The sequence below is a fragment of the Xenopus tropicalis genome, chromosome 6 (assembly GCF_000004195.4).
Source record: "Xenopus tropicalis strain Nigerian chromosome 6, UCB_Xtro_10.0, whole genome shotgun sequence".
Classification (NCBI taxonomy): domain Eukaryota; kingdom Metazoa; phylum Chordata; class Amphibia; order Anura; family Pipidae; genus Xenopus; species Xenopus tropicalis.
Window position 1 is genome coordinate 8,343,926 of NC_030682.2, and position 72,089 is coordinate 8,416,014.

A 72,089-nucleotide genomic window follows, 5' to 3' on the forward strand; every position below is an offset into this window, starting at 1 on the left:
AAATAAGAAGACGGAGCTTTGACTTTCATTTTCAGGGTGGGGAATAATTAGAGGGAGCTCCAGCCTTCCTGAAACGGAACTACATTTAGAAACACGGCTCAGTTTGTTCTTTGGTGGCAATGTACTCAAATCTATGGGAAGCGACCTATATATATATATTTATAACCTGTAATTAGCGCGTATGTTTTATCTGTCTTGTAAGTAAACTACTCGATCTTCCTCTTCAAGTTTCAGCCTTCAGAAACCCACCAACTGGTCTACACACACCCATCTGCCTTCAGCTTTGCGCTTGGTCTCAGTTCCTCACATCGGAAGGTGGTCGTAAGGTCCCTTTATCAATAAATACTAAGCAAAGGCAATGTTAAGAGGAATCATATTTGCGGTCAGAATCTCAAGGACAGTGTGGAGACTGCATGGGGATTGGCAGACCCTGGCATCTGTAACAGTGCCCATACACTGGCATGTACTGGCCACTGGTTGGGTTGGTCTTTATTGACCTGAAATAACCGTGTTGGTTCACTGATCAATATCAATTAAAATTGTTTGGATAATAATCGGACTGGGCAGGCTGCGAATGTTCGGTGCCGGCTGTAGCTGATTGAACTAAACAGGCCCACCTTGTGATCTCTGTGATGGCCAATAGGGACAAACACTCATCAGCCCAATTCTTATTAGGTGTCTATGATGCCATCATATTATTTTCCTTCTTCTCTTTATTTCTTCAGTATTCATTCTTTCCTTTTGTATCTTCTTAACTCGCCTTTTGTCCTTTCTCTTCCATCCCACCCTCCACCATTCATGGTGCCTCCTATCTTCTCTGCCTCCTTTTCCTGCCCTTACTGTAAGCAGAACTGTGGTCTACCATTGACCTCTTTCACAATAATGACCTTCATCTTCAACTGTATCTACAGTTGGCTCTGTGGGTGGCTCCTGATAGCTACTGTTTTCTGTTCGAAGTTGCCCTACGACCCAACAGGCCACTTTTACTTTGAACAAAAGTCCAAATAAGTATCTCTGTGTCTCCAGTTGAATTATCTCCATAACTTTACTCCATTACTCCATAACTTCCCTTGCCCTATTTATATATTTTCCTTAAGCAAGCCATACATGGGTCAGACGTGATCAACAGTTGCCTGATGAGTACATCGATGGCCACATGAGATCCTTGGTCAGTAGAATTCTGAACCATATTCTTAAAGAGCCTCCACTTGTTTCTTGACCAAGGCCAAGTCACCAGTTAATGTCTGCTTCTATATGGACCCTTGAAAAGACTGATGTCACCTTAACTTGTCCCATATCTAGACATTTAGATGGACCCAACCTTGTTCTGACACGATGGAACCCCATAGAACCTCAATGGAAATAGGGGTGGCAATGGTCTATTAAAGCCAAGTGACACGAGGAGATACTTGTTGAGGGGAATGCCTATGTGTGAATATGGAGATTTGTTTTTCATTAGGGGCTTATGGAAAGAATCTAGATACAAAATAATATCCAGGAACCCATTAACCCACATGAAAGAGCTGATAGTACATTCCGTAACCTTTCGTGCTATTTACTTGCAAACCTTGTTGAATACCAGGAAGAGCCGCACTGAACGGCTTCTTTGATTCTATTTTCTGTGTCACGGACAATGGGCCGGCCCAATATATTTCTGATATCTCACTCATGACAGCCACGTTGTTGCCAAAGAGAACCTGGCCCTTGCCAAATATCTACAGATTCAAGAACTTTCCAATTGTTCCTCTAGATAAAACCTGACCGTGCGCCTATTGTTTTGATTGAGAAAAAAATGCCTTTGTAATTCCCTCCCGTGTGTGTGTTGGCCGGCTGCGAGTGTGCGGGAACGGCGGATTCAGGAAATCCCAGTGGCCGACTCTACTGATGACATTTTTAGAAGTAGAAAATGATTTAGAGCGCTTGCCTGCGGCCCTGGAAACAGGCTCAGGGCTAATATCCTTATATGTTAGTGTATGGGGCACATTATTTATATATGTCTTCACATTTGCCCCTAGCAGCTCCCCATCTTGGATCTTGTTAGGCCATTTATTGTGTGTCAGTGGCACTGCACATGCTCAGTAATGAGCACATTTTTTTCACCAGGTATTGATTCACTGTGAAATTCCTCATTTCACCATTGGCTCATTTTTTCGCAAAGCTGCTGTGAAAATTTGACCACCCCAGCCCCCCTAAGTTTGCCCATAGCCTGTACAGAGAGATACCATAAAACTATGGCACATAGGGATTCCCCTGTACTAAGCACAATTCAGCAGGAACAGCCCCCTAAGTTTGCCCATAGCCTGTACAGAGAGATACCATAAAACTATGGCACATAGGGATTCCCCTGTACTAAGCACAATTCAGCAGGAACAGCCCCCTAAGTTTGCTCATAGCCTGTACAGAGACATACCATAAAACTATGGCACATAGGGATTCCCCTGTACTAAGCACAATTCAGCAGGAACAGCCCCCTAAGTTTGCTCATAGCCTGTACAGAGAGATACCATAAAACTATGGCACATAGGGATTCCCCTGTACTAAGCACATTTCAGCAGGAACAGCCCCCTAAGTTTGCTCATAGCCTGTACAGAGAGATACCATAAAACTATGGCACATAGGGATTCCCCTGTACTAAGCACAATTCAGCAGGAACAGCCCCCTAAGTTTGCTCATAGCCTGTACAGAGACATACCATAAAACTATGGCACATAGGGATTCCCCTGTACTAAGCACAATTCAGCAGGAACAGCCCCCTAAGTTTGCTCATAGCCTGTACAGAGAGATACCATAAAACTATGGCACATAGGGATTCCCCTGTACTAAGCACATTTCAGCAGGAACAGCCCCCTAAGTTTGCTCATAGCCTGTACAGAGAGATACCATAAAACTATGGCACATAGGGATTCCCCTGTACTAAGCACAATTCAGCAGGAACAGCCCCCTAAGTTTGCCCATAGCCTGTACAGAGAGATACCATAAAACTATGGCCCATAGGGATTCCCCTGTACTAAGCACAATTCAGCAGGAACAGCCCCCTAAGTTTGCCCATAGCCTGTACAGAGAGATACCATAAAACTATGGCACATAGGGATTCCCCTGTACTAAGCACAATTCAGCAGGAACAGCCCCCTAAGTTTGCTCATAGCCTGTACAGAGAGATACCATAAAACTATGGCACATAGAGATTCCCCTGTACTAAGCACAATTCAGCAGGAACAGCCCCCTAAGTTTGCCCATAGCCTGTACAGAGAGATACCATAAAACTATGGCACATAGGGATTCCCCTGTACTAAGCACAATTCAGCAGGAACAGCCCCCTAAGTTTGCTCATAGCCTGTACAGAGAGATACCATAAAACTATGGCACATAGGGATTCCCCTGTACTAAGCACAATTCAGCAGGAACAGCCCCCTAAGTTTGCTCATAGCCTGTACAGAGAGATACCATAAAACTATGGCACATAGGGATTCCCCTGTACTAAGCACAATTCAGCAGGAACAGCCCCCTAAGTTTGCTCATAGCCTGTACAGAGAGATACCATAAAACTATGGCACATAGGGATTCCCCTGTACTAAGCACAATTCAGCAGGAACAGCCCCCTAAGTTTGCCCATAGCCTGTACAGAGAGATACCATAAAACTATGGCCCATAGGGATTCCCCTGTACTAAGCACAATTCAGCAGGAACAGCCCCCTAAGTTTGCCCATAGCCTGTACAGAGAGATACCATAAAACTATGGCACATAGGGATTCCCCTGTACTAAGCACAATTCAGCAGGAACAGCCCCCTAAGTTTGCTCATAGCCTGTACAGAGAGATACCATAAAACTATGGCACATAGGGATTCCCCTGTACTAAGCACAATTCAGCAGGAACAACCCCCTAAGTTTGCTCATATAACAAGCTAGAATAGCTGTGGTTCAGAGTACATTTTTTAAAAAAACATTTTGTGCAGTAGGATAATATTACAATGTGCAGTGGCACAGCACCACGAAACGCGTCAAGCGTATGGTCCTGGTTTTATACATGCATAACATGTTTTTAAAGGACTGAATAAATATTGATTTTTTATATACAGTGGCGTTTTGGATTTCTCCGTACATTGTTTCTTGTTCTGGCAGATTGATGTGCTGTCCGGGTGTCAGTAGGTGAGCAGAGACAGAGCGGTAAGTGATTCTAATTGTTCAAGAAATTCCAAAAACAAGACAATTACTCACTATAACGTGTTGAACTGTTCCTTTCCGTGTATCCGAACAAAAGCTATGGGGCATGTGTATAAAGCCCCTACATACAGGGAAAAACCATTTGCGCATTTACACTGTAGGATAAAGGCCACATACACAGAGGTGATTTCACATTAATTAACACAGGAAATTCCAAATGAGCGTAAATACGTAAGTGGCACATTGGGCCCTTTAGAGAGTCCCGGAACACTCCGTGTATTTATCCCTACTGGGTGGGGGCACCCACAAACGCACAGAGAATCTTCCAAAAATTCTTTCCCAGAATACCCTGCACCCTAATAGGAAAGTTAACCATTTAACCATGAAATAAACCCAATAGGGCTGTTCTGCCCCAATAAGGGGTAATTATATCTTAGTTGGGATCAAGTACAGGTACTGTTTTATTATTACAGAGAAAAGGGAATCATTTAACCATGAAATAAACCCAATAGGGCTGTTCTGCCCCAATAAGGGGTAATTATATTTTAGTTGGGATCAAGTACAGGTACTGTTTTATTATTACAGAGAAAAGGGAATCATTTAACCATTAAATAAACCCAATAGGGCTGTTCTGCCCCCAATAAGGGGTAATTATATCTTAGTTGGGATCAAGTACAGGTACTGTTTTATTATTACAGAGAAAAGGGAATCATTTAACCATGAAATAAACCCAATAGGGCTGTTCTGCCCCCAATAAGGGGTAATTATATCTTAGTTGGGATCAAGTACAGGTACTGTTTTATTATTACAGAGAAAAGGGAATCATTTAACCATTTAATAAACCCAATAGGGCTGTTCTGCCCCCAATAAGGGGTAATTATATCTTAGTTGGGATCAAGTACAGGTACTGTTTTATTATTACAGAGAAAAGGGAATCATTTAACCATGAAATAAACCCAATAGGGCTGTTCTGCCCCCAATAAGGGGTAATTATATCTTAGTTGGGATCAAGTACAGGTACTGTTTTATTATTACAGAGAAAAGGGAATCATTTAACCATGAAATAAACCCAATAGGGCTGTTCTGCCCCAATAAGGGGTAATTATATCTTAGTTGGGATCAAGTACAGGTACTGTTTTATTATTACAGAGAAAAGGGAATCATTTAACCATTAAATAAACCCAATAGGGCTGTTCTGCCCCAATAAGGGGTAATTATATCTTAGTTGGGATCAAGTACAGGTACTGTTTTATTATTACAGAGAAAAGGGAATCATTTAACCATTAAATAAACCCAATAGGGCTGTTCTGCCCCAATAAGGGGTAAGTATATCTTAGTTGGGATCAAGTACAGGTACTGTTTTATTATTACAGAGAAAAAGGAATCATTTTTTAAAATTTGAATTATTTGCTTATAATGTAGTCTATGGGAGATGGCCTTTCCGTAATTTGGAACTTTCTGGATAACGGGTTTCCAGATAATGGATCCCATACCTGTATGAGAGATAACCTAAAGTTTTTTTTATTATTTTGATCATTTTATGTAGGGTGGGGAGAGGAAAAGGAAGTTGGTTAGTCTGGAACAAACCATCTGGGTGGGTTATTGAATCTAGTTGACTAGTCTGGAACATAACATCTGAGTGGGTTAACAAATCTAGCTGGCTGGTCTGGAACATACCATCTGATTGGGTTATTGAATCTAGTTGACTAGTCTGGAACATACCATCTGATTGGGTTATTGGATCTAGCTGGCTGGTCTGGAACATACCATCTGATTGGGTTATTGAATCTAGTTGACTAGTCTGGAACATACCATCTGATTGGGTTATTGGATCTAGCTGGCTGGTCTGGAACATACTATCTGAGTAGGTTATCACATCAAGAAGGCTAGTCTGGAACATACCATCTCTCCTCTTTCCCCCTCCCATCTCTCTTCTCTCCCCCTTCCATTAGAATTCGCTACCAGCAGCCAGAGCTGCAGCAGGGAAGCTACTGAGACCGAGCTAAAATGGCAGAGAAAGTTTCTAGGGCTGTTACTCAGACAGGTAAAGCTTTCTGCAGAATAAATATAGGGTTCTAGGTGGCACTATTGTGGCTAATCTATTGGCAGTAAAATGCCACAATGCCTTTCCTGAAACATCTAAGCCACACTGACTACTCAGACCCCTGCAGGTTGCGTTTATTCAAACCTCTGGAAAACAAGCGTCGGGGGGATAATGGGAAAGTGCACGTGCGGATGAAGAGAAGGAGTTGTTCTTGGCTCCCAGGACTCCGGGCCAGTTCCTTGGCAAAGTGCAGCCTGGAAAAGTGCAATTTGTCAGGTCTCCGCCCAATGCCATGTGTGTGAGGTAAAGCCCCAGCCACTTGGCATCCGACGCACGGACTCTATGGAACAAATTGTGGTGCATTAGTCAGAAAGGCAAGAAACCCCTAAGTGTCAGCGGCCGCAAATACCTCCGGCGCGTCATGTGGGGGGGTATAAATAGTATGAGAGAAGGAAAAAGGCGCGGGCTGTGCTGGTATATAAAGCCGTTACCCTGGCACAGGTGCCCACCCCATAACAAATACGTCTCCCTGGCACCTCCACTTATTATTATACTGTATATGAGCTGCCCATTAACCCTTTCCCTGATTCTGTTTCAATCTTCACTGCATGAAAAATGCCTGCTAATTCACTGCAGCCCGACAGGCGAAGGGTTAATGCATCAACGATTCCTTCCCCCGTGGGAAACGATAATTACGGAAACATCCGTGTCACAGACGGTGTCGCTTTGTGGCCAGTGATATATATATATCTGATAGCACTGGCAGTCAAAGGGTTAAGAACCACAATACACTTACGTTTCCCTGCTGAATTGTGCTTAGTACAGGGGAATCCCTATGCTGCCATAGTTTTATGGTATCTCTCTGTACAGGCTATGAGCAAACTTAGGGGGCTGTTCCTGCTGAATTGTGCTTAGTACAGGGGAATCCCTATGTGCCATAGTTTTATGGTATCTCTCTGTACAGGCTATGGGCAAACTTAGGGGGCTGTTCCTGCTGAATTGTGCTTAGTACAGGGGAATCCCTATGTGCCATAGTGTTATGGTATCTCTCTGTACAGGCTATGGGCAAACTTAGGGGGCTGTTCCTGCTGAATTGTGCTTAGTACAGGGGAATCCCTATGTGCCATAGTTTTATGGTATCTCTCTGTACAGGCTATGAGCAAACTTAGGGGGCTGTTCCTGCTGAATTGTGCTTAGTACAGGGGAATCCCTATGTGCCATAGTTTTATGGTATCTCTCTGTACAGGCTATGAGCAAACTTAGGGGGCTGTTCCTGCTGAATTGTGCTTAGTACAGGGGAATCCCTATGTGCCATAGTTTTATGGTATCTCTCTGTACAGGCTATGAGCAAACTTAGGGGGCTGTTCCTGCTGAATTGTGCTTAGTACAGGGGAATCCCTATGTGCCATAGTTTTATGGTATCTCTCTGTACAGGCTATGGGCAAACTTAGGGGGCTGTTCCTGCTGAATTGTGCTTAGTACAGGGGAATCCCTATGTGCCATAGTTTTATGGTATCTCTCTGTACAGGCTATGGGCAAACTTATTTTGTTTATTTTTGTTCAGGCTTTTGCATTACCCGTTACTTTGCAGCTGGAAAGAATTGGTGGCCACGTGCCAAGAGGCACGTAAGGACCACTGAGCAATATGCGAGGATCATGGAGGGCAGGTCAGTGGCAGAAGCTGTGCTGAGGGTAAGAGTAACGCAGACCAAATGTACAGCCGCCTTGTGCTGCCAATCAAGCCCAGTAAGTACAGCACGCTGCCCTGGGGCAGTCCTACGCCCGTGTTAACCCCTGACATGCTGTGGAGGAAACAGAGGGCTGATTCCCAAAAATAACCAAGGTACTTGTTAATATAACCCAGTGATCTTCCATTAAGTAATGACTCAGACTCTTTATAAATTAGATTGTAAGCTCACTGGGGCAGGGACTGATGGGAATGGGATAGGGACCTTAGATTGTAAGCTCACTGGGGCAGGGACTGATGGGAATGTGATAGGGGCCTTAGATTTGTAGCTCACTGGGGCAGGGACTGATGGGAATGGGATAGGGACCTTAGATTGTAAGCTCACTGGGGCAGGGACTGATGGGAATGTGATAGGGGCCTTAGATTGTAAGCTCACTGGGGCAGGGACTGATGGGAATGTGATAGGGACCTTTAGATTGTAAGCTCACTGGGCAGGGACTGATGGGAATGTGATAGGGACCTTAGATTGTAAGCTCACTGGGGCAGGGATGATGGGAATGTGGGAGGGGCCTTAGACTGTAAGCTCACTGGGGCAGGGACTGATGGGAATGCTCACTGGGGCATGATGGGAATGGGGGGGGCCTGATTGGAATGGGGCCTTAGATTGTAAGCTGGGGGGCATGGGGACTGATGGGAATGTGATAGGGACCTTAGATGTAAGCTCACTGGGGCAGGGACTGATGGGAATGTGATAGGGACCTTAGATTGTAAGCTCACTGGGGGCGGGACTGATGGGAATGTGATAGGGACCTTAGATTGTAAGCTCACTGGGGCAGGGGCTGATGGGAATGTGATAGGGACCTTAGAATTGTAAGCTCACTGGGGCGGGGACTGATGGAATGTGATAGGGGACCTTAGATTGTAAGCTCACTGGGGGCAGGGGACTGATGGGAATGGGATAGGGACCTTAGATTGTAAGCTCACTGGGGCGGGGACTGATGGGAATGTGATAGGGACCTTAGATTGTAAGCTCACTGGGGCAGGGACTGATGGAATGTGATAGGGGACCTTAGATTGTAAGCTCACTGGGCAGGGGCTGATGGGAATGGGATAGGGACCTTAGATTGTAAGCTCACTGGGGCGGGGACTGATCGGAATGTGATAGGGGCCTTAGATTGTAAGCTCACTGGGGCAGGGGCTGATGGGAATGGGATAGGGACCTTAGATTGTAAGCTCACTGGGGCAGGGACTGATGGGAATGTGATAGGGACCTTAGATTGTAAGCTCACTGGGGTAGGGACTGATGGGAATGTGATAGGGCCCTTAGATTGTAAGCTCACTGGGGCAGGGACTGATGGGAATGGGATAGGGGCCTTAGAGTGTAAGCTCACTGGGGCAGGGGCTGATGGGATAGGGCCCTTAGATTGTAAGCTCACTGGGGCAGGGACTGATGGGAATGGGAAAGGGACCTTAGATTGTAAGATCACTGGGGCAGGGACTGATGGGAATGGGATAGGGACCTTAGATTGTAAGCTCACTGGGGCAGGGACTGATGGGAATGGGAAAGGGACCTTAGATTGTAAGCTCACTGGGGCAGGGGCTGATGGGAATGTGATAGGGACCTTAGATTGTAAGCTCACTGGGGCAGGGACTGATGGGAATGGGAAAGGGACCTTAGATTGTAAGCTCACTGGGGCAGGGGCTGATGGGAATGTGATAGGGACCTTAGATTGTAAGCTCACTGGGGCAGGGGCTGATGGGAATGTGATAGGGACCTTAGATTGTAAGCTCACTGGGGCAGGGGCTGATGGGAATGGGATAGGGACCTTAGATTGTAAGCTCACTGGGGCGGGACTGATGGGAATGTGATAGGGACCTTAGATTGTAAGCTCACTGGGGCGGGACTGATGGGAATGTGATAGGGGCCTTAGATTGTAAGCTCACTGGGGCGGGACTGATGGGAATGTGATAGGGACCTTAGATTGTAAGCTCACTGGGGCGGGACTGATGGGAATGTGATAGGGACCTTAGATTGTAAGCTCACTGGGGCGGGACTGATGGGAATGTGATAGGGACCTTAGATTGTAAGCTCACTGGGGCGGGACTGATGGGAATGGGATAGGGACCTTAGATTGTAAGCTCACTGGGGCAGGGACTGATGGGAATGGGATAGGGACCTTAGATTGTAAGCTCACTGGGGCAGGGACTGATGGGAATGGGATAGAGACCTTAGAGTGTAAGCTCACTGGGGCAGGGGCTGATGGGAATGTGATAGGGCCCTTAGATTGTAAGCTCACTGGGGCAGGGACTGATGGGAATGGGAAAGGGACCTTAGATTGTAAGCTCACTGGGGCAGGGAGTTGCAGTGAGTAAGTTACACGTATGTGTATGGGGAGTGAGTCTGTGAGTAAATCAGTAACTGGGGAAGGTGGGGGAGCCGGCAGGAGTAACTGGCAGTGAGACTGGGATGCGGCTGCTCCTTCCTCCCTTTGTGCAACCCCCCCTCTCCGCCTACAGACCCCCCCGGCCCCTATAAATATCCCCCCGGCTCCTCTCTCCCTCAGACCCGAGCCCATAGGGAAGCAGCACAGAGAGGGAGAGGATGGCGAGTGAGCTGAAGAAGAAGGCTTTCTGGCGGGCAGTTATTGCCGAGTTCCTGGCCATGATCCTGTTTGTGTTTATCAGTATTGGCGCTGCCCTGGGGGTGCAGTACCCCATACCCGCCGACGCCGCCAACGCCACCAACACCGACACTCGCCAACAAGACATCGTCAAGGTTTCCTTGGCCTTTGGACTGGCCATTGCCACGTTGGCTCAGAGCGTTGGCCACATCAGCGGAGCCCACCTCAACCCAGCTGTCACCCTGGGCTGCCTGCTCAGCTGTCAGATCAGCATCCTGAAGGCTCTTATGTACATTATTGCCCAATGCCTGGGCGCCGTCGTGGGCACCGCCATCTTGTCCGGCATCACCACCCAGATCAGCAACAACTCACTGGGGCTCAATGGGGTAAGTACCCCCAAGTCTCATTGTGTACCCATCTGTATATGGCCAGCTGGCACCTACACATTGTCATTGGTCAGGTCTGTCAGTCTGTCTATCTATCTATCTATCTATCTATCTATCTATCTATCTATTTATCTATCTATCCATCTAGATAGATAGAGAATGGGTGACCAATAGCAGCTGGTTTATAGGCCCCTCCCATGCTCAGTGCTGGCATAAATGCACCTACATGTGCCCAGTTATGGCTACAAGCCCCCCAATCCAAGATAATCTCTTTGTAGTCCAAACTCTTCTTAGTGGGGCATAATAGGACCTGTGGCCCTGGGTCCCTGCAGAGCATAATTGTTCTATTGGTGGAAAGAGTTGGGCAGAGTTGGCCAGAGAGATGGACAGAGAGTTGGGCAGAGTTGGCCAGAGAGATGGACAGAGAGTTGGGCAGAGTTGGCCAGAGAGATGGACAGAGAGTTGGGCAAAGTTGGCCAGAGAGATGGACAGAGAGTTGGGCAGAGAGTAAGGCAGAGTGTTGGGCAGAGAGTTTGGTAGAGAGTTGGGCAGAGAGTTGGGCAGAGAATTGGGCAGAGTAGGACAGAGAGTTGGGCAGAGAGTAGAGCAGAGAATAGGTCAGAGTTGGGCAGAGAGTTGGGCAGAGAGTTGGACAGAGAATAGGGCAGAGTTGGGCAGAGAGTAGGGCAGAGAGTAAGGCAGAGAGTTGGGCAGAGAGTTTGGTAGAGAGTTGGGCAGAGAGTTGGGCAGAGAGTTGGGCAGAGAGTTGGGCAGAGAGTTGGGCAGAGAGTTGGGCAGAGAGTTTGGTAGAGAGTTGGGCAGAGAGTTGGGCAGAGAGTTGGGCAGAGAGTTTGGTAGAGAGTTGGGCAGAGAGTTGGGCAGAGAGTTGGGCAGAGAATTGGGCAGAGTAGGACAGAGAGTTGGGCAGAGAGTAGAGCAGAGAATAGGTCAGAGTTGGGCAGAGAGTTGGGCAGAGAGTTGGACAGAGAATAGGGCAGAGTAGGACAGAGAGTTGGGCAGAGAGTAGAGCAGAGAATAGGTCAGAGTTGGGCAGAGAGTTGGGCAGAGAGTTGGACAGAGAGTAGGGCAGAGTTGGGCAGAAAGTTGGACAGAGAGTAGGGCAGAGTTGGGCAAAGAGTTGGGCAGAGAGTTATGCAGAGAGTAGGGCAGAGTTAGGCAGAGCGTTGGGCAGAGAGTAGGGCAGAGTTGGGCAGAGAGTTGGGCAGAGAGTTGGGCAGAGAGTTGGGCAGAGAGTTATGCAGAGAGAAGGGCAGAGTTAGGCAGAGAGTTGGGCAGAGAGTAGGGCAGAGTTGGGCAGAGAGTAGGGCAGAGTTGGGCAGAGAGTAGGGCAGAGTTGGGCAGAGAGTTGGACAGAGAGTAGGGCAGAGTTGGGCAGAGAGTTGGACAGAGAGTAGGGCAGAGTTGGGCAGAGAGTTGGACAGAGAGTAGGGCAGAGAGTAGGGCAGAGTTGAGCAGAGAGTTGGGCAGAGAGTAGGGCAGAGTTAGGCAGAGAGTAGGGCAGAGTTAGGCAGAGAGTTAGGCAGAGAGTTGGGCAGAGAGTAGGGCAGAGTTAGGCAGAGAGTTAGGCAGAGTTGGGCAGAGATTGGACAGAGAGTAGGGCAGAGAGTAGGGCAGAGTTAGGCAGAGAGTAGGGCAGAGTTAGGCAGAGAGTTGGGCAGAGTTGGGCAGAGAGTTGGGCAGAGAGTAGGGCAGAGTTGGGCAGAGAGTAGGGCAGAGTTGGGCAGAGAGTAGGGCAGAGTTAGGCAGAGAGTTGGGCAGAGGGTAGGGCAGAGTTAGTCAGAAAGTTAGGCAGAGAGTAGGGCAGAGTTGGGCAGAGTTGGGCAGAGAGTTGGGCAGAGAGTAGGGCAGAGTAGGGCAGAGTTGGGCAGAGAGTTGGGCAGAGATTAGGGCAGAGTAGGGGAGAGTTAGGCAGAGAGTTGGACAGAGAGTAGGGCAGAGGGTAGGGCAGAGGGTAGGGCAGAGTTAGGCAGAGAGTTAGGCAGAGAGTTAGGCAGAGAGTTAGGCAGAGAGTTGGGCAGAGGGTAGGGCAGAGTTAGGCAGAAAATTAGGCAGAGAGTAGGGCAGAGTTGGGCAGAGAGTTGGGCAGAGAGTTGGGCAGAGAGTAGGGCAGAGTTGGGCAGAGAGTTGGGCAGAGAGTTAGGCAGAGAGTTAGGCAGAGGGTAGGGCAGAGTTAGGCAGAGAGTTAGGCAGAGAGTAGGGCAGAGTTAGGCAGAGAGTTAGGCAGAGGGTAGGGCAGAGTTAGGCAGAGAGTTAGGCAGAGAGTAGGGCAGAGTTGGGCAGAGAGTTAGGCAGAGAGTAGGGCAGAGTTAGGCAGAGAGTTAGGCAGAGGGTAGGGCAGAGTTAGGCAGAGAGTTAGGCAGAGAGTAGGGCAGAGTTAGGCAGAGAGTTAGGCAGAGAGTAGGGCAGAGTTAGGCAGAGAGTTAGGCAGAGGGTAGGGCAGAGTTAGGCAGAGAGTTAGGCAGAGAGTTGGGCAGAGTTGGGCAGAGAGTTAGGCAGAGAGTTGGGCAGAGTAGGGCAGAGAGTTAGGCAGAGAGTAGGGCAGAGAGTTAGGCAGAGAGTAGGGCAGAGTTAGGCAGAGAGTTATGCAGAGGGTAGGGCAGAGTTGGGCAGAGAGTTAGGCAGAGAGTTGGGCAGAGTAGGGCAGAGAGTTAGGCAGAGAGTAGGGCAGAGTTGGGCAGAGAGTTAGGCAGAGAGTAGGGCAGAGTAGGGCAGAGTAGGGCAGAGTAAGGCAGAGAGTTGGGCAGAGTAGGGCAGAGTTAGGCAGAGAGTAGGGCAAAGTAGGGCAGAGTTAGGCAGAGAGTAGGGCAGAGTAGGGCAGAGTTAGGCAGAGAGTAGGGCAGAGAGTAGGGCAGAGTAGGGCAGAGTAGGGCAGAGTAAGGCAGAGAGTAGGGCAGAGAGTAGGGCAGAGTTAGGCAGAGAGTTAGGCAGAGAGTAGGGCAGAGTTGGGCAGAGAGTTAGGCAGAGAGTAGGGCAGAGTAGGGCAGAGTAGGCAGAGTAAGGCAGAGAGTTGGGCAGAGTAGGGCAGAGTTAGGCAGAGAGTAGGGCAAAGTAGGGCAGAGTTAGGCAGAGAGTAGGGCAGAGTAGGGCAGAGTTAGGCAGAGAGTAGGGCAGAGTTAGGCAGAGAGTAGGGCAGAGTAGGGCAGAGTAGGGCAGAGTTAGGCAGAGAGTAGGGCAGAGTAGGGCAGAGTTAGGCAGAGAGTTGGGCAGAGTAGGCAGAGTTAGGCAGAGAGTAGGGCATAAGTAGGCGCAGAGTTAGGCAGAGAGTAGGGCAGAGTAGGGCAGAGTTAGGCAGAGGTTGGGCAGAGTAGGGCAGAGTTAGGCAGAGAGTAGGCAGAGTTAGGCAGAGAGTAGGGCAGAGTAGGGCAGAGTTAGGCAGAGAGTAGGGCAAGTAGGGCAGAGTAGGGCAGAGTTAGGCAGAGAGTAGGGCAGAGTAGGGCAGAGTAGGCAGAGTAAGGCAGAGTTAGGCAGAGAGTTGGGCAGAGTAGGGCAGAGTTAGGCAGAGTAGGGCAGAGTTAGGCAGAGAGTAGGGCAGAGTAGGGCAGAGTAGGGCAGAGTTAGGCAGAGTAGTAGGGCAGAGTAGGGGCAGAGTAGGGCAGAGTAGGCGAGAGTTAGGCAGAGAGTTGGGCAGAGTAGGGCAGAGTTAGGCAGAGTAGGGCAGAGTTAGGCAGAGAGTAGGCAGAGTAGGGCAGAGTTAGGCAGAGGAGTTAGGCAGAGTAGGGCAGAGTTAGGCAGAGTAGGCAGAGTTAGGCAGAGAGTAGGGCAGAGTTAGGCAGAGAGTAGGGCAGAGTTAGGCAGAGAGTAGGGCAGAGTTAGGCAGAGAGTAGGGCAGAGTTAGGCAGAGAGTAGGGCAGAGTTAGGCAGAGAGTAGGGCAGAGTTAGGCAGAGAGTAGGGCAGAGTTAGGCAGAGAGTAGGGCAGAGTTAGGCAGAGAGTTGGGCAGATGATACTATTAATCACAGTTGCACAAGCAGCAGCCATTCAGCACCCACTGACAGCTGAGGCACCTACTGTATTAACTAACGCCCCCCCACTACAGATACCCCCCCACTACAGATACCCCCCCACTACAGATACCCCCCCACTACAGATACCCCCCACTACAGATACCCCCCCACTACAGATACCCCCCACTACAGATATACCCCCCATTACAGATACCCCCCCACTACAGATACCCCCCCACTACAGATACCCCCCCTACTGTAAAATAATTTCCCCTACTTTATCTTATTTGTGCAACATACTGAGCTGCCCGGGGGGGGGGGGGGGGGGGTCGGCCTTGGGGGGAATATGTAGCCGTTGCACCTGCTCCCTGTACTGATAGGAACCAGCGCTTCCCTGGGGAAAGTCCATCTGCACCGGGACTGCTACACTGTAACCAGTCCCACTCACTCCCAGTCCCACTCACTCCCAGTCCCACTCACTCCCAGTCCCACTCACTCCCAGTCCCACTCACTCCCAGTCCCACTCACTCCCAGTCCCACTCACTCCCAGTCCCACTCACTCCCAGTACCAGCCAGAGTCCCACTCACTCCCGGTACCAGCCAGAGTCCCACTCACTCCCAGTACCAGCCCCACTCACTCCCAGTACCAGCCAGAGCCCACTCACTCCCAGTACCAGTCCCACTCACTCCTAGTACCAGCCCCACTCACTCCCAGTACCAGCCCCACTCACTCCCAGCCAGAGTTCCACTCAATCCCAGTACCAGCCAGAGCCCACTCACTCCCAGTCCCAGTGAGTCCCACTCAGTCCCAGTGAGTCCCAGTCACAGAGAGTCCCACTCAGCCCCAGTACCAGTGAGCCCCACTCAGTCCCAGTACCAGTGAGCCCCACTCAGTCCCAGCGAGTCCCACTCAGTCCCAGTCCCAGTGAGTCCCACTCAGTCCCAGTGAGTGCAGCAGTGCCAGGGTGAGGGGATGCTCTGCTCTAGACATAACACAATGGCAGCTCCGGCACAGCAGGAAGCACTAGGGAAACTCTTATTATATACAGTCTGACCTTAGCTCACCCCCACGCGCCGGCATTATAGGATATAGAGATATACACAGCTGTGCTGCTGCTGGAGGCCCCTGGGCTCGTGGCACCCTGACTTTAATGACGGGGTGCATTTCATTGTTACCTATGGGGCTGATCCCCAACTTTGCCACATTGTCTATAAGTTGTAGTGTGGCCAACGCCATAGACAACAATAAGATATACTTTCAGCCTGTTAAAATCAGTTGGTCATAAGTTATTTATGCCCCAAATAATTAGGAATTCACTAAAGTGTCTGAATGCAGCCAATCAGAAATGACTATCAGTTTCTAACAATGAACCTCATTTCTGATTGGCTGTTACTCTGATCAGTAGATGTTGTTGTGACCTGAGGCAAAGAGCAAGATCTTGTATCTTACCCTACAGCAATTACTATTAATGTTTCTGAACTACAACTCCCATAATCCTCAGCCATGCAAGTTATTGTTTAGGAATATTCTGCTACACCTGCTGACTGCCAGTTTGTCATTTAGACCAGCGCCTTGTTGCTTGGGTAAATGGTTCTATAGAAACCAGAGAATGATCTCTGTGCACACAGGAGAGCAACTGAACAGAGCAACAAAGGCAAATTGCAACTCATCTTAGACTGTCACTGCCTACACTATACTCAGTCTTATATTACATAGGGTGTACATAAGTAACATTTAGTCATGTGATTGGAAATAGCCTCTGGGAAGGGACTGGGGCTGTGGGATAGCAGGTATAGTAGGGAGAGATGGTGCCTATAGTAGCAGTGGGGGGATAATAGCCTCTGGGAAGGGACTGGGGCTGTGGGATAGCAGGTATAGTAGGGAGAGATGGTGCCTATAGTAGCAGTGGGGGGATAATAGCCTCTGGGAAGGGACTGGGGCTGTGGGATAGCAGGTATAGTAGGGAGAGATGGTGCCTATAGTAGCAGTGGGGGATAATAGCCTCTGGGAAGGGACTGGGGCTGTGGGATAGCAGGTATAGTAGGGAGAGATGGTGCCTATAGTAGCAGTGGGGATAATAGCCTCTGGGAAGGGACTGGGGCTGTGGGATAGCAGGTATAGTAGGGAGAGATGGTGCCTATAGTAGCAGTGGGGGGATAATAGCCTCTGGGAAGGGACTGGGGCTGTGGATAGCAGGTATAGTAGGGGAGAGATGGTGCCTATAGTAGCACGTGGGGGGATAATAGCCTCTGGGAAGGGACTGGGGCTGTGGGATAGCAGGTATAGTAGGGAGAGATGGTGCCTATAGTAACAGTGGGGATAATAGCCTCTGGGAAGGGACTGGGGCTGTGGGATAGCAGGTATAGTAGGGAGAGATGGTGCCTATAGTAGCAGTGGGGGGGATAATAGCCTCTGGGAAGGGACTGGGCTGTGGGATAGCAGGTAATAGTAGGGAGAGATGGTGCCTATAGTAGCAGTGGGGGGATAATAGCCTCTGCGGAAGGGACTGGGGCTGTGGGATAGCAGGTATAGTAGGGAGAGATGGTGCCTATAGTAGCAGTGGGGGGATAATAGCCTCTGGGAAGGGACTGGGGCTGTGGGATAGCAGGTATAGTAGGGAGAGATGGTGCCTATAGTAGCAGTGGGGGGATAATAGCCTCTGGGAAGGGACTGGGGCTGTGGATAGCAGGTATAGTAGGGAGAGATGGTGCCTATAGTAGCAGTGGGGGGATAATAGCCTCTGGGAAGGGACTGGGGCTGTGGGATAGCAGGTATAGTAGGGAGAGATGGTGCCTATAGTAGCAGTGGGGATAATAGCCCTCTGGGAAGGGACTGGGCTGTGGGATAGCGGGTATAGTAGGGAGAGATGGTGCCTATAGTAGCAGTGGGGATAATAGCCTCTGGGAAGGGACTGGGGCTGTGGATAGCAGGTATAGTAGGGAGAGATGGTGCCTATAGTAGCAGTGGGGGGATAATAGCCTCTGGGAAGGGACTGGGGCTGTGGGATAGCAGGTATAGTAGGGAGAGATGGTGCCTATAGTAGCAGTGGGGGGATAATAGCCCTGGGAAGGGACTGGGGCTGTGGATAGCAGGTATCAGTAGGGAGAGATGGTGCCTATAGTAGCAGTGGGGGATAATAGCCTCTGGGAAGGGACTGGGGCTGTGGGATAGCAAGGTATAGTAGGGAGAGATGGTGCCTATAGTAGCAGTGGGGGGATAATAGCCTCTGGGAAGGGACTGGGGCTGTGGGATAGCAGGTATAGTAGGAGAGATGGTGCCTATAGTAGCAGTGGGGGGATAATAGCCTCTGGAAGGGACTGGGGCTGTGGATAGCAGTATAGTAGGGAGAGATGGTGGCCTATAGTAGCAGTGGGATAATAGCCTCTGGGAAGGGACTGGGGCTGTGGGATAGCGGGTATAGTAGGGAGAGATGGTGCCTATAGTAGCAGTGGGGGATAATAGCCTCTGGGAAGGGACTGGGGCTGTGGATAGCAGGTATAGTAGGGAGAGATGGTGCCTATAGTAGCAGTGGGGGGATAATAGCCTCTGGGAAGGGACTGGGGCTGTGGGATAGCAGGTATAGTAGGGAGAGATGGTGCCTATAGTAGCAGTGGGGGGATAATAGCCTCTGGGAAGGGACTGGGGCTGTGGGATAGCAGGTATAGTAGGGAGAGATGGCGCCTATAGTAGCAGTGAGTAGTAACGCCGGGGTAGCTCAGAGTACAAGCCATCAAGTTGAATGACATCTCCCAGCACCCGCTGATATATAAAGGCTGTTGGGGAGGGGACAAGTTGGTTCCAGTTTATATTAATAATGGGGTTGTTCCCCATCTGTTTTGCCCTGGGGTTGCCCCTGGGTACCTGCTCCTTTATGCCCTAAGAGAAAGTGGCATCTGCCCCCTGGGCTTGTTTGATACCTCCCCCCCCCCATATCTCTGCCAGTGGAACGTGCTGCCTCTCCCTTTACATAAATCCCCTGTAACAAATGAGTTTGGAGCGTTGGACTGGGCCGGGGGGGGGGGGGGGCAATATCAGGGAAATACAGAGGGAGATCCCTATTGGCTAATAAAGCTGTCAGTGTAAAACTGTGTCCTGGGAACAGGGGGCCCTTCTGTGCATTGAGTTGATGGGGGGGGGGGGGACATAACCTGTAACAGAAGTGATGAATTGGAATGGCAGGAAGGGAACCTGTGGGTCTCTATCTGCAGCTCCTCCCACTTCCACCCAAACACTCCTTCTTGCATTCTGGGAGTTGTAGTTCAGAATCAGATGAAAACCACAGGGTAAAGATGAATGAAGTTTTGCACTTGTGATATTAGGGTTCTAATTATGTTCCCAGACTGCACCCCCAGCCAACAATTTCTCTCTTTCCCCCCCAGCTCCTTATTCCATCTTTTTGTCCCACACTGTACTCTTTCCCATATTCACCCAGTTACTTTCTCTGTTCCAACCAATACGTACTAACCCCCTACTCACCCACTACTCACTATTCCACTCAGCACTGCCACCCCCCCACCCAATCCCTACTCACTATTCCACTCAGCACTGCTACCCCCCACCCAATCCCTACTCACTATTCCACTCAGCACTGCTACCCCCCACCCAATCCCTACTCACTATTCCACTCAGCACTGCTACCCCCCCACCCAATCCCTACTCACTATTCCACTCAGCACTGCTACCCTCCCACCCAATCCCTACTCACTATTCCACTCAGCACTGCTACTCCCCACCCAATCCCTACTCACTATTCCACTCAGCACTGCTACCCCCCACCCAATCCCTACTCACTATTCACTCAGCACTGCTACCCCCCACCCAATCCCTACTCACTATTCCACTCAGCACTGCTACCCCCCACACAATCCCTACTCACTATTCCACTCAGCACTGCTACCCCCCACCCAATCCCTACTCACTATTCCACTCAGCACTGCTACCCTCCACCCAATCCCTACTCACTATTCCACTCAGCACTGCTACCCCCCACCCAATCCCTACTCACTATTCCACTCAGCACTGCTACCCCCCACCCAATCCCTACTCACTATTCCACTCAGCACTGCTACCCCCCCACCCAATCCCTACTCACTATTCCACTCAGCACTGCCACCCCCCACCCAATCCCTACTCACTATTCCACTCAGCACTGCTACCCCCCACCCAATCCCTACTCACTATTCCACTCAGCACTGTTACCCCCCACCCAATCCCTACTCACTATTCCACTCAGCACTGCTACCCCCCACCCAATCCCTACTCACTATTCCACTCAGCACTGCTACCCCCCCACCCAATCCCTACTCACTATTCCACTCAGCACTGCTACCCCCCCACCCAATCCCTACTCACTATTCCACTCAGCACTGCTACCCCCCACCCAATCCCTACTCACTATTCCACTCAGCACCGCTACTCCCCACCCAATCCCTACTCACTATTCCACTCAGCACTGGCTACTCCCCACCCAATCCCTACTCACTATTCCACTCAGCACTGCTACTCCCCACCCAATCCCTACTCACTATTCCACTCAGCACCGCTACCCCTACCCAATCCCTACTCACTATTCCACTCAGCACCGCTACCCCCCACCCAATCCCTACTCACTATTCCACTCAGCACTGCTACCCCCCACCCAATCCCTACTCACTATTCCACTCAGCACTGCTACCCCCCCACCCAATCCCTACTCACTATTCCACTCAGCACTGCTACCCCCCCACCCAATCCCTACTCACTATTCCACTCAGCACTGCTACCCCCCCACCCAATCCCTACTCACTATTCCACTCAGCACCGCTACCCCCCACCCAATCCCTACTCACTATTCCACTCAGCACTGCTACCCCCCACCCAATCCCTACTCACTATTCCACTCAGCACTGTTACCCCCCCACCCAATCCCTACTCACTATTCCACTCAGCACTGCTACCCCCCACCCAATCCCTACTCACTATTCCACTCAGCACTGCTACCCCCCACCCAATCCCTACTCACTATTCCACTCAGCACTGCTACCCCCCACCCAATCCCTACTCACTATTCCACTCAGCACTGCTACCCCCCACCCAATCCCTACTCACTATTCCCCTCAGCCCTGCTACCCTGGAATGGTACGATCCAGGCAATTCCCCCCCCCATGTACCAACACATTAATATCTGTACTTGCCCACTTGGCCCATTTACCTTTTTTTAGGGAGTCAATAGGCTCACCCAGAAAAGGGTGTGGCCGTGTATCCATACATAGTGGGTTAGATCAGCCAATGAGAGGGCAGAGGCGGGGCTCCCATACTCCCCCTGGCGCACTAGGAATACAGTCCTGATTGCTTTGCCTTTCATTCCCCCCCCACTCACAAACCCACAAACCCACAAACTCACAAACCCACAAACCCACAAACCCACAAACCCACAAACCCAACACAAGTTCATTGCAGCCGAGGGATTCAGTCCCGGTGCCAAAAAATCATGTTTTTCTCTTTTTTTTACTGTTATTTTAAAACCCCTGTTGACCAATCGCCCCCCCTAATGCGCTTATAATGAGCTTCCCTAACAGTGATTAATAGCAAAATCCCCCACATGTAATACCCCCCACCACTTACAGGTTATTTGGGGGAATAAAGGGAGAAGCCATGAATGGGGCCCTGCCCCTCGCTGCCATTGAGCCTCTCATTCAGGCCCCCGGCCCCCTCCCCGGCCCCCCCCCGGGGGGAGAAAGCGAAGCTTATCCTGATTCTATCCTCGTTTTCTCTAGAAGCCTCGGCACAATTCTCCCCTTGAGAAATCCCCCAAATTGTCATTTTACGCACATATCGGCTTAATGGAGAACTGGCACTGGGCCGGTAAATGCCACACATTGGGGCTTATTTATAAACACTGGGCAAACTTACACATGGGCGGTAACCCATAGAGACCAATCGGGCAGTGGCTTTTTTCAGGCAGCTGCACGTTGGGCAATGATATTAAGTATTTGATTGGTTGCCGTGGGTTACTACCCAGCTACAAACTTGCCCAGTGTTTATAAATCAGCCCCATGTTTTGCCCAAGGCACCCACAGCCTTTGCGTCTCTTAAGGTGCCCCAGTATCTCCCCAACCGACTCCCCTCACAATATACAGCGTATATATACAGTATATATATATATATATATTATACATCAGCCCTGTAGCATCAGCTTCTATGACAGTTGAACCTCACTTTCTGCTTGATTTCCCACATCCCCTAAGCTCAGTTTCCCAGCAGCAGCCCAGAGCCCACTGAGCACGTGCAGTGCCACTGACACACACAAGATGGCCAAGCAAGATCCAAGATGGGGAGCTCCTGGGGGCAAGTTTGATTGGATGGCAAGAACATGAATCCCTGGGGATATTTTCCTGTAGTTTATAAAACACTGGGAGCCAGAAGAATATTAGATAATAAATTACAGAGGCCAAGTGGATAATAGGGTGTAGGTAGTGGCCCAGGGGCGCTGATCCGGGTGCAGCCCAAACCAGGTTGGTTTTTATTGGGGAGCAGAGCTTACTATTTATTTCTGCATATGTGTATATAAATATTTACTATACATACAACGACTGACATTTTTAGTCCAAGGAAACAATCCGCAGGGAAGCACAATGCATCTACATTTACGTCCCCAAGCCCATATTCCGGAACCGACTGCTCCATGTATGTTCATTCCTTTCCAGCTCAGCAATGGAGTGTCTCAGGGGCAAGGCCTGGGGGTGGAGATCATGGTCACGTTCCAGTTGGTGCTCTGCGTGGTGGCTATCACAGACAGACGGAGGAATGATGTTTCTGGATCAGCACCTCTTGCCATCGGGCTTTCTGTGGCGCTGGGGCATCTCATTGCGGTAGGTTTCGGAAGAATTGTCATAACTTGCCATTTCAGGGGTAGGTAGGGTTTCCTCCTTTTGAAATTTTTTTTACTGGCAGGCTGGTGGTGGTGACAAAAGGGGTCAAGTGATGACATCAGTGGGGGCGTGGTAGTGGCAGGTGATGTCATAAGGGGTGGAGCTTCATCACATTGGGAAGCTAGGGTGTGGATCGAAGGCAGATTGGGGAAGGGAAAAGGTAAGATTGGGGCAGGTTGAGGGCTTAGGTGGGTGGGTCCAGGGTCGGACTAGGGTGGTGTTTTGATCCCCCACACCTTCAGCGCATCAGGGAAGGGGGGCCGGCTACCTGGGGAGAACGCCTGGCAGGGATTGGGTCTGGGCCAGTCCGACCCTGGCCGGGCCGGAAACTAAAGGCCAGAGGGCCCTGTGGCACCTTACAGCAGCCCCTCTGGCATTTGCCAGAACCCACACATTGACGGTCCGGCCTGCCCTAGAATTGCCTTTTAGACATAAATCTGTTTGAGATATTCTCTGTTTTTCTCTTGCAGATCGATTACACCGGGTGCGGGATGAACCCAGCAAGGTCTTTTGGATCAGCTGTTGTTGCCAAACAGTTTGCCAACCACTGGGTAAGTGCCAGGGAGCTTTGTCGACTGTAGGGTCAATCTTAGATGCAGCTAGAGTCTTGAGTTATCCTGCAGCCATTTGCTAAGGGGCATTTATAGGCATGATCAGAGAGATGCACGTAGGTGGCCAGCGGTGGCCTCGCTAGTAGCCCATCTTGCACATGTAAATGAAAGCCAAAGGGGCTCGTTGGGATGGAGCCGATAGGAAAACGTTTGAAACTGCATTGGCTGGCTGAGCGTTCTTCACCTCAACTAGCAGTAGGAGCACTCAGGTTATCAAGTGTGGGTTCCTCCTGTGAGTTCCTACTGACCCCCATCCTATCTTCTGACCTCCATTCTGAGAATACAGTTGATACATTGCAGGGCCAATGGGCAGGACCCTAAGTACTAAGGGAACTATGCCCCGCACCCAAGTGCTTGTTGAATGAGCTTTTGGAGACCCTGTGAGAAGGCAGAAGGCCTGGGCAATGAAACTTGTTGGCCTAATGGAACTGGTGGACCTTTCTTCAATAGTATGGGCCACTGATTGACTCTTCTACTCCACATCCCTATCAGTCCTTCGTCTCTGCCCAGTATCTCCTTGCTCCCCCAGCCCACCCAGACGTGCCACCATGCCTGTATCTCCTTGCTCCCCCAGCCCACCCAGACGTGCCACCATGCCTGTATCTCCTTGCTCCCCCAGCCCACCCAGACTTGCCACCATGCCTGTATCTCCTTGCTCCCCCAGCCCACCCAGACTTGCCACCATGCCTGTATCTCCTTGCTCCCCCAGCCCACCCAGACTTGCCACCATGCCTGTATCTCCTTGCTCCCCCAGCCCACCCAGACTTGCCACCATGCCTGTATCTCCTTGCTCCCCCAGCCCACCCAGACGTGCCACCATGCCTGTATCTCCTTGCTCCCCCAGCCCACCCAGACTTGCCACCATGCCTGTATCTCCTTGCTCCCCCAGCCCACCCAGACTTGCCACCATGCCTGTATCTCCTTGCTCCCCCAGCCCACCCAGACGTGCCACCATGCCTGTATCTCCTTGCTCCCCCAGCCCACCCAGACGTGCCACCATGCCTGTATCTCCTTGCTCCCCCAGCCCACCCAGACTTGCCACCATGCCTGTATCTCCTTGCTCCCCCAGCCCACCCAGACTTGCCACCATGCCTGTATCTCCTTGCTCCCCCAGCCCACCCAGACTTGCCACCATGCCTGTATCTCCTTGCTCCCCCAGCCCACCCAGACTTGCCACCATGCCTGTATCTCCTTGCTCCCCCAGCCCACCCAGACTTGCCACCATGCCTGTATCTCCTTGCTCCCCCAGCCCACCCAGACTTGCCACCATGCCTGTATCTCCTTGCTCCCCCAGCCCACCCAGACTTGCCACCATGCCTGTATCTCCTTGCTCCCCCAGCCCACCCAGACTTGCCACCATGCCTGTATCTCCTTGCTCCCCCAGCCCACCCAGACTTGCCACCATGCCTGTATCTCCTTGTTCCCCCAGCCCACCAGACTTGCCACCATGCCTGTATCTCCTTGCTCCCCCAGCCCACCCAGACTTGCCACCATGCCTGTAATGACCTGGCTTTCTCTTACTGGCTGGTCACTTTAGCCATGTGAACATTCTAATCCTTTGATTGGCTACAGGCTAATGACGGCCTTGCCCAATAGTTGCTAAATACTAAACAAGGATGTTTCTTTTCTTTCCCTTCAGATCTTTTGGGTCGGACCCATGATCGGGGGCGCGGCTGCCGCCATTATTTACGACTTTATCCTGTCGCCTCGGACCAGTGACCTCACAGACCGCATGAAGGTATGGACCAATGGGCAAGTGGAGGAGTACGAACTAGACGACGACCACGCCCGGGTGGAAATGAAGCCAAAATAAACGCTGACATGTTTGAGGAACGAACACAGAAGATAAAGAGAAGAGAATATCAGTATTATGGACTTTTTTTTGTAAAAAGAAAAAAAAACAAAAGAAAAATGAGTTTTTACTGCAGGTTTCTTTCCCTCAACAACTTACTGTAGAGCAAACAACCAAGTGGGCGTGTCTACAGTGACTAGCCACGCCCCAGTCTTTTCCCTTTGGCTTCTTTAGTCAGTATGGCCGCCGACCACTCCATTCTTACCGGTGCGGCTGAAAGAGCAATTTTACTATTAAAACCATAAAGATAAAAAACGTGTATTACAAAAGGGCTTTACTTTAAAGTGTAGCCCAGGTCTTCTGAGGCTTTAGTTCCCCTTTAAGCATTGCCTACGAGAAATGTAATATAATTTTTTTTATACAGTATCTTCTGAAGTTGACTGAAGTTGAAGCATCTGGCGCACACTTTGAAATGAATAGGGTTCAGCGGGTGCATCGGGGCGCCATAGAACCAGAACCTGTAACCCGAATCCCTCCAATAGGAGCTGAATGAAAGTGCCCTTTAGTACTAAGTGCAGTTAGGCTTGGGCTTGGGCTTAAGTGAAGCATCTGGCACCACCCCGTATTGGAATGAATCTGGTGCTTCCAAGACAAAGCAGCTATCACCGAACCTAACAGGCAGTTATTTCTTGTTTGGGATATTCCCCCCCCCCCAAGAAAGACATGAAAGTGTTAATAGAGATGTATTTTAGGGAGGGCGGAGCTTGCTAGTGATACAGCTATACGACTGACGGCCAGTAATGGCTAATATCTCTGGGCATTCTATTTAAGTGTAGTTTGTTAGGGTGGAATTATCCTCATTGCTGTAGTAATTTCTGTGGCCTGGCCTTTTGCTGGAGGCGCTGTCGCTACACGCGTCTATGTACAGCGCTGGTCAGCCACTTATTAACCATTAACTCCCTGTAGCCTGCAAGCACCACTGCATCTCATAACATTAACTCAAAGGGAACTGGCAGGTCTTGGCCAATTATTTAGATTTCTGGGCTTCAACGGGATCAGCTCCATCTGTGTATTTCTCTCTCCAAGCCATTTCCTATTTAGAGCTCCATCTGTCTATTCCCCTCTCTCCAAGACAAATCTCATTCCATGCTCCATCTGTCTCTTCCCCCCTCATTCTCCAAGCCATTTCTCATTCTGTGCTCCATCTGTCTATACTCCTTACTCTTTCTTCGAACCATATGCCATTATTTGTTCCATCTGTCTATTGCCCTTTCTCTCTCCAAACCATATCCCATTCTATGCTCCATCTGTCTATTCCCCTCTCTCCAAACCATATCCCATTCTATGCTCCATCTGTCTATTCCCCTCTCCAAGCCATATCCCATTCTATGCTCCATCTGTCTATTCCCCTCTCCAAGCCATATCCCATTCTATGCTCCATCTGTCTATTCCCCTCTCTCCAAGCCATATCCCATTCTATGCTCCATCTGTCTATTCCCCTCTCCAAGCCATATCCCATTCTATGCTCCATCTGTCTATTCCCCTCTCTCCAAGCCATATCCCATTCTATGCTCCATCTGTCTATTCCCCTCTCCAAGCCATATCCCATTCTATGCTCCATCTGTCTATTCCCCTCTCTCCAAACCATATCCCATTCTATGCTCCATCTGTCTATCCCCCTCTCTCCAAACCATATCCCATTCTATGCTCCATCTGTCTATTCCCCTCTCTCCAAGCCATATCCCATTCTATGCTCCATCTGTCTATTCCCCTCTCTCCAAACCATATCCCATTCTATGCTCCATCTGTCTATTCCCCTCTCCAAGCCATATCCCATTCTATGCTCCATCTGTCTATTCCCCTCTCTCCAAGCCATATCCCATTCTATGCTCCATCTGTCTATTCCCCTCTCCAAGCCATATCCCATTCTATGCTCCATCTGTCTATTCCCCTCTCTCCAAACCATATCCCATTCTATGCTCCATCTGTCTATTCCCCTCTCTCCAAACCATATCCCATTCTATGCTCCATCTGTCTATTCCCCTCTCCAAGCCATATCCCATTCTATGCTCCATCTGTCTATTCCCCTCTCTCCAAACCATATCCCATTCTATGCTCCATCTGTCTATTCCCCTCTCTCCAAACCATATCCCATTCTATGCTCCATCTGTCTATTCCCCTCTCTCCAAACCATATCCCATTCTATGCTCCATCTGTCTATTCCCCTCTCCAAACCATATCCCATTCTATGCTCCATCTGTGTTTAGTTTTCTCTCTCCCAGTTATGGCCCATCCTTTTGCCCCACCTCCCTGTTCCCCATTTATTGCCTCTCCTTATTTTGCCCCACCATTCATGTAAATGCCAGTACCTGACGAAGCTGGAACATATTTAGCCTCCTAATTAACATTTAGACCCCCCCCCCATTTGTCTCTCTAACACATTTTACACATTCCTTTATGCGTAGATGAGTTTTGCTACAAATACCCTTTATTATCAGTACAAGGACACTGTAAATACCCCCCCGAGTTGTGAATAAAAGGAATGCTACTAACACATCGGCTACTTGTTCTTCCTCGTTTTCTTTTTGATAAATGTCGTTATTTTGTTGCACGTCGGAGTACAGGAAGGAACGGGGGGCACACAGGGTGCTGATAGAGCAACACAGGGACCCATTGTGGGCGCCCAGTTCCAGCTTTGTGTCAGAACATGGGACCCTGAGGGGTCTGTAGCCTTGTGAGTTATAGTTGCACCCAAGGTACCTGCTCTCATACAGAGCCTCATTCATATACACAGAGCCCAGCAGTGATTGGCTGCCAACTGCGCCCAAAGGGAATGGGAACCCGGTGACTCTCACACACTCTCAAAGGCAGAAATGTACAGTATATAGTGTATATATATATATATATATCCAGGTTACACACTTAGCAATTAACTGTGACTCCCCTCACTGCACTAATTAGTGAAAATGTTTGAACAACAAAGAACCTCATGTCTCATTGCAACTTACTATCCCACAGCCACACCCAGTGGGTGCTACAAATACTATCCCACTGTGGGTGCTGCCGTCGCTACAAATACTATCCCACTGTGGGTGCTGCCGTTGCTACAAATACTATCCCACTGTGGGTGCTGCCATTGCTACAAATACTATCCCACTGTGGGTGCTACAAATACTATCCCACTGTGGGTGCTACAAATACTATCCCACTGTGGGTGCTACAAATACTATCCCACTGTGGGTGCTACAAATACTATCCCACTGTGGGTGCTACAAATACTATCCCACTGTGGGTGCTGCCGTTGCTACAAATACTATCCCACTGTGGGTGCTGCTGTCGCTACAAATACTATCCCACTGTGGGTGCTACAAATACTATCCCACTGTGGGTGCTGCCGTTGCTACAAATACTATCCCACTGTGGGTGCTGCCGTTGCTACAAATACTATCCCACTGTGGGTGCTGCCGTTGCTACAAATACTATCCCACTGTGGGTGCTGCCGTTGCTACAAATACTATCCCACTGTGGGTGCTGCCGTTGCTACAAATACTATCCCACTGTGGGTGCTGCCGTTGCTACAAATACTATCCCACTGTGGGTGCTGCCGTTGCTACAAATACTATCCCAATGTGGGTGCTGCCGTTGCTACAAATACTATCCCACTGTGGGTGCTGCCGTTGCTACAAATACTATCCCACTGTGGGTGCTGCCATTGCTACAAATACTATCCCACTGTGGGTGCTGCTGTCGCTACAAATACTATCCCACTGTGGGTGCTGCCGTTGCTACAAATACTATCCCACTGTGGGTGCTGCCGTTGCTACAAATACTATCCCACTGTGGGTGCTGCTGTCGCTACAAATACTATCCCACTGTGGGTGCTGCTGTCGCTACAAATACTATCCCACTGTGGGTGCTGCTGTTGCTACAAATACTATCCCACTGTGGGTGCTGCCGTTGCTACAAATACTATCCCACTGTGGGTGCTGCCGTTGCTACAAATACTATCCCACTGTGGGTGCTGCCGTTGCTACAAATACTATCCCACTGTGGGTGCTGCCGTTGCTACAAATACTATCCCACTGTGGGTGCTGCCGTTGCTACAAATACTATCCCACTGTGGGTGCTGCCGTTGCTACAAATACTATCCCACTGTGGGTGCTGCTGTCGCTACAAATACTATCCCACTGTGGGTGCTGCCGTTGCTACAAATACTATCCCACTGTGGGTGCTGCCGTTGCTACAAATACTATCCCACTGTGGGTGCTGCCGTTGCTACAATACTATCCCACTGTGGGTGCTGCCGTTGCTACAAATACTATCCCACTGTGGGTGCTGCTGTCGCTACAAATACTATCCCACTGTGGGTGCTGCCGTTGCTACAAATACTATCCCACTGTGGGTGCTGCCGTCGCTACAAATACTATCCCACTGTGGGTGCTGCCGTTGCTACAAATACTATCCCACTGTGGGTGCTGCTGTCACTACAAATACTATCCCACTGTGGGTGCTGCCGTTGCTACAAATACTATCCCACTGTGGGTGCTGCCGTTGCTACAAATACTATCCCACTGTGGGTGCTGCTGTCGCTACAAATACTATCCCACTGTGGGTGCTGCCGTTGCTACAAATACTATCCCACGGTGGGTGCTGCCGTCGCTACAAATACTATCCCACTGTGGGTGCTGCCGTCGCTACAAATACTATCCCACTGTGGGTGCTGCCGTTGCTACAAATACTATCCCACTGTGGGTGCTGCCGTTGCTACAAATACTATCCCACTGTGGGTGCTGCTGTTGCTACAAATACTATCCCACTGTGGGTGCTGCCGTTGCTACAAATACTATCCCACTGTGGGTGCTGCTGTCGCTACAAATACTATCCCACTGTGGGTGCTGCCGTCGCTACAAATACTATCCCACTGTGGGTGCTGCCGTTGCTACAAATACTATCCCAATGTGGGTGCTGCCGTTGCTACAAATACTATCCCACTGTGGGTGCTGCCGTTGCTACAAATACTATCCCACTGTGGGTGCTGCCGTTGCTACAAATACTATCCCACTGTGGGTGCTGCCGTCGCTACAAATACTATCCCACTGTGGGTGCTGCTGTTGCTACAAATACTATCCCACTGTGGGTGCTGCCGTTGCTACAAATACTATCCCACTGTGGGTGCTGCCGTTGCTACAAATACTATCCCACTGTGGGTGCTACAAATACTATCCCACTGTGGGTGCTGCTGTTGCTACAAATACTATCCCACTGTGGGTGCTGCCGTTGCTACAAATACTATCCCACTGTGGGTGCTGCTGTCGCTACAAATACTATCCCACTGTGGGTGCTGCCGTTGCTACAAATACTATCCCACTGTGGGTGCTGCCGTTGCTACAAATACTATCCCACTGTGGGTGCTGCCGTTGCTACAAATACTATCCCACTGTGGGTGCTGCCGTTGCTACAAATACTATCCCACTGTGGGTGCTGCCGTTGCTACAAATACTATCCCACTGTGGGTGCTGCTGTCGCTACAAATACTATCCCACTGTGGGTGCTGCCGTTGCTACAAATACTATCCCACTGTGGGTGCTGCCGTTGCTACAAATACTATCCCACTGTGGGTGCTGCCGTTGCTACAAATACTATCCCACTGTGGGTGCTGCCGTTGCTACAAATACTATCCCACTGTGGGTGCTGCTGTCGCTACAAATACTATCCCACTGTGGGTGCTGCTGTTGCTACAAATACTATCCCACTGTGGGTGCTGCCGTCGCTACAAATACTATCCCACTGTGGGTGCTGCCGTTGCTACAAATACTATCCCACTGTGGGTGCTGCTGTCACTACAAATACTATCCCACTGTGGGTGCTGCCGTTGCTACAAATACTATCCCACTGTGGGTGCTGCCGTTGCTACAAATACTATCCCACTGTGGGTGCTGCCGTTGCTACAAATACTATCCCACTGTGGGTGCTGCTGTCGCTACAAATACTATCCCACTGTGGGTGCTGCCGTTGCTACAAATACTATCCCACGGTGGGTGCTGCCGTCGCTACAAATACTATCCCACTGTGGGTGCTGCCGTCGCTACAAATACTATCCCACTGTGGGTGCTGCCGTTGCTACAAATACTATCCCACTGTGGGTGCTGCCGTTGCTACAAATACTATCCCACTGTGGGTGCTGCCGTTGCTACAAATACTATCCCACTGTGGGTGCTGCTGTTGCTACAAATACTATCCCACTGTGGGTGCTGCCGTTGCTACAAATACTATCCCACTGTGGGTGCTGCTGTCGCTACAAATACTATCCCACTGTGGGTGCTGCCGTCGCTACAAATACTATCCCACTGTGGGTGCTGCCGTTGCTACAAATACTATCCCAATGTGGGTGCTGCCGTTGCTACAAATACTATCCCACTGTGGGTGCTGCCGTTGCTACAAATACTATCCCACTGTGGGTGCTGCCGTTGCTACAAATACTATCCCACTGTGGGTGCTGCCGTTGCTACAAATACTATCCCACTGTGGGTGCTGCCGTCGCTACAAATACTATCCCACTGTGGGTGCTGCTGTTGCTACAAATACTATCCCACTGTGGGTGCTGCCGTTGCTACAAATACTATCCCACTGTGGGTGCTGCCGTTGCTACAAATACTATCCCACTGTGGGTGCTACAAATACTATCCCACTGTGGGTGCTGCTGTTGCTACAAATACTATCCCACTGTGGGTGCTGCCGTTGCTACAAATACTATCCCACTGTGGGTGCTGCTGTCGCTACAAATACTATCCCACTGTGGGTGCTGCCGTTGCTACAAATACTATCCCACTGTGGGTGCTGCCGTTGCTACAAATACTATCCCACTGTGGGTGCTGCTGTCGCTACAAATACTATCCCACTGTGGGTGCTGCCGTTGCTACAAATACTATCCCACTGTGGGTGCTACAAATACTATCCCACTGTGGGTGCTGCTGTTGCTACAAATACTATCCCACTGTGGGTGCTGCCGTTGCTACAAATACTATCCCACTGTGAGCACCTATAGGTGCAAGACTGGCAGATATTGGGTGCTGGGTGCCTCCCAGTGGGGCTCAGTGCCCTGTGGAACGGGCTACTTGGCTGAGAGGGTGGGGGAGACTTTTGGATTCAAACACAAATCAGGGCGTAACCGTTGGATCTTTGTTGGTAGCAACAGGGATTACTCAGATTTTCCAATCTAATTATGGAGTCGCAGGGCAAGAAGGCAATTTCTCGTGGCTTTAGCCAAATATATGTTCAGTGCGATTTCTATCGAAGCCACTAAATTACTTTTTTTTATAAGGAATTTATATGAAAATGTTTCCTATTATATATATATATATTTCCTAATTATATTCTATTATTACTATTATTATTCTGTATTTATACACTAATGACATTTACTGCAGTGCCTTATAGAGATGGTATATAATTCCCATCAGCCCCTGTCCAAGTGGAGCTTATACTGTACAACCCAAAGGAGACTACAACTCCCACCATCCCCCAGAGACTTCTAACTATGGCACATAGGGATTCCCCTGTACTAAGCACAATTCAGCAGGAACAGCCCCCTAAGTTTGCTCATAGCCTGTACAGAGAGATACCATAAAACTATGGCACATAGGGATTCCCCTGTACTAAGCACAATTCAGCAGGAACAGCCCCCTAAGTTTGCCCATAGCCTGTACAGAGAGATACCATAAAACTATGGCACATAGGGATTCCCCTGTACTAAGCACAATTCAGCAGGAACAGCCCCCTAAGTTTGCTCACAGCCTGTACAGAGAGATACCATAAAACTATGGCACATAGGGATTCCCCTGTACTAAGCACAATTCAGCAGGAACAGCCCCCTAAGTTTGCCCATAGCCTGTACAGAGAGATACCATAAAACTATGGCACATAGGGATTCCCCTGTACTAAGCACAATTCAGCAGGAACAGCCCCCTAAGTTTGCCCATAGCCTGTACAGAGAGATACCATAAAACTATGGCACATAGGGATTCCCCTGTACTAAGCACAATTCAGCAGGAACAGCCCCCTAAGTTTGCCCATAGCCTGTACAGAGAGAAACCATAAAACTATGGCACATAGGGATTCCCCTGTACTAAGCACAATTCAGCAGGAACAGCCCCCTAAGTTTGCCCATAGCCTGTACAGAGAGAAACCATAAAACTATGGAACATAGGGATTCCCCTGTACTAAGCACAATTCAGCAGGAACAGCCCCCTAAGTTTGCTCATAGCCTGTACAGAGAGATACCATAAAACTATGGCACATAGGGATTCCCCTGTACTAAGCACAATTCAGCAGGAACAGCCCCCTAAGTTTGCTCATAGCCTGTACAGAGAGATACCATAAAACTATGGCACATAGGGATTCCCCTGTACTAAGCACAATTCAGCAGGAACAGCCCCCTAAGTTTGCTCATAGCCTGTACAGAGAGATACCATAAAACTATGGCACATAGGGATTCCCCTGTACTAAGCACAATTCAGCAGGAACAGCCCCCTAAGTTTGCCCATAGCCTGTACAGAGAGATACCATAAAACTATGGCACATAGGGATTCCCCTGTACTAAGCACAATTCAGCAGGAACAGCCCCCTAAGTTTGCTCATAGCCTGTACAGAGAGATACCATAAAACTATGGCACATAGGGATTCCCCAGTCCAAATAGTGACCCAATAATATAAAAGGTTGAACTCTGAGTGCAGGGTTTCCCTTTACTTGGAGCTGCTATGCTGCTTTGATAGTGGGGTGAGGGGATGAATATTTGCTGCATATATAAAAGGACAAGAGCTTTCTGGATATTCAGTAAGAACTTTCTTTTGCAGAATAGAGAAATAATACAATAACCAGTCCCATTATACAGAGGTCAGTAGGAGAGAATGCCTGGCTTTGTGTTGCACAGGAAATCCCCTCTAGGGGGCAGTAAAAAGCAATTAGAAATAATCACAGTTACATTACATTACATGATGGCTTAACAGTAATAGTACAGAGTATACAGTTATTTATGATCGGATCTATTATCCAGAAAGCCCTTAAATACAGGAATGCCTTTTCCCTTTGTTCTTCATTTGTGGCTGATTTCTCTCTTCTCTGTACAAATACATCCCATTGCCTTTTTCTATGGCAAGGCCCCCCTTCACTGGGTAATAGATCTCTCTGGATAACGGATCTCATTGCAGTGTACCACGATCCTTATTTGCAGCCTGTATTCTGCTAATATATTTATATATCATCTCTACCCACAATGTATACAAACAGACACATAAAATGAACGTCAATTTTCATAATTAAAGTCAAAGTGCCAAGAAAGGGGCAGGACTTCCTGATAAAGGGGAGGGGCCCCTAGCCCCCGTCAGTCTCTGCCCGCTCCATCCTGCCCCTGTCGGTCTCTGCCCGCTCCATCCTGCCCCTGTCGGTCTCTGCCCGCTCCATCCTGCCCCCGTCGGTCTCTGCCCGCTCCGTCCTGCCCCCGTCGGTCTCTGCCCGCTCCGTCCTGCCCCCGTCGGTCTCTGCCCACTCCATCCTGCCCCTGTCGGTCTCTGCCCGCTCCGTCGTGCCCCCGTCGGTCTCTGCCCGCTCCATCCTGCCCCCGTCAGTCTCTGCCCGCTCCGTCCTGCCCCTGTCGGTCTCTGCCCGCTCCGTCCTGCCCCCGTCGGTCTCTGCCCGCTCCGTCCTGCCCCCGTCGGTCTCTGCCCGCTCCGTCCTGCCCCCGTCGGTCTCTGCCCGCTCCGTCCTGCCCCCGTCGGTCTCTGCCCGCTCCGTCCTGCCCCCGTCGGTCTCTGCCCGCTCCGTCCTGCCCCTGCTGGTCTCTGCCCGCTCCGTCCTGCCCCCGTCGGTCTCTGCCCGCTCCGTCCTGCCCCCGTCGGTCTCTGCCCGCTCCGTCCTGCCCCTGCTGGTCTCTGCCCGCTCCGTCCTGCCCCTGTCGGTCTTTGCTCCCAGTCATTCCCACTTGCCTGGGTCCCTTAAGACTAGTAAGTATTGCTGGGGTGCTACTGACCCCACTGCACTCCCCCAGTGTTCCATAGACCTATTCAAAGGGTTCCCAGCTCTGGGCTTTCTGACCCCTTACAGGGTGATGGGAAATAGTTGATAAAGCAGCGCCGCCTGCTGGTAATATTGATCAACTGGACACAGTCGGCAGAAACTGAATTTAGTGAGACAAGGAAAGTCTTGTTACCCTATTTTGCTCAGAAAATGAAGTCAGTGGTCGTCCAGTCAGTTCTGAACATAGCAACAGGACTTTCCTCTGCTCACTAACTTCATTTTCTAGCCAGTTGGCTGAATCGATAGTAGCAGTGTGAAAACTGCCAATATCTTTTAGAAGTAGAAAAAATGAGCTGCTTTACATTCATTTGTTTTGAGGATTTATCTTTACTTTGGGGGGAACATATACACCCCCTGCTCTTCTTTTCTCAGGGAACCCCTTGGTGAGGGGTATATAACATAATCTGTTATATAATATACATGGGACAGGGCTACACACTGCTACAGAAGGTGGGATTTGAATTAAAGGGGTGGTTCACATTGACGTTACTTATTTGCCTTCTTCTTTTACCTCTTTGCAGCTTTCAAATGGGGGTCACTGACCCCGGCAGCCAAACCCTATTGCTCTGTGAGGCTCCAGTTTTATTGTTATTGGTACTTTTATACCTTATTTTTCAGCTTAGCCCCTCCCCTATTCATATACCAGTCTCTCATTCAAACCCCTCCCTGGTTGCTAAGGTAATTTGGTTCCTAGCAACCAAATAGCTGCTGATGAAAATGTGAAATAACTAAAAAAAACTACAAATAATGAGAAAAATAGAGCAACAAAGTGATATTCTTGCCCAGGGCAGAAACCTCTAGTCACATATTTCTCACAGATTCAGTTCAATTCTAACACCTTCCCCTGCTCCGTGGAGGGATAATTCCGCCATTACTGCCCATTCTTTTAATGTTTTACCCCTCTGACCCACCGTCAGCTGCACAAACAGAACATTCTGCCGCTGATCCAACTGCTGTCGGCACCTCCCGCCGGCCAGGAACAGCCACCGACCTGCACCGTATCTGCCAAACGGCGGCTCCTTTCATCCACATTTAGATTGTTTGTGGGGATGTTGTGTGGGGAACGGTCACGGGAGATAAAATGGCTCTGGGGATCCAGGAAATAACCCAATGGTGCTTCCCTCATATTCCTGTGTATTCCGCTAACATCCCGTCAGAAACTGCTGGGAATCCAACTCCCAACACCCTCCCCTGTCTCTGCCCCTATGTGGCTGATGCTGATGATGTCTCAGTTTGGGTATCTGACTCGTCAGAGGTAGATGTAGAGTGTAAGCTCTTTTGGGCAGGGCTCTCTTCCCCTCTTGTATCGGTTACTGATTGCTTTATATGTTACTCCTTGTAGAGTGTAAGCTCTTTTGGGCAGGGCTCTCTTCCCCTCTTGTATCGGTTACTGATTGCTTTATATGTTACTCCTTGTAGAGTGTAAGCTCTTTTGGGCAGGGCTCTCTTCCCCTCCTGTATCGGTTATTGGTTGCTTTATATGTTACTCCTTGTAGATTGTAAGCTCTTTTGGGCAGGGCTCTCTTCCCCTCTTGTATCGGTTACTGATTGCTTTATATGTTACTCCTTGTAGAGTGTAAGCTCTTTTGGGCAGGGCTCTCTTCCCCTCCTGTATCGGTTACTGATTGCTTTATATGTTACTCCTTGTAGAGTGTAAGCTCTTTTGGGCAGGGCTCCCTTCCCCTCTTGTATCGGTTACTGATTGCTTTATATGTTACTCCTTGTAGAGTGTAAGCTCTTTTGGGCAGGGCTCTCTTCCCCTCCTGTATCGGTTACTGATTGCTTTATATGTTACTCCTTGTAGATTGTAAGCTCTTTTGGGCAGGGCTCTCTTCCCCTCTTGTATCGGTTACTGATTGCTTTATATGTTACTCCTTGTAGAGTGTAAGCTCTTTTGGGCAGGGCTCTCTTCCCCTCCTGTATCGGTTATTGGTTGCTTTATATGTTACTCCTTGTAGAGTGTAAGCTCTTTTGGGCAGGGCTCCCTTCCCCTCTTGTATCGGTTACTGATTGCTTTATATGTTACTCCTTGTAGAGTGTAAGCTCTTTTGGGCAGGGCTCTCTTCCCCTCCTGTATCGGTTATTGGTTGCTTTATATGTTACTCCTTGTAGAGTGTAAGCTCTTTTGGGCAGGGCTCCCTTCCCCTCTTGTATCGGTTACTGATTGCTTTATATGTTACTCCTTGTAAAGTGTAAGCTCTTTTGGGCAGGGCTCCCTTCCCCTCCTGTATCGGTTACTGATTGCTTTATATGTTACTCCTTGTAGAGTGTAAGCTCTTTTGGGCAGGGCTCTCTTCCCCTCCTGTATCGGTTATTGGTTGCTTTATATGTTACTCCTTGTAGAGTGTAAGCTCTTTTGGGCAGGGCTCCCTTCCCCTCTTGTATCGGTTACTGATTGCTTTATATGTTACTCCTTGTAAAGTGTAAGCTCTTTTGGGCAGGGCTCCCTTCCCCTCCTGTATCGGTTACTGATTGCTTTATATGTTACTCCTTGTAGAGTGTAAGCTCTTTTGGGCAGGGCTCTCTTCCCCTCTTGTATCGGTTACTGATTGTTTTATATGTTACTCCTTGTAAAGTGTAAGCTCTTTTGGGCAGGGCTCTCTTCCCCTCCTGTATCGGTTATTGATTGCTTTATATGTTACTCCTTGTAGAGTGTAAGCTCTTTTGGGCAGGGCTCCCTTCCCCTCCTGTATCGGTTACTGATTGCTTTATATGTTACTCCTTGTAGAGTGTAAGCTCTTTTGGGCAGGGCTCTCTTCCCCTCCTGTATCGGTTATTGGTTGCTTTATATGTTACTCCTTGTAGAGTGTAAGCTCTTTTGGGCAGGGCTCCCTTCCCCTCCTGTATCGGTTACTGATTGCTTTATATGTTACTCCTTGTAAAGTGTAAGCTCTTTTGGGCAGGGCTCCCTTCCCCTCTTGTATCGGTTACTGATTGCTTTATATGTTACTCTGTATGTCCAATGTATGAAACCCACTTATTGTACAGCGCTGCGGGATATGTTGGCGCTTTATAAATAAATGTTAATAATAATAATAATAATAATATCCTGATGGAGGCTCTTGACACCTATTCCGAAGCTTCCGGATCGGCTGTTAACATTGACAAGTCAGAGGCACTCTGGGTGTCGGACTCCAAGCCTGCCTTCCAAGTGGCGAGTTTTCCGACGACCTCCACCAAAATGATATAAAGTTTGGGAGCAGGGCCGGATTTCTCTCCTGAGGGCCCCGAGGCTGCCCATGTGGGTGTCCCCCCCCCCCCCCCCCGTGCGCATGCGCGAACGCACCCTTTCCCCATTGCCCTATAGCCTTCTTTGCATCCACATTCTTGACATTTAACCAAGTTGGATGCAGACCCCCCTGCATTGTGGCAGATAGGAATCTCATATTGGTCTGAGCCAAACCTGACCAAGTGGTATAAGGGAGAAAGGGTGACCCAAGTCAGACGGAACAATTACGATATTCCTGAATATCAACCTCTTCATCAGGACATTTGGCCAGTGGACTGGGGGGGTGAATTTTGTTTGTAAGCTGTAATTATTGGCCGGCATGTCGGCCTGAGTTACGCTAATTCTTTCATGTGAAGTTTTTAATAAAAAACACATAAAACCCTATATATTAGGCACATAACTCGCCTCTGTATATTTAGACTTGAGACCATAGAAGTAAAGGGGAAATACAATGATGATGAATCGTTTCCTGAGCAGCCAATGATACGGTGAGTTTCCATAGGACGGCTGCCATACTGAGGCCGCTGCTCTGTGTATCACACCCTATAATTTAACCTTTATGGGGTTTCAGGGGAGTTTTCTCCTCCCAAATTAAGACGGAACAGACCATTTTGGAGCCATAAGAAGTAGCGCAGTGTCAGTTTTTCCTTTGTAACCCTGCAGTCTAATGGACTGAGCGCCCAGCCCTGAGTGACTCCACTTTCCCCGCTCCGTGTAACACTCACTAAGTGGGAACAGACTGTTAGTGAGTCAGAATTCCTGCTGGAATAGGACACTCGCCATAAAGATCATGTTTAGGAAAAGCCAGAGTGGCCGGGGGGCTACTTACCTCTCTCTATGGTGTGGGGAGCGGCTGGGAACCCCAAAAACCAATATAGCGACCCTTATGCCAGCGCTGGGGGGCACACTATGTACCTAATACCAACGCACACCCACATACCCCTTGACTATGTTCTATATAGTCCATTTGGATCTTTGGGATTAGGGAAAGCAATTGCATTGCAGGCTTCCTCATCAGATAAAGGCTAAGTAAACCATATCCTTATCCTAAAATCTGATATAAAATTGACAAGAGCCCTACTCTAAGCACTTTTTTGTAATTTATATGCATTATTTATTTTTATTATTCCAAGATATGAAGGGTTAAAATACTGTTAACATGAATGGATTTTGTTACAACACCGCCACCTGGTGGTCACTTTATGAAAATGAAGTAGTGGAAAAAGTTTACATTCATTATTTTTTTTTTTATTCCAAGATATAATGGGTTAAACTCTAAGCAACTTTTCAATTGGTCTTCATTTTTTCTTTATAGTTTTTGAATTATTTGCCTTGTTCTCCTGACTGTCTCCAGCTTTCAAATGGGGGTCACTGACCCCCAACATCCAAAATAGAAATGCTCTATAAGGCTACAATTTTATCACCATTGCTACTTCAACTCTCAGCAACTTTTCAATTGGTCTTCATTTTTTAAAAATAGTTTTTGAATTATTTGCTTTGTTCTCCTCTGTCTCCAGCTTTCAAAGGGGGGTCACTAACCCCCAGCATCCAAAACACTCTATAAGGCTACAATTTTATTACCATTGCTACTTTTTATTATTTATTTTTATATTAAAGCCTTCTCCTATTTGTATCCGTGACCCTCATTTACATCAGTGCCTGGTTGCTAAGGTAATTTGGACCCTAGCAACCAAATAGCTGCTGAAATGCCCAACTGGAGAGCTGCTGAGTATAAAGCTAAATTCAAGAACCAGAAATAATAAAAAAAAAATGAAGACCAATTGCAAATTGTCTCAGAATATCACTCTCAACATTATGCTAACGTTATACCAGCCCCTAGTGCTGTTAATATGAATGGATTCTGTTACAACAGCGCCACCTGCTGGTCACTTTCAGAACATGGAAATTGCAAAAGTGCTTAGGATCTCATCTGTTTTACATCAACTTATTTTAAAGATTTACTTTTCCTACTTATCTTAAAAGAAATGTAAAGTCTCAAAACAAATTCATGTAATGAGCTGAGAAGGGACAGTAATGGAATATTCCAGGCATAGCATGAACATATATATATATATACACTGTATATTTACTTACCATATTAACAACCTATGGAGATACATCTGCTCCCGCCGGTGCTTATTCTCTAATTACCCCAGCAGCATTCACTCACAGGGAAAGAAAGGCAAAAAGAGAAAAAGAAATAGCCACCAATTGCCTTTATATATCACCAGCCCGAATTAGTGAGGTCACTGCAGTGGGAATCACAAAAAAAGACCAACTGCAAAATGTCGTAAGTAGCCAATTTCTACATCTTATTAAAAAAAAACACAATTCAAACGCAAACTTCCCCTTTAAAGCAAGAAGAAAAAATGCACCAAAATAGGGTATACATTTTTTTGTGAGTATACTGCCCTCCAGTGGTGCATAATGTTTCTGCAGCTGACTGCATATCCAAAAATTGTATTATACTTCAGTTCTATATTACACTTATTAATAACCTTCGCTGCTGTTTGTGGCCACTGAACACATAGGGAATATTCAGATCAAGGTTTGTGCAAAAATGTCACTTTGATGATATATATCATAGCACCAAGAAATGGGTGTCTGGGCACCCCGACCCTAGAACATGGAGACTTTACTGCTGATCCGGGCCATAGGCTTCACACTAGCACAGCAGGGCCCAGAGCCCCCGTTCCTACTGTCTTCTCAAGTGTTTTATTGTATTGTAGTTAGCCTTCAGTACACCATCATGTTACTACTACCAGAACAGCACAATGTACAGGGTGTGGAATAGAAGCAATGGATAGACTGGGGCATATAGTAGCAGTGGGATAATAGCCTCTGGGAAGGGACTGGGGCTGTGGGATAGCAGGTATAGTAGGGAGAGATGGTGCCTATAGTAGCAGTGGGATAATAGCCTCTGGGAAGGGACTGGGGCTGTGGGATAGCAGGTATAGTAGGGAGAGATGGTGCCTATAGTAGCAGTGGGGGGATAATAGCCTCTGGGAAGGGACTGGGGCTGTGGGATAGCAGGTATAGTAGGGAGAGATGGTGCCTATAGTAGCAGTGGGGGGATAATAGCCTCTGGGAAGGGACTGGGGCTGTGGGATAGCAGGTATAGTAGGGAGAGATGGTGCCTATAGTAGCAGTGGGGGGATAATAGCCTCTGGGAAGGGACTGGGGCTGTGGGATAGCAGGTATAGTAAGGAGAGATGGTGCCTATAGTAGCAGTGGGGGGATAATAGCCTCTGGGAAGGGACTGGGGCTGTGGGATAGCAGGTATAGTAGGGAGAGATGGTGCCTATAGTAGCAGTGGGGGGATAATAGCCTCTGGGAAGGGACTGGGGCTGTGGGATAGCAGGTATAGTAGGGAGAGATGGTGCCTATTGTAGCAGTGGGGGGATAATAGCCTCTGGGAAGGGACTGGGGCTGTGGGATAGCAGGTATAGTAGGGAGAGATGGTGCCTATAGTAGCAGTGGGGGGATAATAGCCTCTGGGAAGGGACTGGGGCTGTGGGATAGCAGGTATAGTAGGGAGAGATGGTGCCTATAGTAGCAGTGGGGGGATAATAGCCTCTGGGAAGGGACTGGGGCTGTGGGATAGCAGGTATAGTAGGGAGAGATGGTGCCTATAGTAGCAGTGGGATAATAGCCTCTGGGAAGGGACTGGGGCTGTGGGATAGTAGGTATAGTAGGGAGAGATGGTGCCTATAGTAGCAGTGGGATAATAGCCTCTGGGAAGGGACTGGGGCTGTGGGATAGCAGGTATAGTAGGGAGAGATGGTGCCTATAGTAGCAGTGGGGGGATAATAGCCTCTGGGAAGGGACTGGGGCTGTGGGATAGCAGGTATAGTAGGGAGAGATGGTGCCTATAGTAGCAGTGGGGGGATAATAGCCTCTGGGAAGGGACTGGGGCTGTGGGATAGCAGGTATAGTAGGGAGAGATGGTGCCTATAGTAGCAGTGGGGGGATAATAGCCTCTGGGAAGGGACTGGGGCTGTGGGATAGCAGGTATAGTAGGGAGAGATGGTGCCTATAGTAGCAGTGGGGGGATAATAGCCTCTGGGAAGGGACTGGGGCTGTGGGATAGCAGGTATAGTAGGGAGAGATGGTGCCTATAGTAGCAGTGGGATAATAGCCTCTGGGAAGGGACTGGGGCTGTGGGATAGCAGGTATAGTAGGGAGAGATGGTGCCTATAGTAGCAGTGGGGGGATAATAGCCTCTGGGAAGGGACTGGGGCTGTGGGATAGCAGGTATAGTAGGGAGAGATGGTGCCTATAGTAGCAGTGGGGGGATAATAGCCTCTGGGAAGGGACTGGGGCTGTGGGAAAGCAGGTATAGTAGGGAGAGATGGTGCCTATAGTAGCAGTGGGGGGATAATAGCCTCTGGGAAGGGACTGGGGCTGTGGGATAGCAGGTATAGTAGGGAGAGATGGTGCCTATAGTAGCAGTGGGGGGATAATAGCCTCTGGGAAGGGACTGGGGCTGTGGGATAGCAGGTATAGTAGGGAGAGATGGTGCCTATAGTAGCAGTGGGGGGATAATAGCCTCTGGGAAGGGACTGGGGCTGTGGGATAGCAGGTATAGTAGGGAGAGATGGTGCCTATAGTAGCAGTGGGGGGATAATAGCCTCTGGGAAGGGACTGGGGCTGTGGGATAGCAGGTATAGTAGGGAGAGATGGTGCCTATAGTAGCAGTGGGATAATAGCCTCTGGGAAGGGACTGGGGCTGTGGGATAGCAGGTATAGTAGGGAGAGATGGTGCCTATAGTGATAGGGATTAAATTACTAAATGCTGTGATAGGGGCTAAATTGCTTAATGTTGAATTTACACAATTTTGTTTTCAATCATGAAGGCCTGTGTATGTGTTACTTCAATTGTTATGATTATCCTCATTATCTTGTCTTTGTCCAAGTTGCTCTGGCCTTGGGTATCTCAGCTTATTTTCAAGGCTAAGAAACCATAATAAGCTTCAGTAGCCATTTTTAATGAATTTCTGTTATTTGCTAATAACTGTAAGGCATATGTGCCCACCCATGCTACGTAAGCATAATGGGATGTGTTTACCTATCTACTATAAAAGTAATATCAAAACAAAATAAATTTGTACTTGTTTGCAATACACATACTGGTTGTATCGTTTGTACAAGTTCCCTGATCAGCGCACATGCGCAGACGATATCAGATGTTTCGCCGACGCACAGATTAAATCGGACCGGTCCGTGACTGCTTATAGGGACAGTGCTACAGGTGCACAGACAGAGTTACAGAGATTTACCCTAACAGTTCGTGCTACAGGTGTTACGAACAGAGATTACATGATTTAACCCTTTCAGTTCTGGTGTCAGGAAGTGGGATTGGCGACGGGGAAAATCCAGTGGTAAGTAAGAATTTATGTCTAAATTTGACAGTTTTCGTCTTACCCCTGGCTCTTCTCTACAAGCCAATGTAAAAAGGGTTCAGTTAGCAGTCTACAGTCTCTTACGTGTTGAGACAGAGATACAAGATACAGAGATACAGAGATAAAAAGAGAATTAGGGATTCTCAGGACGTGTGTGGGAAACATTATTTACTGACTGATTCGTCTCTGCATGTGTATTCCTGTGTTGTCCTGTCTTTGTTATATGTACCTGTAACTGTATTTTATGTATCTGCTCATATAAGCACACCTGGTATTAAGAGTGATCGCAAGTCATTGTGGGTCTTGTTGGGACCTTGATCTCAGTTCAGCCCTAACGACTTTCCTTTGCCAAATGTGTTTATATTTTCAATTTTGGAAATTTATGGTATTAAGATTTGATCGCGAGAGAAAATTAAAGGTACTGTTGGATGAATTACTGTTTGCCTGTGTTGTGTCTTTGTTATTTTCTTTAAAAGTAAATGTTTTTAATATCGTAACACTTATATTTTTAAACTGGTCATCTAAAATTTATTACAACATTAAGGAATACCTCTGACTGAGCTAGGGTTTTGTAGGGACCTTAATCCCAGTACAGCCTGTTTGCTTTTTTGGAATTGTTGCAATTAATTTTCATTAAATGAAATTGAAAATAAAGGAAATAATAATGCTAAGAAATTACTATTACTCATTCGTGATAAACTTGCAAGGAATACTGAACCTGGTGTCAGTATGATTCTTTCGGTGCGCACCCACACGCTTTGTTGAACTAATTTGGACAGGAATAAATACCGTGAGGACTGATTATGTCTTTAACAATTTGAGCCCAATGTGAGACTGCAGATTTTGTCTGTCTTTAAGCCAAATATGAGAGTTCCAGACAGTTTACACGGAATGGGACGGAGACTGATCACCTCCGGGACACGATAAGAACCTAGGTTTTAGTTTCTTTACCGTGTCATCCCCATATCCTATTGTGAATTCGTCTGTAATTTCGCAGTGGCTTCTTGGCAGCCAGCAAAGACAGGTTTCTTAGGATTGCAGCTCATTTTAACGGAACCTGCACATGGTATTTATTGCCTGATGTATTCTGTTTTTCTATGTTTTCTTTTGCCTCCCTATAATTGGTCTCTGTTAACAGTCTAAGGTTGTGTCTATGATGTTCAGTAGCAGGAGGATTCTTATGTGCAGGGATAAGAGGGGTTAATGGTTACATTCCAGAGGTGTACATGTTGGAAAGGGGATAGTCACTGCGATTGTGTGTGTGTGGGGTGTCATAGCTTTGGTGGGTTAACCTAGTACAGTGTGCGGGAAAGCTATGTTGTGTCAAAATTGTGTATTTGAACTTTTCTTTGGTATTACAGAAGGGATGTTAATGAGTGTGAATAAGATGAGTAAAAATGAGTTAGAAATTTAGGACCCTGGATATCTTTTTCTACTGGGTTCCAGGGATCAAACCAATAGTATGGTGGAGGAAGGGATCTCAGTATGTGAGCTGATGGCAGTCAGAGAGGGGAAGGAATATCAGATAAAAAGGAAAGAAAGAAATTGTAAACTGTTTTTCTTTAAAATTTTGTTTGGGTCGGTTCCCAGATTAAGGTGTTACTATTATTATTATTATTATTAACATTTATTTATAAAGCGCCAACATATTCCGCAGCGCTGAATGTTTGTTTCCCCAACAGTTACAATTACACTCTGATGCTTTAACTAATTTTGTATCTCTAAAAAAAAATGGTCCATCTATCTACATACAGAAATTTTCCCAGAAACCTTAACAAATTGCATAAAGCGTTTTGATAAACTCATCCATACAGAAATCTGGAGGGAGCAAAACTTTAGACTAATCCATCTAGCCTATAAAGGTTTTAACTTTGATTGAAAAAAAAAAAAAAAATGGATCGATCCAAACTCCCCATTATTATTGGAGGTCATTTCGGAGTTACAAATTCTCTGTACAAATGAAGCCATTGCTTTCAAATTTAGTAATACAAAAACCCGCACAAGATTCTTATCTAAATGGAGATTCCTCATGCATACCCTTTCTCCCAATGATAGTTCTCATTTGGACTAATTTCCTTACTATCCATAGTTCCATGAATATTTCCAAACTCTACTAGCCTGTTTAATTGTATCAATAAGAATTGTTTAATGTAGTATTAATCTTATCCAATTGTATCACAATAATCCATGTTTTTCTGCCATTACCTTTTCATCCATAGTCACTTGTAAAATTGTTTGAATTGCTCATTGTATTGATCTACTTATGTACCTTATTAATCCCGTTTGGGATTGTTTGTTTCCCAATGATTATTGTACTTGTCTAATATAATAAAAAAATAATTTTGTATCTCAATTAACTTATGAACTAACTAAAGTGCATGGCCAGGTGTTCTCTTTTGTAACAGATCCCATCTTCACTGAGGGAACTGCAGCCCGAGGACTAAGTGATGCTAAAGAAATCTGTTTGGAACTACAGCTCCCACTGCAAAAAGACCCCAGCCCTGGAAGGAACACTTACATCCGTGCAAAGATAACTTATATCCTTTTATATTATTATTATTATTGTTAACATTTATTTATAAAGCAATCAATAACCGATACAAGAGGTGAAGAGAGCCCTGCCCAAAAGAGCTTACACTCTACAAGGAGTAACATATAAAGCAATCAGTAACCGATACAGGAGGGGAAGAGAGCCCTGCCCAAAAGAGCTTACAATCTACAAGGAGTAACATATAAAGCAATCAGTAACCGATACAGGAGGGGAAGGGAGCCCTGCCCAAAAGAGCTTACACTCTACAAGGAGTAACATATAAAGCAATCAGTAACCGATACAAGAGGGGAAGAGGGCTCTGCCTAAAAGAGCTTTTCTGTGTGTTTACAAACATCTTACTAGCCCAAGAGGTAGCAATTAGATAGAAAAATGGGGTTACGTAGTTCTAGTACAACTCCTTTAATACACAGCCTAACAAAGCTATGCCCTTTCTCACTGTAGGAGATTCATTAATTATGAAACCCCTAACACCTTCAGATTTTAGGAACATTTTAATAAATGCTCTAGATCCTAGAAAAATCCTGGTGCCTGCCTTATCTATCCTGTATGTATGTATCAGGGTCAATGCATGTAGAAATGGAAAGATTATGGACTGATAGTCTATGGCAGTTGCCTTAGCCTGTAAACAAAAGGTTTCAGAGAATGTTAGAGGATATATGGCACAATTAAAGTTATAAACTTGTTTTAGTTAATTTTTGAATGGCCTAGCCTCACTGCTATTTTTATAAGAAAGATAAGAAAGTGTTAAAAAAAAAAAAAGCAGCATGTTGTTTTGAGAGTACAAAGAAAGTGTAACCCTTTCTTGGCACTGATATCCAGGGCCACACTGGGGCGCAAACAGGAGAAATCCCAAGCCTCCGCTAAGTGGGAGATTTGCAGGGTTTGGAAAGTTTAAGTGCCTCCACCCAGGGCTAAACCATGTATTAGTGGGCAACAACTCCCTGGGAACTGCGACAGCAGTGATTAATATACCAAATGCAATGGAAATAAACCACACAATTGATAGATATGAAATAAATTGTAATATATATGCAAGATGCAATGAAATGAAAACAATAACAGTTTCACATAACACATGTAATAATTGACACTATTCCCCTTTGTGTAAGAATATGTCCCTTGTCACTTTAAGAACCTTGAGTGTGCACAGGTTAACTCCTTGTATGAAGGTAGGGGTAACAGAGTTATGTGTTGCAACACCAGATTGTAGCACCCCGGGGTGTGTAACTGTAAAACCTCACCAACTCCTGGTGGCAGTGAAAGGGGAATAGATCCTGTGGGGCAGAGCAGATGCAGGGAAGCAGTCTGGCAGCTTTAACCCTCACTGAGCTTGAGATGCTGGAGTAGAGAAAGGCTTCTTGGGATCCTGATGGAGATTCACTGCAGGTGTCACGGAGGCTGATGGGTAATCCCACATCCAGATCCAGTGTACACGCTGGTAACTCACTACAGGGCTGAAGTCCTAACTATCCTACAGGGATTACTACCCTAACAATAGCTCAGGCCTGCTGCAGTAATCCCATTCACTAAATGGCTGAATGGGAAGGGTTAACTAACTCCCTATGCTCTGATTATGGGGTTCCCTATATGGAATAGATTGTTCTACAGGTGGAACCCTAGCTCCCTACTTGTACAGATTACAGGAACACTCACAGGAAAGATGGAGAAACCTCAGGCAGCTCCCAGTAATACTGTGCAGAGTCCATGCTTTCCTTCTCCTCTCTTCCTGAATCAGATCTGCCTCACTTTCATATCTTTTTGGCTCCAAAGCTCTTTCAGCAGGGTCACAAGGTCAGAAGCCAATCCCTCCTGCTGATTGGGCCAGGCTGTGACTGGGAACTGTCCCTTTACAGTACAGTCAGCAGCCATGTTTTTGGTTGCTCCAGATTTAAAGTCACAGGGTTGTCTGTTTGGGGAAAGTGTAAATTAGCACTTCCCTATATTCTCCCCCTGGAAAATCCCTTCTGTCCCAGCAAGGGTACAAATAATATAAACAGGCAAGATGCCATTTATTTAAACATAAACATCCGCTTCGGATAGTCTCTCCTGAGAGCTATCAAGATACAATGGTTGCTGTAAGGGAAATGAAATTAGTAGTAGTTAACAGACATCATAGAAGATAACCTACTCATCATTTGGTACATTTCCCTTAACAAATTCTGAACATCAGCAACACAAGGCACATTTAAACCACACTGATAAGGTGAGGCATATCCAACAAAAGGTTGGGAAGTGTAGTTAGGTACCCCTAGAGAATCATAGGTAAGGGCACTAGGAGGCCTCCTTATCCTTCTTCCCCTCCGCACATCCCTAGCAGGCAGTCCTGAGGCTGGGTTAACTGAATTCTGGGTTTGATTCAGTCCAGGCTGTGTAGCAGGAACAAATGCTGGGGTGTTTGTGCTCAGTCTTGTAGAAGAAGGTGGGTCATCATGTGAATTAGTAGGTGCAATGGTTGGCTGTTCATCATCATTATCTGCATTAAGTGATGCAGGTGAATTGACTGAAACATCAAAGTTATTTGGTGAATTTCCAGCACAAGAGGAACCATCACTAACAGTAGAGCCTGTTTGATCCTCAGTCTCAGAGTCAGATACTTGAGGTATGGGTAAGAGATGATTTTGATGCCAGGCTTTTAGATACCCCCTTGGGCCTTTAATACGGTAGACAGGGATACCAGGTAGTTTATCAACTACAACATAAAAGTCTGTACGCCAACGATCAGATAGTTTATGCTGAGCATTGTTTCCTAGGTTTCTCAGTAATACCCTGTCTCCTGGAACAAGTTCATTGTGACGTACTCTGGCATCATACCTTCTCTTGTTGCCTTGATTCGTTTTAGAGGCATTTCCCTCAGCAAGACGATAGGCTTTAGACAAATCATCTTTTAACTTAGCAACATACTGAGAATGACTAATGCTGCCCATACCATCCACGGATACTCCAAAGTAGAGATCTATTGGTAGTCGTGCTTCTCTGCCGAACATGAGAAAGTAGGGAGAATATCCGGTAGTTTCATGTCGAGTGCAGTTGTAAGCATGTACCATAGTGCTAACATGGCGACTCCAAAATCTTTTCTCTTTAACATTTAGGGTACCGAGCATGTTTAACAAGGTGCGGTTGAATCTCTCTGGTTGGGCATCTCCTTGAGGATGATATGGTGTAGTTCTACTTTTGCTGATGTTGAGCATTTGCAGAAGTTCTTTGATCAATTTACTCTCAAAATCTCGTCCTTGATCTGAGTGTAGACGAACAGGAAGTCCATAGTGAATGAAGAACTTCTCCCAAAGAACTTTAGCAACAGTGGCAGCTTTCTGATCCTTGGTAGGAAAGGCTTGAGCATAGCGTGTATAATGATCAGTCACCACTAGAATGTTTCCAACTCCTTTTGAATCAGGATCAATGCAGAGGAAGTCCATGCAAACTAGGTCTAAGGGCCCTGAACTTTTCAGGTGCTCTAGAGGTGCAGCTTTTATTGGCAATGTTTTTCTTTGCAAACATCTCAGACATCTTCTACAATAGTCAGTAACAGTTTCTCTCATCTTAGGCCAGTAAAATCTATCTTGGATCAAACCGTATGTTTTCTCAGTACCTAAATGTCCATTTTTGTCATGTAAGTTTCTGAGCACAAACTGTTGATATCTTTTAGGAAGAACAAACTGGCGTCGATCAGGGTGATCATGGTATAGTACCACCCTATAAAGGAGTCCACTCTCTATCTGAAGCTTCTCCCATTCTCTTAAAAGGATAGTGCAATCAGAAGGCAGAGACTTCTTAAGGTACTCCTGGTCCTTTTGTAGAACAGCTTTTCTCAGGGGCCCTATGATAGGGTCAGCTATTTGAGCTCTGATCAAATCCTTTTTCTTCAAAGGGTGAAGCTGATCAATCCCTAGCAATGCAGGGCAACAAAAGGCATCTGGTACACATTCTGGTCTTGCACCCAGTGAATCCACTACTCTTAAGTCTGAGAAGTTGAGTTTCCTTCTATTAACAGCCGAAGCTAGGCAAAAGGCATTTACCCCTGATGTTGAAATTTCTGTCCATTCCTCATTATCAGTAGTAGCAGGTAGACCAGGCCTTCTAGATAGGGCATCGGCTCCTACATTCTTCGGACCTGGTTTATACTTAAGTGTGAACTGATAGTTAGATAAGGCAGCTAACCATCTCTGGCCTGTAGCATCTAACTTTGCGGTAGTGTGAACATACGTTAGAGGGTTGTTATCAGTTCTAACTTCAAACGGCACTCCATACAGGTATCCCTGAAGTTTATCAACAATGGCCCACTTTAGTGCCAGGAACTCTAACTTGTGTACTGGGTAGTTTTTTTCACTTGCAGCTAAACTCCGGCTTATATATGCCACAGGACGCAAGCCTCCAGGGTACTCTTGGTGAAGTACTCCTCCCAAACCATCATAGCTGGCATCCACATGGAGGATATAGGGTTTTGTTGGATCTGCATAGGCCAACACAGGGGCTTCTGTGAGACATTTCTTCAAAGCTGCAAAGGCTTGAGTACAGGCATCAGTCCACTTATCCCCAAAGGGTAACTTGGAATTTTTGGTAGCCTTTTCTTCAGTTGAGGGAATGGTCAGTAAGGTATGTAAAGGTTTTGCCAACTTGGAATATCCCTCCACAAACCTTCGGTAATAGCCACAGAACCCTAGGAATGACCTAAGTTCTGTGAGGTTGTTTGGTTGTGGCCAATTCACCACTGCTTCTATTTTGGCAGGGTCAGTGGCCACGCCTTCATCAGACACAATATGTCCCACGTAGTGCACTGAGGTACGACCAAATTTGCATTTGTCAATAGACAACTTTAGACCTTCTTCTTGAAGTCTGTCAATCACACGAATGAGTCTTTCATGGTGTTCTTCTAGAGTACTTCCAAACACAATAATGTCATCAAGGTAGACAAGACATTCTCGGGGGCATAGATCTCCCAGAACTTTTTCCATGAGTCTCTGGAATGTTGCAGGGGCCCCGCAGATACCTTGAGGCATCCGTGTGAATTGATAAAATCCCAGAGGACATATGAAGGCAGTTTTCTCTTGATCCTCAGGACACATTGGTACTTGATAGTATCCAGATCTGAGATCCATCACAGTAAACCATTTACTCCCACTTAAAGCTTCCAAGGAATCTTCAATTCTAGGTAGTGTGTATTGGTCGGGTATGGTCCTTCGGTTTAATGTACGGTAGTCCACACAAAGACGAACGGATCCATCTTTCTTCCGAACCACCACAATAGGGGAAGCATAGGGACTTCTAGAATCTGTGATTATATTCTGATCCTTCATCTTTTTCAAGCACTTTCGTACATCTTCAACATCTCTGGGTGGTAACTTTCTAGATCTCTCCCGGAAGGGTTTAGAATCTGCTAAGCGAATGGTGTGACAGGCACTTTTGGCACATCCAACATCCATATCCTCAGTGGAGAACACATCTTCTCTGATTGTGAGCTCCTTAATAAGCAGTTCTTTGGCTTCTTTCGGCATGGGAGAGTCCCCAAAATCAAAATTCAGAGGTGCATCTTTTGGTTCAATATGTGCAGAACACACTTCAGATTCAGAAGTAACTTCTTGAACAGAGTAGCACTCTCCAACTTCATCAAACTCACTCACTGTAATAGGCCAAGGGTTGTGATTTCGCAGAACAACCCAATCAAACTCGGGCATTCCCTGTCTCCAGTCCTTTCTTTCTGGAATTAATTCCCAACCATGCTTTGCAACTTGTTCAGGTGGTGTTTCCAGAAGAAAATAGCTTTCTGTATCGCATTCAATCGGCAGAGACCGGGAAACTTGTATCAGTTGTGCTTGACCAGCTGGAATTTCTAAAGGAGGCCCATTCACTCTGTACACAGGACCCTGACAGAATTCGGGTACAAAAGCTTCACACAGTCTCTTCACTGCTGCTGACACAGGAAAAGAAGAAACATCAGTGGTCCCTTGCAAGTGCAGAAACTTAAGGAAGGCATCTTCAACTGCCTTTACGTTAGATCCCACAATTATTGGTGCAGAAGTCCTGAGATCCATAGGAGGACAAATATAAGCGAACACTTTGAGAGGGGGTTCAGCTTCAGAAGTTATCCCAGGTATTCGGAGATCAACTTCAACTTTACCATCCATATAAGCTGATTCGGCACCCACACCCACTACTTCTATGTCATCAGCAGGTATCAAGGGTAGGTGGGATAAATGTTCCTGGTAGAAAGGTCGACAAATGATGGTTATCTGTGAGCCAGTGTCAAACAATGCGGTAGAAGGGACACCATTCACAGTCAGATGGAAGATGCACTTACGTCCTACCCCTACAAGGGGTGTGGGGTGGTCAGGCTTCCTTTCCTTATGTCTGCTTGAGTTGCATTCTCCAACTTGGCTTTGCACAGGAGTAGCTTGTACTTTACGATAGCAGTTATTGGTGTCATGCCCTTGTGTCTGGCAACGTCGGCAGTACGGTTTCGTGGTTTTAGGAAACTGTGGTGCTTCAGGTGACTTGCTCTTTGCAGGCTGTGGAACAGTCTGAGACTGAGCTGTAGAAGGCTTTTCTTTCTCTTTTAACTCAGAATCATGGGTAGAAGATGCATAATAGAAGTCTATTCTAGCTTCCTCTTCCTCAGCTGTCCTTAAGAGATCCCCCGTAGACGCATTAGGGTTATATCTCAGGTAAGATTGCACAGCAAGATTGACAGGGTGCTTGGGGTCTGAGCCCCACTTTACTTGCCGGTGAAGATGAGAAATTTCCTGAGCTGCAGGAATGATCTTTTTGAATATGAGGTAATTTAGTTCATTAGACACTCTGCAAATGAATGCAGATGCTTTCTCGCCTTTAGACTGTCGCATTGCTTGAAACTTAGCAAGACGTTGTTGAGGATCCTCATATTTCTCATAGCGATTTATCAAGGCTTGTAATAAATCATGAACAGTACAATCAGGCTGTTTAGTCTTTTGGGCTTGTAAGAAAATCAAAGCAGGATGTCTTACTAGCTCCATTAGTCTGCGTTGTTTCATTTTATCAGTTCCTTCCCATTCCTCTAATAATGGGCGGATGTACTCTATCCATTCAGAAAACACTTCTTCACCTTTGGGTACTGGTTCATTACCAGAAAAATACTTCTTTACACTCCAGACAGTCTCTTGCCATAACCGTATACTAGCTTCAGTTACTTTCTGTATGCTTTCAGCAAATACAGGTGCTATGGTGTCCAGGCTTGTGGACAATTGAGGCAGTACTGGAGGGGGTACCCACTCCAAAATAGGATATTGAGGTGGTATATAAGAAGTGTCATTTTCAATAAGTATGCTGCAGGAGTCTGGCTGTACAGCCATGGGAATGGATGAGCATTGTAGGTGTATAGCTGGAATAGCAGGAGGATATATAGCAGGCCATCCCCTTTGTGAAATACTATCTGGATAGATAACTGCAGGTAAACTGTCTCTTTTAAGCTCAGACTGAGCTACACACAGCACTTGCTTCAATCCTTGTAAGGGTGAAGGTGATGATGTGACTATAGCAGCGCCAGCCAGGCCAGGGTAAGATGACAGTGCTTGTTCAAGCACACCATTTGGCAACTGTAGGGGGATGTGATCAATTACAAATGCACATGGCAAAGTGAGTCCTTCCTGCAGAGCCCACATTTTAACTCCTTCTGGGGTAATGGCAGACATGGTGACTAAAGTTCCACAAATCGGTATCTCAGCAGTGCCTCCAAAATGTAACCCTTTCTTGGCACTGATATCCAGGGCCACACTGGGGCGCAAACAGGAGAAATCCCAAGCCTCCGCTAAGTGGGAGATTTGCAGGGTTTGGAAAGTTTAAGTGCCTCCACCCAGGGCTAAACCATGTATTAGTGGGCAACAACTCCCTGGGAACTGCGACAGCAGTGATTAATATACCAAATGCAATGGAAATAAACCACACAATTGATAGATATGAAATAAATTGTAATATATATGCAAGATGCAATGAAATGAAAACAATAACAGTTTCACATAACACATGTAATAATTGACACTATTCCCCTTTGTGTAAGAATATGTCCCTTGTCACTTTAAGAACCTTGAGTGTGCACAGGTTAACTCCTTGTATGAAGGTAGGGGTAACAGAGTTATGTGTTGCAACACCAGATTGTAGCACCCCGGGGTGTGTAACTGTAAAACCTCACCAACTCCTGGTGGCAGTGAAAGGGGAATAGATCCTGTGGGGCAGAGCAGATTCAGGGAAGCAGTCTGGCAGCTTTAACCCTCACTGAGCTTGAGATGCTGGAGTAGAGAAAGGCTTCTTGGGATCCTGATGGAGATTCACTGCAGGTGTCACGGAGGCTGATGGGTAATCCCACATCCAGATCCAGTGTACACGCTGGTAACTCACTACAGGGCTGAAGTCCTAACTATCCTACAGGGATTACTACCCTAACAATAGCTCAGGCCTGCTGCAGTAATCCCATTCACTAAATGGCTGAATGGGAAGGGTTAACTAACTCCCTATGCTCTGATTATGGGGTTCCCTATATGGAATAGATTGTTCTACAGGTGGAACCCTAGCTCCCTACTTGTACAGATTACAGGAACACTCACAGGAAAGATGGAGAAACCTCAGGCAGCTCCCAGTAATACTGTGCAGAGTCCATGCTTTCCTTCTCCTCTCTTCCTGAACAAGATCTGCCTCACTTTCATATCTTTTTGGCTCCAAAGCTCTTTCAGCAGGGTCACAAGGTCAGAAGCCAATCCCTCCTGCTGATTGGGCCAGGCTGTGACTGGGAACTGTCCCTTTACAGTACAGTCAGCAGCCATGTTTTTGGTTGCTCCAGATTTAAAGTCACAGGGTTGTCTGTTTGGGGAAAGTGTAAATTAGCACTTCCCTACAAAAGAGAAACGGGATATCAGTAGATTTCAAACGTAACTAGTTGACTGTACACCATACAAAGCTTCTATACACCCGCATTCTCACCCTGTTTTCTCAAACAGTATCCTATCAGTAAATGGTATTTGTCCCCTTGTTAACTCCTTCCTACAGCAAGGCATTTCACGCCTGATTGTTCTCCCCTTACAACACACCAGTCAACCCAATGCCTAAAAAAAAAAAAAAAAAAAAAAAAAAAACTTTAATTACACTTATTGTGTTCATTATTCCTGATGTGACAGTTCTACTTACATCTATACCCTGTGATGTGTTTGTATTCACAGTTTTGATTTAAAGTAATGTTTTTTTCCTCGGTCCCAGTTGACCTTGAGACACAGTTACTATTGGCTTTTATTTTTGATGGGGCCTAATATACCTAGACCCATCATCCCTAAGGTTATTGGATTTCATCAGTGGCCATTCCCTGATGCTCCAATACTCCTTGAAGTCATGGACTCCTAGCCATGGTTCTGTCCTGCTTCAGTACGTCAATGACCTACTGTTGTGTAGTCCTAATCAGGCTACTAATGTTGCTGACATGGTTTGTTTTTTACAACACCTTGCACTTGAAGGTCACAAAATTGCTAAACACAAAACTCAGATGGGGGCTGAGTCTGTTGAAAACTAATACAATATTCTTGGGCAGTGCACAAAGAAAGATCAATATGTGTTAATTATATGGTCACCAGCTATGCAAAATGTGTTTTATCAGCTTAATAAATCTCTGGTTCAAGCCCCTGCTTTAGGACTACCAAATTATTGTAAACATTTTCTTTTGTATGTTAAGGACACCTGTAAAACCATGACTGCAGTCTGTGCTCAGGAGTCTGGAGGCAATTTGCGTCCGGTAGCCCATTTTTCCAAAGTAATGCTTGTTCCGGTACAGGGGATGCCGGCGTGTCTCAAAGCTTTAGCAGCTAGTGCTATGGCTGTAGAAATGTCATAGTCAGTCACGATTGGTCACAATACTATCTTGCATACTTCACACCAAGTCACACATTTGCTATAAAACATTACCACCCAACATAAGACTTCCCAATGCTTTAGTGGAGACATCTTACTTGGCACGCAAAATTTTAACTATTGAATATGCTTCTACAACACAAGGTCCCGCAGCAGTTTTCAATGCATTATTAAATTCTTCTAATCCTGATAGCAATCCATTATTACAAGCTCTGTGTGTTACTGAAATTCATAATAGTACTACACCAAGAAGGGATTTATAGGATATCCCTTAGAGAATACTATTAACATTTTCGTTGAGAGTTCTTGTACCAGGACCTCAGATCACGAGTACCAGGCAGACTACGCAGTTGTGCAACTCCCTGATATAGTCATTTAGTCAGGTCCATTAACTATTAACTCCTTGGGTTAGAAGTCCACTTATTATTCCCAGTGATTTAGAACTATTCAAATAAGAATATGTATATAACTTTATCATTACTTTGAATGGCAACTATGGTGATGTCTCTTTATCTTTTCGTTTACCCACACAGGAACCTACATATACCTTCTGCCCTGAAGACTCTCTTGTTGTTCTACAGATGCATCGTTATCGAAATGGGGGATTTCCATTTGGACCCAAAGCCACAGTTATTGCCATCACACCAACCTCCATTCTAACAGACTCCAGTGTCGAGTGGATTCACGCTTCGAGAGTGAAACTTGCCCGAGTTGCTACCACCACCAGTACCTTCTAAAGACTATAACACTACCAAAGATGACCTCTTCTTGCCTGATAACACTGCCCCAAGACATCAGGACAGACAGAATGACCAGGAGGATGATCAGAGAGAAACTCAAGAACTGATAACTACCTGTAATGAACAGGAAATAGACAAAATATGCATCACTAACCGCACATAGTTTATTTTTAACATCAAGTGTGTCCATCTTGATACACCTTAACACATAGTTATTCTATGTGTATAAAAATCTGTATATGTTTTTTTTTTTCTTCTCTTTTTGTCTCTGTCCTTCTTAAATAATCTTAGCCATCCTGTTATTGGACAAGCTGTTTTTTGTTTTTCTTTTTGCCAATACCATCAAGGTTAAAATGCTCAAGGCTGAATACCAAGTAAACCACAGCTGAACCTTATTTTTTACACAAAGAATTGAATGTACTACATTCATTAGAATGTTTATCTGACTATTCTGTAATGATTACAGTTGTCCCACAGTATGTTTGCCTAGCTACAGACTGTCCTGTTGGTGCTTATGCTGTTGATTCTTCTCTATCTTTTAGTGGCTGCTTTGCCAATGTCACTCTGCTACGATGTTTCAATTGTACTTACTATTTTTCTCCCATTTCCTTCTGTTCACAAGTCATTCATGTATTTCCCATCTGCTTTACCTTAGATCAGTATCAGATCCCTATATCAGTGTACTGTTCCTTAATCACTGATAATACTAATGCTATAGCCGCTTGTCACATGACCAATAACTGTATGACACAGCTATTAAAACAGTAGCAACTTAGAACAAGTTAATATCCCTAGGATCTCAAATACAGGACAATTTACAGCATCATTGGTATGATATATTCTCAGGTTGGTCACACATTGGCTATTCTATTGTTCAAAGCTTCTTCTATCTGTTTATCATTGTTGTAGCTATATTTGTTTTGCTTATTTTTTGTTCAACTTGTATTTGTCATGTACCTTTTTCAAACACATACAAAAGATGATTTCCATTTCTCAACTAGAACAACTCAAATTAATTCCTGCTATAGATTCCTCACTACCTTTCAGTGGTTGCCTCACTAACGTCACCCTTTTATGTTGGTATAATTATACCTATTATTTTTCTCCTATCCCCACTGTCCATCGTTCCTTTCTGTATTTCCCACCTACCTTACCTGTAGGATCAGATTCCCAATACTGTACATCAATCACTTATTATCCATAACACTAACATGATTGCTGCTTATCGTAAGCATGATACCCAATTGCATGACACTGCTATTAAGACAGTTGCTACCAAGAACAAATTGCTCTCTCTGGGCTCTAAAATACAAGATGATCTGCAACCCCATTGGTATGATGCCTTCACTGGCTGGTCTCCAACAGGTTCTGCTATTATGCAAAGTCTTTTTATTCACTTTTTGCTGTTATTACTGTGTTTGTTTTACTTGTATTTTTCAATTTATATCTTTCATGTATTTTTCGTAAACGTATTCAAAAAATGATTTCACAAGCTCAGTCTGAACAACTTAAGCTTATACATGCTTCACATATGTAGTCACTTTTGTGACTAAAAAGGGGGATTGATAGGGATTAAATTACTAAATGCTGTGATAGGGGCTAAATTGCTTAATGTTGAATTTACACAATTTTGTTTTCAATCATGAAGGCCTGTGTATGTGTTACTTCAATTGTTATGATTATCCTCATTATCTTGTCTTTGTCCAAGTTGCTCTGGCCTTGGGTATCTCAGCTTATTTTCAAGGCTAAGAAACCATAATAAGCTTCAGTAGCCATTTTTAATGAATTTCTGTTATTTGCTAATAACTGTAAGGCATATGTGCCCACCCATGCTACGTAAGCATAATGGGATGTGTTTACCTATCTACTATAAAAGTAATATCAAAACAAAATAAATTTGTACTTGTTTGCAATACACATACTGGTTGTATCGTTTGTACAAGTTCCCTGATCAGCGCACATGCGCAGACGATATCAGATGTTTCGCCAACGCACAGATTAAATCGGACCGGTCCGTGACTGCTTATAGGGACAGTGCTACAGGTGCACAGACAGAGTTACAGAGATTTACCCTAACAGTTCGTGCTACAGGTGTTACGAACAGAGATTACATGATTTAACCCTTTCATATAGTAGCAGTGGGGGGGATAATAGCCTCTGGGAAGGGACTGGGGCTGTGGGATAGCAGGTATAGTAGGGAGAGATGGTGCCTATAGTAGCAGTGGGGGGATAATAGCCTCTGGGAAGGGACTGGGGCTGTGGGATAGCAGGTATAGTAGGGAGAGATGGTGCCTATAGTAACAGTGGGGGGATAATAGCCTATGGGAAGGGACTGGGGCTGTGGGATAGCAGGTATAGTAGGGAGAGATGGTGCCTATAGTAACAGTGGGGGATAATAGCCTATGGGAAGGGACTGGGGCTGTGGGATAGCAGGTATAGTAGGGAGAGATGGTGCCTATAGTAGCAGTGGGGGGATAATAGCCTCTGGGAAGGGACTGGGGCTGTGGGATAGCAGGTATAGTAGGGAGAGATGGTGCCTATAGTAGCAGTGGGGGGATAATAGCCTCTGGGAAGGGACTGGGGCTGTGGGATAGCAGGTATAGTAGGGAGAGATGGTGCCTATAGTAGCAGTGGGGGGATAATAGCCTCTGGGAAGGGACTGGGGCTGTGGGATAGCAGGTATAGTAGGGAGAGAATTTTATTAAAATATATTAAACAAATACAATAAAACAATAATTACATTTCAATCAAACAAAAAAAATACATATAAATCAATATCACATCAAAAAAACAAAGCGTACCTCCCTCCAAAGCATCTTATTTCTTACAGATCATTATAAAACACATATCAAGAGGCATCTATGTTTCTTTTTTTGAGAATTGTCCAAACATTTCCCAGCAGACCGTTTAACCTGTACCCGCACACCTGCCCCCTGACTCTCCATCACATCTTGCTCCCCCAACTCCCCTTCCTCCAGTGACTCCTTTTCTGCCCCCTGAGACTGAAAAGCCCCTTCCCTTTTGCTCTTCTTCCTGCTGGAGATGATATCAGATGAGAGACTTTTCCTTTTCTCCCTCTCCTCCTCCTCCTCCTCCATTCTCTCCAACTCTACCTGTTCCTCTGCTAAATCCCCCCACGACTTCCCTCCTGGCAAAACAAACCTATTTTCAGTTGGGAGGGTAATTACACCCGGGCACTGAGCCTCCTTAGCTTTATTTGATTTGCTGCCCACCACTATCCAACCATCCCCTCCACCTCCCTCCTCTTGGGCTGCCTGTGCCTTTGCCTGTTTGTTCTCTCTCTCCTTCCCTCTCATCTCTGTTGGGCGCCCCCTGTCTGTCTCTTTTGCCCCACCTGCCCTCTCCACCCCCCTTCCCTTAGTCTGGGGCAAGTTCTCCCCTGGCATTGGGGTACTCATTACTTTTTCCAGATTGGGACAAGCCTTCCTAATGTTGCGCCAGGCGTCGGGGCAGGCCCTATAAGCATGGCCGGATTGCATACACAGGTTGCACTTTATGGCCTTTACACACTCCTTGCTTGGGTGCCCAGTCTCCCCACACAAAGCACATTTCTGTATGTTGCACTTTACAGCATAATGCCTGTTGGACCCACATTTATAGCATAGCCTGGGCTGGCCCACATAGAAACAGACTCCCCTTGCTTTCCCAATGAAAAAGGAATTTGGGAGATGTTTCTGAACATTCTGATCCACATGCAGTTTCACTTGGACTTTATACCCCCCTACCCAGAATCCCTCCCCATCAAACACCGGCTCCAGGGGGGGATAGGACTTTATACCCCCCTACCCAGAATCCCTCCTCATCAAACACCGGCTCCAGGGGGGGATAGGACTTTATACCCCCCTACCCAGAATCCCTCCTCATCAAACACCGGCTCCAGGGGGGATAGGACTTTATACCCCCCTACCCAGAATCCCTCCTCATCAAACACCGGCTCCAGGGGGGATAGGACAGTGCACTGGCGCCGGAGCCATATGAGGATGTCCTGCTCATGCACGGTCTCTCTCTTCATGATAATGGTGACCAGTTTGGTTTCGGGTTTGGACACCGGTATTACCCTAAACCCCTCCCACTCCTTGGCCCCTTTACTCAGATGGTACCGCCTCCAGAACTCCTCTAACCCTTGGGATAGCTTATAGCTTAAATCAAACTCTGTGTCTGTGACACTCAGCAAGGCATAAACGTCCTGTGGGGTAAAACCCAGCAACTGCTTAATGATGTTTCTGCCCACAAACCTGCGCCCCGGGAAATCCTCCCTCTCTTTCTCCCACTTAATTTTCACAACATTCTTCCTCTTATCAAACTCATCATCAAACTCCTCATCCTGCTCACGTGCAAAGAATCTCCTTCCCTCCCAAACACTGCCCCCCGCAGCCCCAGCAACACTCTCAGTCCCCCCTTGCACATTGCTTTCCCCAGCAGAATAAACGACATTTTTTCCTTCCCCTCCCCCCTCAGTCACACACGTTGCATTACCTGCAATCACCTGCACCTCAGCTGCACCACTCCCAGCTGCTTGCACCTCAGCTGCACCACTCTCAGCCGCTTGCACCTCAGCTGCACCACTCTCAGCCGCTTGCACCTCAGCTGCACCACTATCAGCCGCTTGCACCTCAGCTGCACCACTCTCAGCCGCTTGCACCTCAGCTGCCCCAGCACTCACTGCCCCACCCCCCTCACACACACACATTGCATTACCCGCATGTACCTGCACCCCAGCCGCTTGCCCCACACTGCCCCCGGCACTCACGGCAGCTGCACACACACTATCAGCATTAGAAAGGTTGTTACTATGGGTAATGTCAGTAGCAACGCTACATTCAGTAAAAGTTTTTGAAACTTCAGTCTCTTTGAGCAGTTCAGCAACTTTTAGCAGTCTCTCAGCAGTCACATTGCCCTCCTTCATCTGCTCAAATCTCTGCTTGTTGCCATACAGCTCCTTCCATGGCTCTATAACAGCCAGAATGTCTTTAATGTTAATTTCAGTCTCTTCTAGTTCCTTATTGAGGAAAGCCAACTCCCTGATGTACTGAGTTCTCCTCTCTCCTCTCAGCAACTTCTGATTTTTTATCAGTCTGTCAATCTCTTTATTTAACTTGCTTTGTTTCTCTTCCAAACACCTCAGTTCTTTCAAAGCATTAATAATGGTGTCATATTGTATTACAGTCTCAGTACCTTTGTGCACTTCCCCAGGGGGCCGGCAGCCATTACCTGCTCACTCTCCAGGGCCACACAGCTTCCATGCACCTCACAGGCAGCAGCCATTTCCTGGTCACTCAGAGCGCTCTCTGCAACTTTTAGGGCCACACAGCTTCCATATTCCTCACTGGCAGCAGCCATTTCCTGGTCACTCAGAGCGCTCTCTGCAACTTTTAGGGCCACACAGCTTCCATATTCCTCACTGGCAGCAGCCATTTCCTGGTTGGTCAGAGCACTTTCTGCAACCTCCAGGGCCACATGGCTTCCATGCCCCTCACTGCCAGCAGCCATTTTGCAGTCATCAGACTCTTCTCTCACCTCCTGGTCTGCCTCTGTTGTAGCTCCGCAGCTCCCTGCAGTTACTCCAACACCGGCGTCCAGGTCCTCAGAGTCACTCTCCATGCCGCTTTGGGAACAGCTTTTGCTTTTCTTTTCCTTTCCTTTAACAGAGCAGGAAACATTGCCCTCTGCAGTGCGCTCCACTGTCACCATGATGTTGGACCCAGTGGCCTTCCTGCTGCTTCTCAAACGGGTCTTAACTACCCGGCTAAATGGTTTAATTGCCTTCTTCCCCATTGAGTAGGGAAAAACAGCAAAAAACAAAGAAAAATACCTACAAAAACTAACCCCCAGACCCAGCCGGGCCTGGGAGAAAGTCACAACTCCACAGAGCACTCAGAGCACCTCCACTCAGTAGCAACAGCAATGAGCATATGGCCTCTGGGAAGGGACTGGGGCTGTGGGATAGCAGGTATAGTAGGGAGAGATGGTGCCTATAGTAGCAGTGGGGGGATAATAGCCTCTGGGAAGGGACTGGGGCTGTGGGATAGCAGGTATAGTAGGGAGAGATGGTGCCTATAGTAGCAGTGGGGGGATAATAGCCTCTGGGAAGGGACTGGGGCTGTGGGATAGCAGGTATAGTAGGGAGAGATGGTGCCTATAGTAGCAGTGGGATAATAGCCTCTGGGAAGGGACTGGGGCTGTGGGATAGCAGGTATAGTAGGGAGAGATGGTGCCTATAGTAGCAGTGGGGGGATAATAGCCTCTGGGAAGGGACTGGGGCTGTGGGATAGCAGGTATAGTAGGGAGAGATGGTGCCTATAGTAGCAGTGGGGGGATAATAGCCTCTGGGAAGGGACTGGGGCTGTGGGATAGCAGGTATAGTAGGGAGAGATGGTGCCTATAGTAGCAGTGGGGGGATAATAGCCTCTGGGAAGGGACTGGGGCTGTGGGATAGCAGGTATAGTAGGGAGAGATGGTGCCTATAGTAGCAGTGGGGGGATAATAGCCTCTGGGAAGGGACTGGGGCTGTGGGATAGCAGGTATAGTAGGGAGAGATGGTGCCTATAGTAGCAGTGGGGGGATAATAGCCTCTGGGAAGGGACTGGGGCTGTGGGATAGCAGGTATAGTAGGGAGAGATGGTGCCTATAGTAGCAGTGGGGGGATAATAGCCTCTGGGAAGGGACTGGGGCTGTGGGATAGCAGGTATAGTAGGGAGAGATGGTGCCTATAGTAGCAGTGGGGGGATAATAGCCTCTGGGAAGGGACTGGGGCTGTGGGATAGCAGGTATAGTAGGGAGAGATGGTGCCTATAGTAGCAGTGGGGGGATAATAGCCTCTGGGAAGGGACTGGGGCTGTGGGATAGCAGGTATAGTAAGGAGAGATGGTGCCTATAGTAGCAGTGGGGGGATAATAGCCTCTGGGAAGGGACTGGGGCTGTGGGATAGCAGGTATAGTAGGGAGAGATGGTGCCTATAGTAGCAGTGGGGGGATAATAGCCTCTGGGAAGGGACTGGGGCTGTGGGATAGCAGGTATAGTAGGGAGAGATGGTGCCTATAGTAGCAGTGGGGGGATAATAGCCTCTGGGAAGGGACTGGGGCTGTGGGATAGCAGGTATAGTAGGGAGAGATGGTGCCTATAGTAGCAGTGGGGGGATAATAGCCTCTGGGAAGGGACTGGGGCTGTGGGATAGCAGGTATAGTAGGGAGAGATGGTGCCTATAGTAGCAGTGGGGGGATAATAGCCTCTGGGAAGGGACTGGGGCTGTGGGATAGCAGGTATAGTATGGAGAGATGGTGCCTATAGTAGCAGTGGGGGGATAATAGCCTCTGGGAAGGGACTGGGGCTGTGGGATAGCAGGTATAGTAGGGAGAGATGGTACCTATAGTAGCAGTGGGGGATAATAGCCTCTGGGAAGGGACTGGGGCTGTGGGATAGCAGGTATAGTAGGGAGAGATGGTGCCTATAGTAGCAGTGGGGGGATAATAGCCTCTGGGAAGGGACTGGGGCTGTGGGATAGCAGGTATAGTAGGGAGAGATGGTGCCTATAGTAGCAGTGGGGGGATAATAGCCTCTGGGAAGGGACTGGGGCTGTGGGATAGCAGGTATAGTAGGGAGAGATGGTGCCTATAGTAGCAGTGGGGGGATAATAGCCTCTGGGAAGGGACTGGGGCTGTGGGATAGCAGGTATAGTAGGGAGAGATGGTGCCTATAGTAGCAGTGGGGGGATAATAGCCTCTGGGAAGGGACTGGGGCTGTGGGATAGCAGGTATAGTAGGGAGAGATGGTGCCTATAGTAGCAGATAATGAGATATATAACTTCCACACACTATTACTAGTAATTTTCTGGAATATGTGTCCTCGCCCATTGGCTTGATATAATTTAATTGGTGATTTATTTTCTAAATATCATTATAATGCCAATGGTTCATTAACTCCCTAGAAAGAAGATTCTACCCAATAAGGGCTGTGCCTGTATCTGCCCAATTGGGACGGGGGCACATCGCTATTCTCTGTGAGAACATGGAGTAATCTGCTCATTGCACTGCCAAATTGTAATTACGACCCTAACGAGATATCCAATTAGCAAATGCTAATTAACATGAGTTGTACATCCCCCCTGTGGAGGTAGGAATGGTACGTGCAGGATTGGGGTGCAGCCACACCAATAGGGAATGGGGATTTATTTATTGTGGGATTTATTTATTATGGACACTGCTCTTCTGAGCACTTTGCGAGTTACAGGGACTGTTTTTGCTTCTAGTTTTTACGATATTATCAGTTTTGACACTGCCAGTTCTGGGCAGAGCAACCTCCTTTCTCACTAAATTCATTTTCTACCAATTGCGGCCAGTTGGCTGAAATGTACAGCAGGTGGCGCTGTTGCTGTGTTCACGAAATGGCAAAAAAATTCGCAAATTGTCACTACCGCATTTCTATCTGTCATAAGCAAAATTTTTCAAACCTTTGGACATAATTTGCACATAAAACAGATGCCAGCTGGATAAGATGAGCTCTAACGCCGGCCATGTATTTACCGATATTTGTTTCATATGATTATTATGTGTATAGTGGCCCCAATGATGTCTGTGTAGTTGTTATTGGGCGTAACCGTGGGATACAAGGTTGCTGGGGTTTTTCAGCTTTTAACCCCTTTATTGTAGATGCATTTTTTCCCCAAAATCCCACCAGAAATAGGTTCCCCAAATAGAATGCCTGTGTGGAACTGGGCCAGGGTCAGACTGGGCCGCCGGGACACCGGGAAAAATCCCAGTGGGCCCTGGCTCTAGTGGCTCCCAGTGGCCCAGACCCGAACCTTGCCGGCGCTCCACCTGCCCGACTGCTCCCCCTGCCCGACCACTCCTCCCCTGATGCTTCAAATTCCGCGCACTCGGGGGAGGACGTCGGGTGGGGGGCCCTGCAAGGGGGAGTCAGGGGGCCCCCCACCCGACATCCTCCCCCGAGTGCACGGAATTTGAAGCATCAGGGGAGGAGTGGTCGGGCATGGCGAGCAGTAGGTGGGAGGGAATTCGTGAACGCGGCTGGCAGGAGCACCTGCAGGGCCCCTGGGGCAGGTGCCCCAGTGGGCCCTTCACCCCCCATGGCCAACGTGCCCTTTAGTCTGAAGAGATCTTGGGTTAACACCTGTTCTTTCATTTTCCTATAGAGAAAGCAGACCCAGGGTCGCAGGGGGGCCTGGACAGTGGGCTCTGCTTCTTCTATAGAAGAGAGAAAATCCCCCCTCCATTGCCACTTTCCTACCCCTGGCCAGTAGGGTTGCCACCTGTCTGGTTTTGACCCAGACAGCCTGATTTCTTGGCTGTCTAGGTCAAAATTGCCTGCCCAGTTTCCAAGTTGGCTAATTGGCTGATGGTCACTTCATAGCCCCACCCACTGACCTGCCCCTTCCCCACCCCCGTGATGTCACTGGCCACCCCTCCCCACCCCTTGTGACCTCACCACCCACCCACAGCCCAGAGAAAGAAGCCAGCAGACAACCCTAGCAGCCAGGGAGGGGGATGTGGCTGGAGACTTCAGCAGGGTGCTGGGGGTCCAAGTAGGGAATATGCCCTGGGCCCTTCCCTTTCTTTGCAGGGGGGCCCAGTTGGTTATACCACTGGACTGTACAAATATTTTTGTAAAATATCTTCATGAGCAGAGTCAGCCTGGCTTGGAAAGGCTCTAGGTACCTCCAGACATTTCCCCAATGCTCAACGATGGGGCTTTAAATGGTGCCGATTTTAGTATCCAAAAAACAAGGTGCCAAAATGCCCAACGTAGCCCCATTTTTTTAATCTGGAATGGTTTATAGTTGCCATTTTCCTCCTCTTTGGATAGGTTTCAGCTCAGTAGAAGTGCATTCCAAGATGAGCCCAACCGCGTGGATGGATAGAGAAGACCCCCTGTCCCACCGGATACCTGTATATTCCAATGCCAGGATTAGGCTAATTTACCGGACATACCCCCTGATCCTTTGTATAGGAAGCCCCAGGGGCAGAAATACCAGTGTTTGAGAGTCAATGCTCTCCAATCATTTCCTCCAGGTTCCTTCAACTTCACTCAAGCGATTATATTCATCATCAATGTTGGCACAGATAAAATATACTCATTTTCTACATTTTTTTCCCCAATTTTGCTAAAAAATATTCCCTCTTGGCCCCCCGCGCCCATCGTGCAATCAGGGCTTTCATCGGAGAGTTTTAATTTTGGTTGAGATGAGATTATTCGCTGAGAGTCCCGCATACTAATTCCCTTTCAATAGCATTAATCTCCTCCGGCGTTCCCTCTCGGCCTCGCCATTGTGTGAGCGGAGCATATTCGAGGGGGAAGCACAATGGGATCCAAGTAGAGATGAAGCCCAAATGCAGGTTGTTTGCAATTTTCGCCCAAGGTTTGTTTAGCGAATTCAATAAACTTCTTCTCAGGGACTTTTAATGGGATTTCTTTTTTTTTTTTTCACCTATTAAACGAATTCCAGAGAATATTTGGCTCGGCCGCGTACGGCCAAAGTGCTTTGCGCCAGCCCCATGAATAGAAAGGGCTCAGTGAATGCAAATGTGTTTTCTTACGCGCCTCGGAACAATCCGTCTTCTTTCTGTTCTTTGTTGGCGGATCAATCTCACATCCACTTTCCCACATCGCACTTCATCAGGGTTTCAATCAGGCTTTTGCTTTCCCCGAATTCACGCCTCGCCAGGGCTTGTGATGTTTGTGAGCTCAGCGCTAAGGGCGAGCGGCGACATTGTCGTCTGGGCGCGCTTGTTTCTCCGTCGGAGGTTGGACGGCGCCGGGAGATGTTAATGGAAAAATAATCTTTGAGGAACAAGGAAACGTTTGTCATCGCAGGGAAATAAAAATCAAGGTGATCAGACATTTAAGATAGGGAGTGAAGTTGGGCCATACCATCTTTCCTAAATACAGGTTGGTCTAGTCCTGGGATCATTTAAAAGTTCTGATTGGATACAGGTTGGTCTAGCCCTGGGATCATTCTAATGCTCTGATTGGATACAGGTTAGTCCAGCCCTGTGATCATTCTAATGCTCTGATTGGATACAGGTTGGTCTAGCCCTGGGATCATTCTAATGCTCTGATTGGATACAGGTTGGTCTAGCCCTGGGATCATTCTAATGCTCTGATTGGATACAGGTTGGTCTAGCCCTGTGATCATTCTAATGCTCTGATTGGATACAGGTTGGTCTAGCCCTGTGATCATTCTAATGGTCTGATTGGATACAGGTTGGTCTAGCCCTGGGATCATTCTAATGCTCTGATTGGATACAGGTTGGTCTAGCCCTGTGATCATTCTAATGCTCTGATTGGATACAGGTTGGTCTAGCCCTGTGATCATTCTAATGCTCTGATTGGATACAGGTTGGTCTAGCCCTGTGATCATTCTAATGCTCTGATTGGATACAGGTTGGTCTAGCCCTGGGATCATTCTAATGCTCTGATTGGATACAGGTTGGTCTAGCCCTGGGATCATTCTAATGCTCTGATTGGATACAGGTCTGTCTAGCCTTGTGATCATTCTAATGCTCTGATTGGATACAGGTTGGTCTAGCCTTGTGATCATTCTAATGCTCTGATTGGATACAGGTTGACCTAGCCCTGGGATCATTCTAATGCTCTGATTGGATACAGGTTGGCCTAGCCCTGGGATCATTCTAATGCTCTGATTGGATACAGGTTGGTCTAGCCCTGGGATCATTCTAATGCTCTGATTGGATACAGGTTGGTCTAGCCCTGTGATCATTCTAATGCTCTGATTGGATACAGGTTGGTCTAGCCCTGTGATCATTCTAATGCTCTGATTGGATACAGGTTGGTCTAGCCTTGTGATCATTCTAATGCTCTGATTGGATACAGGTTGGTCTAGCCCTGGGATCATTCTAATGCTCTGATTGGATACAGGTTGGTCTAGCCCTGGGATCATTCTAATGCTCTGATTGGATACAGGTCTGTCTAGCCTTGTGATCATTCTAATGCTCTGATTGGATACAGGTTGGTCTAGCCTTGTGATCATTCTAATGCTCTGATTGGATACAGGTTGACCTAGCCCTGGGATCATTCTAATGCTCTGATTGGATACAGGTTGGCCTAGCCCTGGGATCATTCTAATGCTCTGATTGGATACAGGTTGGTCTAGCCCTGGGATCATTCTACTGCTCTGATTGGATACAGGTTGGCCTAGCCCTGGGATCATTCTAATGCTTTGATTGGATACAGGTTGGTCTAGCCCTGTGATCATTCTAATGCTCTGATTGGATACAGGTTGGCCTAGCCCTGGGATCATTCTAATGCTCTGAATAAATACTGGGGAGGCCACCTGAATGCAACAAAACTTCTTGCATAGGCTGGATACTTTTCTTTCATAAGCTTTCATCTCAATTATAACCTCATTTCATGCAAGCTCCTTATATTCCCTTTGTGCCTCCTGGCTACAATCATCATCATTATTATTTTTACATTTATATGTACCACCTATGACAGCCTAGTCCCATACTCAGGGGGGTTGATGCGCCGGAAGAGCAGAAATGTATACAAACCAATGTTATGTTTCTATTTTTTCAGTTGGAAATGTTGTGCAACCTTATTTTATTTCCCCCGGCAGTAGGTTGTGCGGAGGAGCCGGCTTCTGGCAGGCAGGAAAGGGTTAAGGATGGAAGCCTTTGGAGAGGCTGAGGCAGCCTGACATTGCTGTAGTGGAAATTGTATTATCTAGTCCCGGATGAATCATCCTCGGGTAGAGAATGTAGAACATTTCAAATGCAACGCACTTTGTTGGCTCTTTGATTGTTCAGATATTCCCTTTCTCTGCGCACGAGGGAACAATAAAGGAAAGGAAATGTATTTGTATAAATATCAGGGTCGTGGCAGACAAGGTTGATTCCGAGGTGGCAAATGGCTTTGAGAACCTTGTGCAGAACATCTCTGCTGAGTTCTTGGAAATGTAGAGTGTTGGGTAAGTTGTTTTTTTAATTCCAACCATTGCTGCTGAGCCAAGGGATGGGCAACTGGTTCCAATCCAACGTCAGTTGGGCGAAACAGGTTGTGGAACTATACAAACCATCATAAGCTTTGAAGGTCCATGGATGGTGATACAGTGAAATGATAATATGGTTCATAACTGGATCACCTACAGGAGCTGGAAGGCTTTGGGCATTTAAAGTTTGTGGATATGTCTATAAAGATTCTCATTCATCCAGGTCATGATATACAGTATCTAGTAGAATTAAGTCTAAAACCACTGGACTTTTCTGAGTTTGAAAACGTTTCACCACATCTACCCATCCGAGTGGCTTGAAGTGGAGTTTCGAGAAAACTCAGAAAAGTCCAGTTGTTCTAGACTTGATCTACTCATCCGAGTGGCTTGAAGTGGAGTTTCGAGAAAACTCAGAAAAGTCCAGTTGTTCTAGACTTGATCTACTCATCCGAGTGGCTTGAAGTGGAGTTTCAAGAAAACTCAGAAAAGTCCAGTTGTTCTAGACTTGATCTACTCATCCAAGTGGCTTGAAGTGGAGTTTCAAGAAAACTCAGAAAAGTCCAGTTGTTCTAGACCTGATCTACTCATCTGAGTGGCTTGAAGTCACTCGGATGAGTGGTGAAGTGTTTTCAAGAAAACTCAGGAAAGTCCAGTTGTTCTAGACTTGATCTACTCATCCGAGTGGCTTGTAGTCACTCGGATGAGTGGTGAAGCATTTTCAAGAAAACTCAGAAGTCCAGTTGTTCTAGACTTGACCTACTCATGCGAGTGGCTTGAAGTCACTCGTATGAGTGGTGAAGAGTTTTCAAGAAAACTCAGAAAAGTCCAGTTGTTCTAGACTTGATCTACTCATCCGAGTGGCTTGAAGTCACTCAGATGAGTGGTGAAGTGTTTTCAAGAAAACTCAGGAAAGTCCAGTTGTTCTAGACTTGATCTACTCATCCGAGTGGCTTGAAGTCACTCAGATAAGTGGTGAAGTGTTTTCAAGAAAACTCAGAAAAGTCCAGTTGTTCTAGACTTGATCTACTCATCCGAGTGGCTCAGGACCCTTTCTCCCCACTGCAGCAGCTCTGGTAACCCCGCAGCCCTGAGTGCACAAGTGCCGGTGCACACACGGGGTGGGCATTGGGGGTGTGTGGCCACTGGATGGGCCAAGCCAACCAGGTTGCCCAGGGCACCTGGCTGGCTTGGCCTGACACTGCTTAGGCCGATTGGACATATTGGGACATCGATATCCAGAGACAATTTCCAATTGGTTTTCATTTTTTATTTTTTATGGTTTTCCTATCATTTTGATTTTTATTCAGCAGCTCTCCAGCTCGGCATTTCAACAACTATCTAGTTGCTAGGGTCTTATCTACCCTAGCAACCAGGCAGTGGTTTGGGCCAGAGGCAAAAATATGAATAGGAGAGGGCCTGCTTAAAAAGCAAAGTAATAAAAAGTAACAATAACAATAAAACTGGAGCCTCACAGAGCAATAGGGTTTTGGTTGCCGGGGTCAGTGACCCCCATTTGAAAGCTGCAAAGAGGCAGAAGAAAAAGAAAATAATAAAAAAAAGTATATATATATATATAAAATAAATAATGAAAGCCAACTGGAACATAAGGAAGGGTATAGCTTGAGGAATACAGTTAGTTACTATTCATGGCAATGGTATCGGCACACACCGTGGTCAAAATACGACCACAAATATTTCATTCCGCGAAACTGCCGCGCGGAATTCTAACGAAATTCTAAATTCTGTCAAAGCCAATTGATGACGAATAAAAGCAAACGAGTCCGAGCCCATAAGGACGGGAGGAAAGAGCTCAAATGACCAATTATGGCCGACGCCTAAGACACATACGAAGGGAGAGTTTCGCCTCGGCCCCGGCTGATTAGGGAAAACAGCAGAACGGCACATATTTCACATGAAATGCTAAGTGGCGCTTCCGAGAATGTGCCAGTCGTGACTGATCTCGGCGCAACTGCCAAATTAGTGATATGGAAGTAATGAGCCATACGTTAATGAATGCACTTCCTTTGGTCATAAGGTCCGGCCAGTTCTTACATTGAACGGAGTATTGGGTTTG

At 47.2% G+C, this 72,089-nt stretch overlaps 1 protein-coding gene across 1 annotated transcript; it reads left to right on the plus strand.

Moving 5' to 3' along the window:
• Positions 1–10,468: 10,468 nt before the first annotated feature.
• aqp1 (aquaporin 1 (Colton blood group)) lies at positions 10,469–25,277 on the plus strand. The gene is made up of 4 exons (NM_001005829.1): positions 10,469–10,900; positions 22,551–22,715; positions 23,246–23,326; positions 25,026–25,277. The coding sequence occupies exons 1-4, from the start codon at positions 10,496–10,498 to the stop codon at positions 25,197–25,199; spliced, it is 825 nt and encodes a 274-aa protein (NP_001005829.1). The 5' UTR covers positions 10,469–10,495; the 3' UTR covers positions 25,200–25,277.
• The last annotated feature ends 46,812 nt before the right edge of the window (positions 25,278–72,089 follow it).

Coding starts and splice junctions, on each gene's coding strand:
- aqp1 (NM_001005829.1), top strand. CDS start 10,496: ATGGCGAGTGAGCTGAAGAAGAAGGCTTTCTGGCGGGCAGTTATTGCC. Junction 10,901..22,550: donor ACTCACTGGGGCTCAATGGG/GTAAGTACCCCC, acceptor ATTCCTTTCCAG/CTCAGCAATGGAGTGTCTCA. Junction 22,716..23,245: donor CGCTGGGGCATCTCATTGCG/GTAGGTTTCGGA, acceptor TTTCTCTTGCAG/ATCGATTACACCGGGTGCGG.